At 39.4% G+C, this 72,089-nt stretch overlaps 1 long non-coding RNA gene across 3 annotated transcripts; it reads right to left on the reverse strand.

Annotated features, from left to right (window-relative positions):
* Positions 1-9,283: 9,283 nt before the first annotated feature.
* On the reverse strand, positions 9,284-58,650 carry LOC124282828. 3 transcript variants are annotated; one of them, XR_006900261.1, is made up of 7 exons: positions 30,282-30,335; positions 26,633-26,691; positions 16,183-16,227; positions 15,715-15,784; positions 12,294-12,335; positions 11,063-11,196; positions 9,284-9,635 (listed from the first exon to the last, which is right to left on the reverse strand). It is a non-coding gene; the product is annotated as an uncharacterized LOC124282828 (long non-coding RNA). The 3 variants fall into 3 exon arrangements; XR_006900262.1 differs by lacking the exons at positions 26,633-26,691; positions 30,282-30,335 and adding an exon at positions 58,606-58,650; XR_006900260.1 differs by lacking the exons at positions 15,715-15,784; positions 16,183-16,227; positions 26,633-26,691; positions 30,282-30,335 and having other exon boundaries at positions 12,294-12,753.
* Positions 58,651-72,089: the final 13,439 nt, after the last annotated feature.

The following is a 72,089-nucleotide window of genomic DNA, read 5'->3' on the forward strand; positions in this document are numbered from 1 at the left end:
AGACATAGATGAATGACGCATGAACACTTGAATGACACAGATATGATGCATACATGGACGTGGTGATCGCATACCAATGAGTGCCACATGATGGAGAGTCACCCAAATAGATGACAGACACGTGATGAAGTGATGGAATGTCACACATGAAGATGACAGACACGTGATGCAGTCTCAAACATGAGATGACAGACACGTAATGCAGTGATGGGCTTGAATTATTTAGCTATGACAGATCACATGGTGGATATGTGGACAAAAGAGAAAGTGATGGACTGCATAAACTGGTTGACAGTGAGATCTAGAGAACTAACTAAATGTATATAAATATAATATGATACCAAATATGTATGGACACGTGGAGTCATCAGATTGCCCAGATTGAACCACTCACCTTCAAATGACAATACCAACAGATATTTTACCATATATTAGACCACATATGACCTTTAAAATATCCCAGATTAACTTGATATCGTCATAAACATAACTCATTGCGCAATCCTGTGTATGTAAAATGTATTAGGATGTCACCAAGAGGTCTTAACTATGTACAATTTATGTTGATGTGTAAACATGAAAATGTCACCCGGTTTCAGCGTAAATCGTAACATGCTCACCAGCTGGATAAAGGTCCAGTGTCAAGAAGAAAAGTAAAGTGCTAAGTCCACAACAGTTTCAGTTTTGATATCAGAGTTGTGCAGTGTTGAATGAGTGTCTAGAGAGGTCAAACAGGAAACTGAACATAGATCTGTACACAACATGCACAATGCTTTCAACAAGTTCATGGTTCAGACTTCCTGCTTCATCCTTACATAAGCAGTTTAATGGCAGGCAAAGCAGTGATGGACATAAGAAGAGTAATGGCATATAAAGCAGCGATGACACAATGTGTTAATGACACATGGAGCAGTGATGAGAATGTGTTGAATGACACATGGAGCAGTGATTACAATGTGTTTAATGACACATGAAGCACTCATGACACAATGTGTTTAATGACACATGGAACAGTGATGACACAATGTGTTGAATGACACATGGAGCGGTGATGACAATGTAGTTAATGACACATGCAGCAGTGATTACAATGCGTTTAATGACACATGAGTGAGTGAGTTTAGTTTTACGCCGCTTTTAGCAATATTCCAGCTATATCACGGCGGGGGACACCAGAAATGGGCTCCACATATTGTACCCATGTGGGGAATCGAACCTGGGTCTTCGGCGTGACGAACGAACGCTTTAACCACTATGCTACCCAACCGCCCCTAATGACACATGAAGCAGTGATGACATAATGTGTTTAATGACACATGATGCACTGATGACACAATGTATTTAGTAACACGTGGAGCAGTGATGACACAATGTGTTTAATGACATATGAAGCAGTAATGACACAATGTGTTTAATGACACATGAAGCAGTAATGTCATGGTACGTTTAATGACACATAAACCCGTGATGACACAGTGTGTTGAATGACACATGAAACAGTAATGACAATATGTTGAATGACACATGGAGCACTGATTACAATGTGTTTAATGACACATGAAGCACTGATGACACAATGTGTTTAATGACACATGAAGCAGTGATTACAATGTGTTTAATGACACATGAAGCACTGATGACACAATGTGTTTAATGACACATGGATCAGTGATGACACAATGTAGTTGATGACACATGAAGCAGTAATGACAATATGTTGAATGATACATGTAGCAGTGATTACAATATGTTTAATGACACATAAAGCAGTAATGACACAATGTGTTTAATGACACATGAAGTAGTGATGACACAATGTATTTAATGACACATGAAGCAATGATGACACAATGTTTTATATCACATGAAGCAGTTGTGACACAATGCATTTAATGACACATGAAGCAGTGAATACACAATGTATTTAATGACATATGAAGCAGTGATGACATATGGAATTTAATGACACATGGAGCAGGGATGACATGAGGACTTTAATGACACATTGGACCCGTGAAGGTCCGGGTTAGAATGTGCCTTCAGTAACCCATGCTTGACGTAAGAGGCGACTAATGGGATTGGGTGGTCAGGCTCGCTGACTTTGTTGACACATGGCATCGGTTCCCACTTGCGCAGATCGATGCTCATGCTGTTGATCACTGGATTGTCTTGTCCAGACTGGATTATTTACAGACCGCCGCCATATAGCTGGAATATTGCTGAGTGGGGCGTAAAACTGAACTCACTCACTCACTAATGACACATGGAGCAGTGATGATGCAATGTGTTTAATGAAGTGATGGACAGAAAGAGATAAATGGCATATATGAAGCAGTGATGGACACATATAGATACTTAATTTCTTATTGAAAGGGTTTCAGCAGAGATTTCTTATGGGTGTGGAAAGGGTTTTGTCGCTTCTACCTCAAATACTCAAACATATTGGTTACTCTGATACCTACCTAACTGTGGGTGATGGACACAATTAGGATCAGTACACCCTCCTGTATCATCCAATATATACAGGAGTGAAGGGGTGAGTCAAGTTTAAATACATTACTGAGTCAGCTTAGTGTATATGAAGTCTGAAGTGACAAAGATGGTTGATGAAACATAGGCACATGTATCATACTGGCACACCAAGGACCAGACATGCTATGGGAGAATATGGGATGTGAACCCATAACTTGTGTCCAAGGAAATCTTCATGTGCACCAGGCAGAAGCTGAGGTGGTTCATTCCTGTGGGATTCTGAAGTGGAATAGGTCTCTGGTGACCCATGTTGGTTGGTAGTGGAAAATAAAGCGGTTTTGGTAGTCAGACTGTGTTACTTGACTGTTTGTATATCAGCATAGCAGGAAAACCAGAATCACTGCTCAGACTTTCAGTCATTGCTTTGCTTGTTACAGATGCACTAATTAACATACTCTGGTGATGTAGCTGGAAAACTGCTGATTGCAGCCTTCAGCAGCATTCACATGCCATCCTTCTAATTAAAAGCAACAAAACCATTTCCACACACATATCAAATCTCTGCTAAAAGCAGAAATGAATGTACAATTCTGACTACATCATGGGAATGTGTTTATGAAACTGCTTAAATCTGGTTTTAAGGACCAACCTAGTCACAACTGTAAATGGTCAAGACAATCTGCCACATACTTGATCTGGGAAACACTGCTAATTGTAATGGCTATCAATTTTCAAGACTACATGCCACTGACAGGCCCATGCTTGAATAACAATTTAGAAAGCCATAACTTCTTGGAGTCTGAAAAGCATGCAATATGAAAATATTGATGCAACAATAAAATGTCCCATCACATCCGGTCATTGCAACTAACAGTAGTTAAGTTATAATTTCATGGCTTATAATCATGTCAGCTATGTTGCAATAAATATGACTTATTCCTATCATATAGTTTTTCCTGATTCATATAAGGGCTCTGTAGCTCACCTTGCTACTTTATGTTATTTCATATTGTTTACATGCAAACATTTACCTTAAACATCTCAGTAAAATTTCCTGTATAACGTATAATGAAGCCTAATGAATGTTCAAGTCTCATTGACTGTCATGGTTTGACATAAACTGTAAATTTGCATTTTAAAAGCACTTTTGTTGTCTTGAGACCCGCTAAATGAAAGGATATCTCAAAGGTGGCAGATAAAGGCATAAGAAGCAAAAATGAAAATGCAAAATGTGTGCAATATTTTAAATTAGTTCTCAAATACACTGCATGTCAAAGTATATAGAGGATATTATATGAGTGCCCATGTCATACCATGTTTACGACACGAGTGCCTAAATGTTGGTATTTCCCGAGCGAAAGCGAGGGATATACCGATATTTATAGGTCCGAGTGTTGCAAACATAGTATGATATCAGCACGAATATAATATTCTGTTTATTACCGAAGTCGTCAAATTGAGGAAAATAAACCCAAATCTACTTTCAAACACAGGCTGGCTACCCGCCGTCACCACATGTAGAATGCAACGTCACAGAAGAAACATGACGTCATAGCATTGTTCATGACATCACGTCACCATGGCAAAGTGATATTTTGCCCTTGGGCATCATATAAAAATATGAACCCTGATATTTTCACCCTGGTAGGTAATAAATCGAGATATGTTCTTGCATGGCTCAGATATCAAATGAGATTATTTTTTTTCCAATATGACTGTCATACCAGTGCCTGTTAAACCAAAAATAGCTATTCATGTGTTCTCATTCCGTGTTAACTGTAATGATTGAGAATGATAATTTAAGCGATTGTCAAATGTTAAAAGTTAACATTGATTAAAAAAGAAAAAAAGACATGAAACATGTTTCATCAGAAAGTGAAGACTAGTTATTCTGTTGTTGAAGGTCGATATTCAACATAATCAAACTCATAAGATGGCAGAAAGTCAGCAATAGTGAAGTATCTGCAATATCAAGTAGCAAAATGGCAAAACACAGACAATATTTCAGGTTAGCTAATGAAATCACATTGTGTTGCGCAGTGGAATTGAAAACTAAAATTGAAGCATCGAAAATGTGCTATTCGGGGAACTAAACATGACTCTCTTGGCTAAACTGATGAACTAATTCAAACAATAAAACATTATAAGGGAAAAGTCATTCTGCACAGGTTTCTGCGAAGCATGTGGCGTTTACGCGGCTTGTTCAAACTGTTTGTCTCCAGACAACTGTGTATGGAATATGTAGAGCTTTATGATGATAGATACACGGTCTCTCTGGACCAGGTGAGCTAAATATCACCATTGTTCTTGGGGATTATAAAAAACCATTTGTGTCGTCCTCATACAATTTATTAAAGCGTGAATGAGAACACCTACCAATGTTTCATTCTTAATGTCACATTCTTAGCATACATTAAAATGACACTTCAGCAATTTGTTGACTGAATAATATGGGCCAGGTCTCAGCTGTCACTTTAAAAGCTATACAACTAACTTAATGATATTTGCCTTCTCTTTAATGTCAGACGTGCCAGGCCATTGATTGCAAACATATATCAGAGCATGATACGATGTCAAAGACAATGATATGTTACGCATGACCAGAAATAAATATATAACACAACTCCTTTATATCATTCTAGCTTTCAAACCCATTCTCTTGTCCATGACAATGTAAGGGCTCTCTTATAGTCATATCACCATATCTAAGTCTCCCACAAACAATAAATTGCACACAAGAATTTAATATCAGTTGTTGAGAGTGTAGTATATCACTAGAAGAGAGTACTCTCTACCAGGGAGAGGTTGAGTGATGTCATCTGTCTCATTGTGTGGTGACCAAAGTCAACAGCAGCTTTAAAACTGCCAATAAATATTGCTAGCTGTGGTGGATAATCTTTCTCAAATTATGAACAATTTCCTTCTGCATGAAAAATGATAGTCATCAATTTCATGTCAATGTAGGTTACCCTGAATGTCAAGATGTCATCAATTATACTGGATGATTTACTTCTGAGTAAGACATAGATATGTTACTCAATATTATTCATAGAATAAATGTTCTTTGACTCATGACATGTAGATTATATTACAAATTAATTCATATTGAAGAGGTCTTGAGGAGTATAGGTCAAACAATGCATAAATATATTAATACACGGGGATGTGTCAGTCCACAAGATGAAATATTGTGACATTTCTCTCTCACTTTTTTAAAACTAAACTGAATTGATCAGATATTCATGTGAACCTTTCTGGTCAACATGTTAACATTATATTATATGATGAAGAAGCTGAGTGAGTGAGTGAGTGAGTGAGTGAGTGAGTGAGTGAGTGAGTGAGTGAGTGAGTGAGTGAGTGAGTGAGTGTGTGAGTGAGTGAGTGAGTGAGTGAGTGAGTGAGTGAGTGAGTGAGTGTGGAGTGAGTGAGTGAGGGAGGGAGGGAGGGAGGGAGTGAGTGAGTGAGTGAGTGAGTGAGTGAGGAGTGAGCGAGGAGTGAGGAGGGGAGGGAGGAGGGGAATGAGGAGTGGGGAGGAGGGAGGGAGGAGGGGAGGGAATGAGTGAGTGAGGGAGGGAGGTAGCGATATTTCAGCAATACCACAGCAGGGGACACCAGGAATGGGCTTCACACATTGTACTCATGTGGGGAATCATGTGGAGAATCAAACCCACTTTGAGAAAGACTTTGAGCTGTTGCTACAGGTACACTTACTTGAACACCTGGTATTATCCTTGTACAGAATGTATTTGTATCATGATTAATGTTTGTAAGTGTTTGAAATCATCTGATCAAACATGTTTGGATCTGAAAGAGGTTATAACTTACATTCATGAAGAGGAAAACTGCCCGGGTAAAATACATTGTCTACACTTACACAAATAAATCCTTTGAATAAATGACATTTCTTACACAGTCGTTTATATAATTGTATCTCATCACACAACACTTCATGTATATTCTGGAAAACTTAGATGAAGATTCTTGGGCAAATCTTAAAATAAGCCTGAAATTACCTTATGCAGTCACAGAGAAAGGGAATACCTAAAACATTCAGGTAAAAAACAAAAGTAATCTGTCAGTAGATAATAACTGCAGCTGAAATGGACAATAAATAATTACTTCTCTTGAAGTCTGACAGCAGTACACATTAACTGTAAACGATGTAAGGGCTGTAACCTTTTATATTCTCTATGGATTAGATTTCATCTTGATGAACTTGCAAAAACACACTGTGTAATAAAAAAACACATCATATGAAGCATTTCTCAGACAAGATCATAAATATTCAACTGTCATAACTCGCATGCTTTGAACAATGATTTCTTGTCCTCTTTGAAACTTGAAAAAGTCATTCAAATTCATTTTTTATAAATTATCACAATACATGTATTCATTCCAAACAAAATATATTATTTATTACAACAATTATTTCAAATAATATTTCACAAATGTTCAGTTTAAAAGTGATCTTGTGACAAAAGCTTTGTTGTGCAAAAGCTGCTCATAAATTATGCTGCAATGGAGATGTATGTTCTCTTGAGCCCAGCAGGTGGGGAGGTTGGGAGCTGGGGCTGTCTAACTTGTATCTGTTTATTCAAATGCAGGTATATTTGCATTGACTATTGACAATATGTAATTATACAGATATCATCTTACATATGTATCAAATGCAAAGAGATGTATATTTGATGCATTTAGTGGCATGTGTATGTCAGCAAGGTGGAGGTACATTCTCATTACCAGGTAACGCTCATGATGAAACAACATTCATTGGAAAAATCACTATTTATTGTCTCATTTTGGAATTTTACATAAATAACATATATTCTGAAGATTCAAGTCAACAAAGTAGAAAATTACATACAACAAATGTTCATCCTACTGGGATAAGGTGCATGTAGACATATGGGTGTTCATCCTACTGGGATAAGGTGCATGTAGACACATGGGTGTTCATCCTACTGGGATAAGGTGCATGTAGACACATGGGTGTTCATCCTACTGGGATAAGGTGCATGTAGACATATGGGTGTTCATCCTACTGGGATAAGGTGCATGTAGACATATGGGTGTTCATCCTACTGGGATAAGGTGCATGTAGACACATGGGTGTTCATCCTACTGAGATAAGGTGCATGTAGACATATGGGTGTTCATCCTACTGAGATAAGGTGCATGTAGACATATGGGTGTTCATCCTACTGGGATAAGGTGCATGTAGACATGGGTGTTCATCCTACTGGGATAAGGTGCATGTAGACATATGGGTGTTCATCCTACTGAGATAAGGTGCATGTAGACATATGGGTGTTCATCCTACTGAGATAATAAGGTGCATGTAGACATGTGGGTGTTCATCCTACTGAGATAAGGTGCATGTAGACATATGGGTGTTCATCCTACTGGGATAAGGTGCATGTAGACACATGGGTGTTCATCCTACTGGGATAAAGGTGCATGTAGACATATGGGTGTTCATCCTACTGAGATAAGGTGCATGTAGACATATGGGTGTTCATCCTACTGGGATAAAGGTGCATGTAGACATATGGGTGTTCATCCTACTGAGATAAGGTGCATGTAGACATATGGGTGTTCATCCTACTGGGATAAGGTGCATGTAGACACATATCCTACTGGGGTGTTCATCCTACTGGGATAAGGTGCATGTAGACATATGGGTGTTCATCCTACTGGGATAAGGTGCATGTAGACACATGGGTGTTCATCCTACTGAGATAAGGTGCATGTAGACATATGGGTGTTCATCCTACTGGGTGCATGTAGACATATGGGTGTTCATCCTACTGGATAAGGTGCATGTAGACATATGGGTGTTCATCCTACTGGGATAAGGTGCATGTAGACATATGGGTGTTCATCCTACTGGGATAAGGTGCATGTAGACATATGGGTGTTCATCCTACTGGGATAAGGTGCATGTAGACATATGGGTGTTCATCCTACTGAAATAAGGTGCATGTAGACATATGGGTGTTCATCCTACTGTAGACATATGGGTGTTCATAAGGTGCATGTAGACATATGGGTGTTCATCCTACTGGGATAAGGTGCATGTAGACATATGGGTGTTCATCCTACTGAGATAAGGTGCATGTAGACATATGGGTGTTCATCCTACTGAGATAAGGTGCATGTAGACATATGGGTGTTCATCCTACTGGGATAAGGTGCATGTAGACACATGGGTGTTCATCCTACTGAGATAAGGTGCATGTAGACATATGGGTGTTCATCCTACTGGGATAAGGTGCATGTAGACATATGGGTGTTCATCCTACTGAGATAAGGTGCATGTAGACATATGGGTGTCCATCCTACTGGGGGTGTTCATAAGGTGCATGTAGACATATGGGTGTTCATCCTACTGATAAGGTGCATGTAGACATGGGGGTGTTCATCCTACTGGATAAGATAAGGTGCATGTAGACACTGGAATGGGTGTTCATCCTACTGAAATAAGGTGCATGTAGACATATGGGTGTTCATCCTACTGAGATAAGGTGCATGTAGACATATGGGTGTTCATCCTACTGGGATAAGGTGCATGTAGACATATGGGTGTTCATCCTACTGAGATAAGGTGCATGTAGACATATGGGTGTCCATCCTACTGGATAAGGATAAGGTGCATGTAGACATATGGGTGTTCATCCTACTGGGATAAGGTGCATGTAGACATATGGGTGTTCATCCTACTGAGATAAGGTGCATGTAGACACATGGGTGTTCATCCTACTGAGATAAGGTGCATGTAGACATATGGGTGTTCATCCTACTGGGATAAGGTGCATGTAGACATATGGGTGTTCATCCTACTGGGATAAGGTGCATGTAGACATATGGGTGTTCATCCTACTGGGATAAGGTGCATGTAGACATATGGGTCCATCCTACTATGAGATACAGTAGTATACTAGTATATAATGCAATCTTGTCCCATTCAATGTACTGCATGGATTCAATGGTGGTTGGTGGGTGTTCATTCTGTACACTGCATGGATTCAATGCTTATTGGTGGGTGTTCATTCTGTACACTGCATGGATTCAATGCTTGTTGGTGGGTGTTCGTTCTGTACACTGCATGGATTCAATGCTTGTTGGTGTTCTGACCTGATCCTCACACTGCAGCTATCTTCCATCTACAACAAAGGATTAAAACAAGATTAGATACCTGATGATTCCCTGTCTATCGTGACTCCCCTTTTTAATCCATTGTTCCCCTTCTGTTCCCCATTGTCCCTTGGTACAGAGGAAGACCCCCAGGGTCAGTCCTCCTACTCTGATAACAATCTCACTCCCAGGGACAACTGTGTCCTGCCCCCTGTCACAATATACCCACCACTGAGGTGTTAATCTATCGGCTACAAAACTACATGACATATGTCATTACTCAAAATGATATATACCAATAGCAGGATAATACAAAGGAAAAAACAATATACTATAATGCACTTTATACCACTTATTATCTGCCATCAAGATAAATCGGAGACCATTTATAAACAAATAATAGTTCTCCATTTCATTTTACATTATTGTTATCTTGAGGATTTATTACCAAACTCCTATTAATAATTCACAATGAGTATGTGTTTTACTTTGGTGGAAGTTTTACAAACTGAACAACATTGATTCTCTCATAATGCTACAGTAAAGTGTTCAGTTTCAACACACTATCCCTGACTGCTCAACTCATGATCACGTCTTGATAGTGTCTTAAAAGCCTTAGTGAGCTTTCTTGATGGTATAGCTCCAAGACGTTTATCTCTGCCAGGTATGATATAGATAGTGCTATCACAACCATCAGACAATAGCGCCATCTCCTTCGATGTAAATATGGTGATATGACGGCCTTATCACACAACGCTTGTGTGGACTTGATAACTTATAGAAATGTCAACTCCCTCATTATTTAATGTACTCAATGATGTCTTACCATAACCACTGTAATAAATTAATATTGCATGGAACATTTGTAATATCTATCCACACGGCAAACATCTATAAATCTGATATCAGAGATATTCACTCATTCCATGAGAATTTATCACCAAAAAATTTCATTTAATTTGTTCAAGTTGGACCAAAGGCTTAGATTTTGCTAAGTGAATATACATGACAAAACATGTCCTCTACATGTCCAGCATAAAATGTTTTAAAGTTTGACTGAGGCCCAGAACGTTGTAGCCTTGATCCAACAACTTCTGACCAAGGGTCATGTGATGCACTTTGAAATCTTGGTAAAAACAGCATGGTCAGCTGTATCTCAAAAGTGGGTGAAATGTGAAAAACAAAGGCTGGAGTATTGCTCAACATAAAGAGGAAGTTTACTATTGGAAAGTTGAAACTATCCCACTTGTCATACAAGCATGTGGAGAGTTTTTGTCACTTTGAATCTTTATGCATAGATCTGAATATGAAACACATGAGCTTGTCTCACTTGCTGCCTTCAGCTCAAATTCAGCTGGGTAAAATCAGTGGAAGGGAATCAGCTATTTTAGGGTTTTAAAACATATCAGATCAATGATATATCTGAAGCTTAACTAAAACTTCTTTGCCAAATTACCTTGTTTTGCTTTTGGCAATCATGCAGAAATTTGATTCATATCAGATCCAGATTTGCTGGGGGAGCAAAATTGGTGCCCATGGGGATGCCCAGGTCTCTTCTAAATGTTGTACACAAAGTCTGCCATACAGACCCTGAAACAAATATACCCAATGCAGCCCTTGAAAGTCTAGAATATGTGGCAACTCTAGATTACCACAGTTTCTGAAAATGAAGAAAGTCTCTCGGCTCCTTTCATCATATTTTATGAAGATAATGTAAAAACTGTTTTATATGGAAGCTATGTTTATTTACTAGAAGTTCATCTATCTTACCAAATCACCATTGGAGGCCTCAGTGTCTGAATCCGTTACATGACTGACTGTGTGCTGACGATCTGCTGCCTCACTAAGAGACTTTGGGTTTGTAGATGGAACCAAACCCCCCAAAGTACTAGAATTTGTTCATTGTTATGAAGTGTAATCCCAGATATAACATTTGTTACACTTGACCACTTTCATTCAAAAAGGCATTGTGAATTCCAGGTATAAATTACTGTTATGTTGAAAGTCAACATGAACAATATATGAAATACGGAATAGAAATTTTGACCTTGATTCTACAGTAAAGGATATATCTATAAAGATATATTTGCATACGGTTCTAGCAAAATATATATCATCAAAGTTAGAAAATTATCCTGTACATGAAACAACTGAAATGAAATAGATATTAAATAAATACGAGCATATGGTGGTCCAGATCAATATACCTGTGCATGAGAGTGTTATACCCCAGCTATATAGTGTGAAATACACATGTAATATGACACCAGTTTTCCCATGAGTAATTCTTTGCTGATTGGCCTGAACATGGCAGCATGACAGAGAGCCATGATGGCATGTTAGCCTGAGGTATGCCGGCAATGGCTTCACTTTGTTACAGACAATGTTGTTGTGATATTGTTACGACAGGCCATTATTTTCTGTCACTCAGCTTCAGTCTCAGATAATGTATTGCATAAAACAATGTAAAGCTGTTAATTGCTGCTGGCATCAATCTGATTACATTAAGCCTCAAATGAAAGAAATATATTTTTTTACAAGAGGACAAAAGGAGTAAACATATCTATCTTTGACAAAAGATAGAAAAACACCTCCAGAAGTTTTTCTCAACACTTGCTTCTTGACTTGAAGTGGCGCCATGTGTCGTTAATAATTTTCACAACACATTCACATCAAAGACAACATACCTCTTTGAAGAAAAAATTTCTTCCACAATGAATGTGCTGTGCCTATGGAAAAACACAGCAAGATAGAAAACAGGTGAAAAAGTTGGAGAAAATGCCTGTTGTTTATCATTCAGCAGTGAAGACCATCATTCAGGTAGACAACCTCTACCTCATCTGCCATCTTGTACAGAAGATTGATTACATACTTTCTTTAACATGGTATATTCTTGCAATATGTTCATTTCAGTAGGGGTAACCTCTACTCACACAGTTTTTGATGTTTGTATGTCTGTATGTATGTCCATCTGTGTGTCTGTCTATCTGTGTATCTGTTCATGTCTACCTGTTTATCTGTAGTTATATGTGTCTGTATGTATGTCTACCTGTTTATCTGTGGTTATATGTGTCTGTATGTATGTCTACCTGTTTATCTGTGGTTATATGTGTCTGTATGTATGTCTACCTGTTTATCTGTGGTTATATGTGTACCTGTTTATCTGTGGTTATATGTATGTATGTCTACCTGTTTATCTGTGGTTATATATGTGTCTGTCTGTATGTATGTCTACCTGTTTATCTGTGGTTATATGTGTCTGTATGTATGTCTACCTGTTTATCTGTGGTTATATGTGTCTGTATGTATGTCTACCTGTTTATCTGTGGTTATATATGTGTCTGTATGTATGTCTACCTGTTTATCTGTGGTTATATGTATGTATGTGTATGTATATATCTATGTATGTCTGTTTATCTGTGTGTTGTATACCTGTTTATCTGTGTTATATATGTGTCTGTATGTATGTCTACCCTGTTTATCTGTGGTTATGTGTCTGTATGTATGTCTACCTGTTTATCTGTCTGTATGTATGTCTACCTGTTTATCTGTGGTTATATATGTGTCTGTATGTATGTCTACCTGTTTATCTGTGGTTATATATGTCTGTATGTATGTCTACCTGTTTATCTGTGGTTATATATGTGTCTGTATGTATGTCTACCTGTTTATCTGTGGTTATATCTACCTGTGTCTGTATGCATGTATGTATGTCTACCTGTTTATCTGTAGTTATATATGTGTCTGTATGTATGTCTACCTGTTTATCTGTGGTTATATATGTGTCTGTATGTATGTCTACCTGTTTATCTGTGGTTATATATGTGTCTGTATGTATGTCTACCTGTTTATCTGTGTTTATATATGTGTCTGTATGTATGTCTACCTGTTTATCTGTGGTTATATATGTGTCTGTATGTATGTCTACCTGTTTATCTGTGGTTATATATGTGTCTGTATGTATGTCTACCTGTTTATCTGTGGTTATATATGTGTCTGTCTGTATGTATGTCTACCTGTTTATCTGTGTTTTATATGTGTCTGTATGTATGTCTACCTGTTTATCTGTGGTTATATGTGTCTGTATGTATGTCTACCTGTTTATCTGTGGTTATATGTGTCTGTATGTATGTCTACCTGTTTATCTGTGGTTATATATGTGTCTGTATGTATGTCTACCTGTTTATCTGTGGTTCTGTATATATGTGTCTGTATGTATGTCTACCTGTTTATCTGTGGTATATATCTGTGTCTGTGTCTGTATGTCTACCTGTATGTCTACCTGTTTATCTGTGGTTATATATGTGTCTGTATGTATGTCTACCTGTTTATCTGTGGTTATATGTGTCTGTATGTATGTCTACCTGTTTATCTGTGGTTATATATGTGTCTGTATGTATGGCTACCTGTTTATCTGTGGTTATATACGTGTCTGTATGTATGTCTACCTGTTTATCTGTGGTTATATATGTGTCTGTATGTATGTCTACCTGTTAATCTGTGGTTATATGTCTGTATGTATGATCTGTATTTCTATGTGTATTTGTGTGTGTGCCTGTATGTGTATGCTTTTTGTATGAACATTTCTCTGTGTTTGTGCGTTCCAATGTGTGTGTTGTAATTGATGAGGAAACAATGGCTACAACACCATTTACATACTCTCTGAAAGACCATAAATCCAATGATAAAATATTGCCTCATAAATAATAATTTCTTTCTGTCAACATGAGTTTATGTTCTGTTTTGTGTGGATGTAGTGTCAATAATTTGTCACTAAAAGAGTCAATCTAGAAGGGTAAAATGAATACATAAATGAATAACATGGAAATGGCACAACGTATAATGTGGAAAGATAATGTGTTTGCAGCACATGAATAAGATATCCTTACTTTGTTAAATTATTTAGAGCTGTTTAGAGAACCAACATTTCTTAGTTTTGATAAAGGTGAATTACTATACATTGTTGAAAATGTCATCATTGCTTTTTAATGATAAAAAAGAACTGTGTAGAATATTGAAGTAACATATGTATTTTAAGGAAGATACAACTGATATACGTACTCTTTAAACTCATTTATAAATATTTTTATACTGATACCACAGTCAGCATGATCAATTTTCACATTTTAAGTACTTGCAACTTGAACATCGTGATTTAACAACACTTTCAATGTCTTTTTCTCATATTTTATTACCTACTTCAGTCTAGTAGCTATTGGTTACCGACATTATATATAAATTATGGCAACATAAGGCTTACAAGAAATAATATAACTGTAATGTGTAACCTACATGCAAAATACCATTGTCTTGAAGGTGACTTAGTATCAGCCGTGAGTGAGTGAGTGAGTGAGTGGTAAAATTCGTATAATTCTTGCCACAGGACTAGGATATGCTGTATCTATTGAGGTTATTACAAGCTCACTCTCCTGCCAATTGTGGGTTGGAGTGATATGGTGAAACAATTGATGCATTAATCTGTTTGCTGTAACATGTTACAACCACATCAGTATTATAATATTTGTGCAAAGCCAACATAAATATATATAACATGCATCAGATGTTGATTCTTTTATGATTTTAAATAACACCTTGAGTATGTATTTACATGGTGCATAACTCATCTTCATGGTGCTAACTGATACAGGATAACTGCGAGTGAGTGAGTGAGTTTCAATCATACCAGGTCATGTAAGCCCTGTGTGTGAGAAAAGCAGAAAATTGACCCAGGTCTCAGATACTAACCACTGTAGGGTAACCCACATGCACAGCTAGGGACCATTCATTATTCATGGCTTGGGCGGGTGATGATGATTTTAAGGGGGGTCACCCATTTTGTTCTGGGGAGGGAAGAGGGGGTGGGGTCATCAATTTTGTACACGGCTACTAGGGGGGTCACCCATTTTGTACATAAATATTATTAAAAATCATGCTTAAAAATTATGGGGAGGGGAGGGGTTCATTGATTTTGTACATGACATGCAGGGGGGTCACTTGGACACTTACTTTGTACATGCTTCTCCATAAAAATCATCATCACTCCCCCTATCTATAAATTATGAATGGTCCCTTATCATACAGGCTTTCAGCAAAATCTGGGGTTCAAACCCATGATCACTGGCATGCCCAAGGGATGCAACTCTGCTCAGCACATCTTGTCTCATCTCTGGGTCTTCTCCTTTTGAATCAATATAGCTGTTGTAATATGATATGGCCCTTCAATATGCAGCCATCCCACTAGATGACCTCTCTCTGTCAAAGATCTAGACATCTTCATCACACAGAACACTGTCAAGATCATCAGACACACTGTATCTAATGGAAGCACTCATCACAGTGTGTCTGAACTCTCTTTGAAATACTAAAATAATGGCTTTAGGAGGAAAATGGAAAAAAACAGATGTAAGAAAGCCAGATATTGTCATCTCATGCTAGCTAATATATTTTATCGTTGTATGGACAACGGAGCCAAAAACAAAAATAGACACTATTTGGTAGAAAATACAATTTCTTAACATTTTTCATGCAAAACATTTTTAATGCTTTTAACCTCAAAGCAACTGTAACAAAATCTACCTTTTTTATTTCGTCTCTTGTCTCTTGGAATGTAGACCACTAAATCTGTAAAAGAGTGTAAAATAAAAAGTGCCATCAGACTTTGTTAAAAGCAACATATTCAGTGCTTTTATAAGTAACTACAAGCACTAATCCTGATTAGATACAAACTCTCCATCACTTGGATGTAATTATGCATTTATTACTTTTGATGAGTAGAATGAATACTCAGGACATCTTTTTACAAATGCTTCTTGCTATAAAATCTTGGAATATTTGACCTTTTGATGTTCATTCTGATTCTCAGATGACCTGTATATCTTGACTTAAAACATGCCATTATAGGGCAGCCAGTACCTGATATAACAAGCTGTGCTGTAAACACAATATCATACCAACACACTATCTTAACAGTTTGTGAGAAACACCTTGCTCCTTTCCCCTTCCATCTCACAAAGAAGAAGATATATCCAAGGTAACATTATGGATGTAACATTTCTGACATTAACCATGTTTGTGAATATCATTTATAGAATATATGATGAACCTGTCAATTTGTGCATTGTAATATATATACACAACCCACAACAGTAGTCAAATATTGTCTGAAAACCTCATTAACATTGTTTCATCTGAAGATCTAAGTTTAAAACACATCTGCATTAGGCTATGTAACTGTAAAGGCTTCAAGTATGACCTTCAAGAGAAGACAGCTACATGACACTGACCATCCTAGAGGCAGCACTGCTGCATCAAATTCTTAAGATACATTGAGAGGTTCCCATGAACATGGCTAATAAGAGGATATGTTTACAGTAATAAAACAAACACAAATAATATTAACTGCAGGACTGTATGCATTTCATCCTCAATTAATGTTTAGTGTTTCAATTGTAACATGAGCTTCATGTGTAATTTCTCAAAACAATGACCAGAATATTCAACAAAATGTTGTCAATATCATGTAATGAATAATAACTGTCAAGAAAATTTACGTAGCTGATTGAAATTTGAGTTTTGACACAAGTGCCAATCCTAATATGCACATCGCCATTGTTTGTCAGCTTGTGACAGATCACTGGGGCTGTGATTACATTAACTTAAGGAGCATAGCCTTCATCAGCCAAGTGATCAACTGCCATTGTCAATTACTTCTGTCAGACTTAATGGCCAGACCCATTTGGTGTTGCTGTAGATATCTCCCCTGATGTAAAGATTGTCTAATGTTGATTATATTGATAATACAAATCCATAAATAATGTGAGATGTGTTCTTGTCATAAAACAAGAATAGCTAGATGGCATCTCTTGACAGAAGGATTGTGACATTAATATCACTGAGTGTCTCTAATCACCCAAAAAACTAAAAACATATTACCGGTAGGCTTGAAACTTAAATTCTTTTAAAGGCAGTTAAATTCTCTTTGCCTGACATTATGCCTTATATTTATCCTTTAATGGTACATTCTAATACATGATGAAACGGGTTCGTTGTTTTGTATGTGGAAAAGCAGGTTATTTTTTTTAAAATAGTGACCTCAATGATTTCAGGGGGTGCCTATTTATCAAACATTCCCGCAAACTTGTGTTTCAGTGAAGCTAACTGATGAAACACATGTAAAACAGCAGGTAGAATTTAGAAATAGGTAAGAAACATGCTTGGAAGATTCTGTGTTTAAAAGAAATCAGATATTTAAAGTTCAAAAACATTAGTGGTTTGACCTGCAGGTTGTAATTTTCATATTTACGTAAAGTTTATGGTAAGGAAACATCATGCTGGTAATTTCAAATTTTGTCCAAGTTTGTAAATTTACATGGCACAGACCCAGCTCACTAATGAGGTACATGATGATCTGTTCATTTGTAGTCTGATGCTGATTGGTTTACATATATATAATCAATGATTTATACAGAGTTTTAAAACATATATTCTTCATTGGCAAATTAGTTTTGAAATAATGTCCTAATAAGGCATAAAACGGGAGGTGGTGCTTTATTTCTGATTTTTTTTTACCAAAGCTCCATTTTGTAACAGAATATGTATTTTCTAGCCACAGGGGGAATATGTATATCACTAATGGTACTCTTATCAAGCTTAGTTTTCAAAAGAGATTTGATGAGATTTGATGATTAATATTCATGACTACTGGTAATGTGGTTTCATTAGCAACCCATTTATATACATATACCACAGATGACGGACTTACAGTGCACTAAAGGGAATGGGAAAATGGAGTTCAAAAAGCTGACTAACCTTTATGTGATATCATTTTCATTAGGCTGAAATCATTGGAAAATGATCACTTCCAAATGAAGAAGACATGTCAATTGTCAAAATGTTTAAAAACATAATGTCATGCAAATCCTGTCATCCAAACAAATGCAATAGGAATGTGTATACAGGTGAGTGATTATTCCTATAAACAGTTAAGAAGTTGTCTGTTTGTAGGAGAAAACCCTCCGTAAATTTACATGCCATACAAACATTACATTTCATTCAAAGTGCATATATGTGATCTTCACATTCTGTGACTAGATGGCTCACATCCACATGTGTGATCTTCACTTTCTATGACTAGATGGCTCACATCCACATGTGGGATCTTCACATTCTGTGACTAGATGGCTCACATCCACATGTGTGATCTTCACATTCTGTGACTAGATGGCTCACATCCACATGTGGGATCTTCACTTTCTATGACTAGATAGCTCACATCCACATGTGGGATCTTCACATTCTGTGACTAGATGGCTCACATCCACATGTGTGATCTTCACTTTCTGTGACTAGATGGCTCACATCCACATGTGTGATCTTCACATTCTGTGACTAGATAGCTCACATCCACATGTGTGATCTTCACTTTCTATGACTAGATAGCTCACATCCACATGTGGGATCTTCACTTTCTATGACTAGATGGCTCACATCCATATGTGGGATCTTCACTTTCTATGACTAGATAGCTCACATCCACATGTGGGATCTTCACATTCTGTGACTAGATAGCTCACATCCACATGTGTGATCTTCACATTCTGTGACTAGATGGCTCACATCCACATGTGGGATCTTCACATTCTGTGACTAGATGGCTCACATCCACATGTGGGATCTTCACTTTCTGTGACTAGATGGCTCACATCCACATGTGGGATCTTCACACTCTGTGACTAGATGGCTCACATCCACATGTGGGATCTTCACTTTCCATGACTAGATAGCTCACATCCACATGTGGGATCTTCACTTTCTATGACTAGATAGCTCACATCCACATGTGGGATCTTCACTTTCCATGACTAGATAGCTCACATCCACATGTGGGATCTTCACATTCTGTGACTAGATAGCTCACATCCACATGTGGGATCTTCACATTCTGTGACTAGATAGCTCACATCCACATGTGGGATCTTCACTTTCTATGACTAGATGGCTCACATCCACATGTGTGATCTTCACTTTCTGTGACTAGATGGCTCACATCCACATGTGGGATCTTCACTTTCTATGACTAGATGGCTCCACATCCACATGTGGGATCTTCACATTCTGTGACTAGATGGCTCACATCCACATGTGTGATCTTCACATTCTGTGTGACTAGATGGCTCACATCCACATGTGGGATCTTCACATTCTGTGACTAGATGGCTCACATCCACATGTGGGATCTTCACATTCTGGGACTAGATGGCTCACATCCACATATGTGATCTTCACATTCTGTGACTAGACTGATAGCCACATCCACATGTGGGATCTTCACATTCTGTGACTAGATAGCTCACATCCACATGTGGGATCTTCACTTTCTATGACTAGATAGCTCACATCCACATGTGGGATCTTCACATTCTGTGACTAGATAGCTCACATCCACATGTGTGATCTTCACTTTCTATGACTAGATGGCTCACATCCACATGTGGGATCTTCACTTTCTATGACTAGATAGCTCACATCCACATGTGGGATCTTCACATTCTGTGACTAGATGGCTCTCATCCACATGTGGGATCTTCACTTTCTATGACTAGATGGCTCACATCCACATGTGGGATCTTCACATTCTGTGACTAGATGGCTCACATCCACATGTGTGATCTTCACATTCTGTGACTAGATGGCTCACATCCACATGTGGGATCTTCACATTCTGTGACTAGATGGCTCACATCCACATGTGGGATCTTCACATTCTGGGACTAGATAGCTCACATCCACATATGTGATCTTCACATTCTGTGACTAGATAGCTCACATCCACATGTGGGATCTTCACACTCTGTGACTAGATAGCTCACATCCACATGTGGGATCTTCACTTTCTATGACTAGATAGCTCACATCCACATGTGGGATCTTCACTTCTATGACTAGATGGCTCACATCCACATGTGGGATCTTCACATTCTGTGACTAGATGGCTCCACATCCACATGTGTGATCTTCATTCTGTGACTAGATGGCTCACATCCACATGTGGGATCTTCACATTCTGTGACTAGATGGCTCACATCCACATGTGGGATCTTCACATTCTGGGACTAGATGGCTCACATCCACATATGTGATCTTCACATTCTGTGACTAGATGGCTCACATCCACATGTGGGATCTTCACACTCTGTGACTAGATAGCTCACATCCACATGTGGGATCTTCACTTTCTATGACTAGATAGCCACATCCACATGTGGGATCTTCACATTCTGTGACTAGATGGCTCACATCCACATGTGTGATCTTCACTTTCTATGACTAGATGGCTCACATCCACATGTGGGATCTTCACTTTCTATGACTAGATAGCTCACATCCACATGTGGGATCTTCACATTCTGTGACTAGATAGCTCACATCCACATGTGTGATCTTCACTTTCTGTGACTAGATTGCTCACATCCACATGTGGGATCTTCACTTTCTATGACTAGATAGCTCACATCCATATGTGTGATCTTCACTTTCTATGACTAGATAGCTCACATCCACATGTGTGATCTTCACTTTCTATGACTAGATAGCTCACATCCATGTGTGATCTTCACATTCTGTGACTAGATAGCCTCACATCCACATGTGGGATCTTCACTTTCTATGACTAGATGGCTCACATCCACATGTGTGATCTTCACTTTCTATGACTAGATAGCTCACATCCACATGTGGGATCTTCACATTCACACTCTGTGACTAGATGGCTCACATCCACATGTGGGATCTTCACTTCTGTGACTAGATGGCTCACATCCACATGTGGGATCTTCACATTCTGTGACTAGATAGCTCACATCCACATGTGGGATCTTCACTTTCTATGACTAGATGGCTCTCACATCCACATGTGGGATCTTCACATTCTGTGACTATGATCTTCACTTTCTATGACTAGATAGCTCACATCCACATGTGGGATCTTCACTTTCTGTGACTAGATAGCTCACATCCACATGTGTGATCTTCACTTTCTATGACTAGATAGCTCACATCCATATGTGTGATCTTCACTTTCTATGACTAGATAGCTCACATCCACATGTGTGATCTTCACTTTCTATGACTAGATAGCTCACATCCACATGTGTGATCTTCACTTTCTATGACTAGATAGGCTCACATCCACATGTGTGATCTTCACTTTCTATGACTAGATAGCTCACATCCACATGTGTGATCTTCACTTTCTATGACTAGATAGCTCACATCCATATGTGGGATCTTCACTTTCTATGACTAGATAGCTCAAACAGGCATGTGTGATCTTCACTTTCTATGACTAGATAGCTCACACAGGCATGTGTGTGACCATTACTCTCCGTAACTAGATATTGCTATATGGCTGTAATATTGCTGATTCGATGTAAAATTTTAACTCACTCACTCTCTGTAACTAGATTGATCACACACACATGTACATGTATCACAGATACAGATACAGATACCTGTACATATGTGTTCATCGGATGATGCACCAAGAAGCTACATCCTCCACTAACTAGACACCACAAACTTTGTAAGAGGAGATTATCACCCACTTATAACCTTACTTCACAAGTTACCACCCTGAGACCTCAATATCCACTCAAAAGGCTGATGATTGAGGGAGGGTACTCAGCAAGATAACGCAATTAATATGCAATCATTTTTTTATCACTTAATTCTAAACTGAATAGCTTTGAAAATCTATTTCTAATTTGATTTAAGCTTCAAATCATTTAAAGAATATTCACTGAGAAGTTGGTTTATCCATTCTGATAATGACTTATAGTATGAACAAGCATAAGGAAAACAAACAGGTTTTTCATTTTGGGGAATAATTTTCAACAATTTCTAGTTTGATGTAGCAAAAACTGTTAATACTAACAGTTAAATACAATTACAATATTTGAATACTACACAAATTATGTGCATTGTCATATAAGTGTGATGATCTTGAGTGAACTGATCAACTCCAAGTCACTTCACCCTCTACATACATGGGACATTATCTTATATCGGTTTAAGATTGTGCAGCAAGAATTTCAATGCATCTTTCCTTGGCAGTGAGGAGACAGAGTGTTACGATGCTGAAGATGGTATTCAAAGACTTGCTCACATACTTGAGGAAAATATAATGGAGAAGAGAAATTGTACATAAACAAGTCAAGGCTGAGACAAATGTATGTGCCCCATGTTATTAGAATCATTTAGTCAAGCAGAAATGTCATATTTTGTAGTTGCGTACATTTAAATATTTGTGGAAAAGTGTTAAAAAACAAAATAGTTTCTCTTTGCCCAACCATGCACAGCCTCTGTGGGAAAGCAACCACACAAATATCCCACATAATTTATGGACATAATAAAACTCTTTCTTATTTGCTATAATGGGCTTCCTAGGGGATAAAGTTCTAAGTTCACTCTGGAACACTGCCTTTGAAATGATATAAACAGCATCCACATCATGATAAACGGGAACTCTTACATTAAACACCAACCACAGAGTATTAATTCATGTACTGTCATGCATGCCCATTACACAAATCCTATGTCACATACATAGGTCATATAATACCTCACAACCAAAGCCATTTGAGAGGCAGAGTTGCTTTAAGGCATCATTACCACTGATGATAAAAATGTGGAATTTTTAAGCATAAAAATATTACATCTTAAAGCAACTGAAGAGTTAAAAAATCAAATTCCTATGACAGTGAGCTGGCCAATTTATACAGTTATAAAGCACTATATGGCCATGTCTGGATTTAATCAGTAATTCAATAGTCAGTTATGTCCAAGGGTGTGATTCAATTTAATTTATGTGACAGATTGACACGATCAGTCCTGAGATTTAGAATCTTTGACAATCTTGTATCATATTTCTGCCATTTCAAGGGTGATTCATCCCCTCTTCTCATTCAAACTTAGACAGCATTCATAACAAAAACAAAGACTGTATGTTGAAGATTTCCTGATAGTTGTATCAATAAATGACAAACCGATGATTTAAAACACATTCTGCTAGCTGGCAGGAGAAATCACTGCCTCATTATGGATCTGTCAAAGTCGGAATTTGATGATAATGATGATTATGAAGTAATTATGGCAAACAGAGCGAGGTATTACTGTATCAAGACAGGTCACATGTCATCGATCATGTGACTCCCTGCGGCCAGCTCCTGTCTGATGGCCAATAAATGTCAAAATCATGAAAGTTGTCCGACAGGTATGATGTATAGATGCTCCTGTGCTCATCCATTTCAGGCGAGCCAGGGATCGGCAATATTGAAGATAATGGAGAATATGTGCCATCGCTTGTGACATGAACAAGTAATTAATGGGGGAAAGTCGTCAGTATTGCTCATTCGCATTAACCTCGTCTCTGACTCCATGCAATGTATCAATTGCTCCTAGTCCCATGTCGATGCTAAAATATCACCAGTCCTCCCATGATCCTAGAAAAGAAATATTACTTTCTTTCGGCCATGAATCATGTTGTTCCCTCGGTACCAGCAACGCAGGGAGGTGGGAGCGATATGTCAAAATGGCCGACAGCATCAACACTTATTGCCTGTCTAAAGGATTGTTCATCCCTGCTTTTTTCCTAATTAAATTGCATTCAGTTTTTTGTGACTTTCATTCAATTTGCCCCCTTCTGCATGTCACATGTCATAGAATGTGAGGTTAAACAAATAAAGCAGCCTTCAAAGTGACAAGACTTAAGGTTATTGGACAATATTCCTCTCCCAACTCATAAATCAAACTGGTAAAAAGCATGGCTGTTATTTGATTTCAATGAAAAATAAATGATCGAGTGGCAAAAAAGTATGTCCCTTGTTTTTTCTCAATGCTAAATTGACCTTTAGTGATTTTTTAATGATCGTGACCAGGGTTTGTGCGAGACAAATGCCACCAGCACGTACCTCCACTGCCTCCTGTCATGACAAGTGACTGACCACTTGTAGCAGTGCAATCTATCACCAGTCACATTATATACTTATGCCAACAAAAACTATCTTCCTTCTCACAAAGTTCATACAAAAAGCCACAGTTTGTAAAAACAGCAGCTATATCATATAACCCTTCAAATAAGCCGGCCACAATAATAGGTACAAAAACTGTGTTTGATAAAACGTCCCTCTTCAGTCACTGACAGGCCAGAAACTGGGGGCATGACATGAAGCATACCGTTGGTGCTGTTTTTGATGTTTTACATATACACAGTGACAAATGAGAAACCATAAGCCAAGAAGCTGACATCTCACTTCTCATATCTTTTTGTACAAACTCCAGCAACTAGACTAGAGAGGGGCAGAACAAGACACATGTCTGGTACCAGCAGGAATGACATGTTCTACTACATGATAAAACAATGAATGGTGATCAGTTCTGTTTAACGTTCTTGGAATCTGCTTAGCGTGTCTTGCACTGTGTGATATATGTGTCCTGTTTCTGTGGTATATGTGTCTTGTTCTGTGTGGTATATGTGTCCTGTTCTGTGTGGTATATGTGTCTTGTTCTGTGTGGTATATGTGTCCTGTTCTGTGTGGTATATGTGTCTGTTCTGTGTGGTATATGTGTCCTGTTCTGTGTGGTATATGTGTCTTGTTCTGTGTGGTATATGTGTCCTGTTCTGTGTGGTATATGTGTCCTGTTCTGTGTGGTATATGTGTCCTGTTCTGTGTGGTATATGTGTTTTGTTCTGTGTGGTATATGTGTCTTGTTCTGTGTGGTATATGTGTCCTGTTCTGTGTGGTATATGTGTCCTGTTCTGTGTGGTATATGCATCATGTTCTGTGTGTGGTATATGTGTCTTGTTCTGTGTGGTATATGTGTCCTGTTCTGTGTGGTATATGTCCTGTTCTCCTGTTCTGTGTGTCTTTATTGGTATATGTGTCCTGTTCTGTGTGGTATATGTGTCTTGTGTCTCTGTGTGGTATATGTGTCCTGTTCTGTGTGTGTGGTATATGTGTCCTGTTCTGTGTGTATATGTGTGTCCTGTTCTGTGTGGTATATGTGTCCTGTTCTGTGTGGTATATGTATCTGTGTTGTTCTGTGTGGTATATGTGTCCTGTTCTGTGTGGTATATGTGTCCTGTTCTGTGTGGTATATGTGTCCTGTTCTGTGTGGTATATGTGTCCTGTTCTGTGTGTGGTATATGTGTCCTGTTCTGTGTGGTATATGTGTCCTGTTCTGTGTGGTATGTGGCTTGATCTGTCTGGTATGTGTCTTCTTCTGTCTTGTGGATGTGTCTTTTTCTGTTTATATTTTTCAGTTATATTGGTCCAGTTCTGATGAGTACATGAGTATGGTCCTGTCAAGCACACCATGGTTCTGACATGTATGTCATATTCTGTGTTGTTTTGTCCTGTTTTGTCCTGTTGTTTTCTATTTTTTGCTGGTATGCTTTGATATGTCTTCTTTCATTTTTGCTTTGTTTGTGGAGTTCAGTTCTGATTTGGATGGATCTATCAGGTTCTCTATGTACTGTTGTGTTTTACATTGTCTGACGCGCCTTGGTATTTTCTATCACCTCCAGACTTTTTAAACTGGATGTTTGAATCTCAAACTGCTATGGATGCTGATTTACATAAAAGTCCTTCTTTTGAAACTTTGAATACCAAGGACTACAATCCTATGAGTGTCTAAACATGACTGATGTGGTATGTCTCTAAACTGCTTGTGGTTATCACAAATATATACTCTCCCCGGTTGGGGAGGAACTGGGTCCTTGTCTGTTATAGTGAGGCCATGTTTGTTCATCATTGATGGTGACTCATACAAAAACAGGAATCAAGAATTCATTCTCTCTGACTTGAAAAAATGAATTTTAAATGATGGCATGTGTTTTTTGCACCTGACATGTGAACAATGTCTAACATTACCAGGTGAGAGCCACCATGCTGTGCCTGACTCTGCAGGAAGGAACATACATCAACATGAAGAGGCTTTATGTCCTCTACCTGTGTATAACATAACTTACCTGTGCTGATGAGCTGGGCAGGTGTAACAACAGGTGGGGAACATGGTCAGACAGCACACCTGAGGTACACAGACACAAACAATGGAGGAGATTAATTGGTTTGTGTCAGGTGAAAGGCACCTCACTTCATAACACAGGTAGACAAATGACAAGAGAGACACCTGAACACAGGTGAAACACATAGCCTACAGGTAGACTCGTGCAAAGCTACACATACACTGTCAATAACTCAACATATGCATGATAAGATATAAGAAACTGTATTTTCAGAAACAACACAAATTACTGGGCCTGCCTCAACATAATATTTGAAGCTAGTCACAAGAATAACAATCCTCAAGCTTCACAAAAGTTGACAGATAAATGAACGCCAGACACTGAAACCCAGTGTGAATACATTAAGGTTTTTCTTGTTAAGTAATGGTTGTGTTAAGGTAATATCTTTCTCCAGATGCTGTTTAAGTGTAGAACCCTGATGGTACTGTTATATCAGACTAGATGTGGGGAGGCTGTACGTAGGAGGTCAAGGTCACACAGAAGGGCAGTAAGTACAGGAGATGATAATAGGTAGACAGACATTTGGTCCCAGAAATAAACTTATCACATTTGAAATATACCTAAAAAAAATAACTATATAATGTCGAAAAGGAGCCCTGAACACCTTTGTGTGTAGATTAGTGTGTATTTGTGGAATAGCTGTCAAACATAAAAGTGATGAGGTATCATACTGACACTTTGATTTATTATTTATGAATATCTATTTATTTTCAAGGAATTATGCAAATAAATATACTTTGATTGATGTAATTTGTTTAAAATCGACAGAATTCACACTCAGTATATATATCCAAACAGATTTGCTTGCTCAATGCTAACATTCAAACTATGTGTGGTGACCATAAACTATGAGATTTGAACCATGGACCTTCTCATCCGAAGTCAGACACCTTGTCCACTTGACCAAAGAGGTTAACCCCTTCAGCAAGCTGACAAGGTAAGGATGTCATCTGTGAGAGAACTCCATGCCCTGCTACATACTTCCCCATCAACAGAAAGCATGCCATGGGTCACACACTGATACTTACGTTGTACAAATGTAATATGAACGTGCTCTGCCCAACGTGGGTGCCAGTGTAGCAGCCATAAAATAATTGAGTCCCTAGCTCACCTAAATAATGAGCTGGAGAAACAAGACATTGATATCATGAGCAATGTGCAATGCTACTGAGTATGGTTGCCCAGAATCAACCAAATAACAGAGTCTGATAGACTAACATCTAGTCCTGAAATGAACATATTTTACAGAAAAATGGTTGATGAACATAATGAAAAATAGCCCAGGTCAGTTCCATCTAGACTTCAACATATTGAAGACTTGAAAATACACAATGCCATTTAGAAAGTGGTCAAATGTAACATATGTTATATTGGGATTACACTGTCTTAGTAAAGTACAGATTCTAGTACGCTTGTTGGGACTCAACCCAACAACAGTACAAGAATCAGTACTTTACTAAGAAAGTGTAATCCCAATATAACATATGTTACATATTAAAGACTTGCATGGGCTTTCATGGATGTATTTGTTTCAGGGCCTGGAAGTCTGGCTGCCTGAAGACCTAGCCCTTACAACAGGCATTGGTTGCAGGATGCCAATTAAAAGCTGGAGGTAATAGCAAGATACATATGTACTTACATATGAAAACCATTATTATACAGCCAGTTGTGTTTTGAAGTTTAGGAACATTAAACTTCTGACCTATAACATCTCAGGTTATAAATAACATTTAACCCTGCTGACATCAAAACAAATACCAAGGGAGACTACTCTCATCATTCAGTCCTGTGTCAAGGCCTGATTTACATATGAATTCCACACCTTTAAAACAGAAAGCAACATCCAATCAGATGCGTTGTAGGTGAATTATGAGGTGAGTAACGTGCAAGCAGTGTAGCAGGCCATCAGTATTGATCCATGTATGCCTGGGTACTCCTCACAGTCAGGAGATGCCTCACTGGTGTTTGTGAAACATACATCTCACAGTAAAACAGGTATGACTACTGACAGAGGCATGGTGGATCAGAAAAAATCCAAATAACCATCCATACCTGCTGAGCACCTTTCTAAATAGGAGGCATTTCCATGTGGATCTACATAATTTTTTAAATGAAGTCATATGCTGAATTATATACTGTGATCTATTTCAGACAAGGTAGTAAAAGGCAGCGGATGAAGATTACTTTAGGAATTATTCCCCATATAATCATCTTTCCTCAACCTAAGTCAGGTTTTAACTCTCATGTAAAAAGATAACTAATTTTGAATTTCAGTTGAGCAACCACCTTTTCTATTGTGACTACAATCTTACATCAGGCATTCTGACTGAAGCTGTAACGTCCTTCATGGCAGCTATATTTTAGTTACTTGGCAAACTATTTCATTAATTTAAATTTTGACTTCCAAGTTCAAAGTTTTGGAAAAAAGAAATAATATAATAAAAAACATTGTTTCCACTGACACAATTACTGCATTTTTCAGCAATTATTTTGCTGAGCTTTTTCTTTTTCATCTAAAGATATTGAAAGGTTGGGGAAATGAGGACTGTAAAGTTGGTGCTGAAAGTAAAAATGTTTTGAAAATACAATTCTCAAAATCATTTTGTTAATGACTGACATCATGAAATACTCGAACTCATTTTTCATCAGAAACAACACAAAAACTTGCTAGTGTAAGGATGACAAACATTCATCCCTTGTAAAAGTGTCCAAAAAGAATCATACTTTTTTATTCGCATTTTTTTCAACCTACAAACCAGTTTCAGTAATATAATCTCCACATCTGAAATAAAATCTGGTCATTTGTAAATCCATCAAATTAAGCCGAGAAGGTCAAAATATGTAAGAGCTTGTATCGCTGGAGTGTATTAAAACATCCTGGGACGTTAGCTTACATGTAAGGGGTCATCAGATATTGCGACATTATAATGTATCACTCTGCACCCTATCTTTCCTTTACATGGAGTGATAATCTTCTTACAATTTGCCATTCAATTTTCATACCTCCATGCATATTAATCAGTAATATCATAATCTGATAATTCACATATATTCTGTACATGAGATAAAGGCATGATATCAGTTCATGAAAAATGCAGATGAAATCTTAATGGTTGTTTATGTTAGTGAATATTAGCTAGGTTATCTTTGCCCCTTTTTAAGATAATATATAATGAAATATTCACAGATAGTCTTTCCAAAAAATATCCTTATGTGCTCTGTTTAACCTGATAAGACTGAAACAAAAAACATAAAATAATATTTTTACAGCAATTGCTAAAATATTTTGCAGTACATTAATTAACCTGCAAACTGATTAACTGCATTGCCACTGAGCATCAGCGTGAAGATCATAAAAATAATTGAAGCATTTGTAGAGAGACAATCTTTAGCACACTCATCGTTAAAATAATACCCAGAACCAAACAATTATAGTTATCATCTAATTTTGTTTGTTTGTTGCTATTGTTTTCCCATCAAAGGTTGAAAATGAATGAATAAATTGAACTGCAAATTATAAATTTATGTAAATTATTTAAGTTAATATTTGATTAATAAAATGTTTGAGGCAATACACTAGTGTGTTACATACAGCTTCTACCTTGTATTCCTGTAATGAGCCAGCTTCTATTTCCATATGAGTCTGACTGTATTGTTATATGGGTATTTATATAGCGCCATAGTCCATCCTATGCACATGCATGCTCAAAGTGCTATGTACCGTACTTGCTGAAAAAAACAAAAAAACTATGAAACTTGAAAAGCAAAAGATGTTTAACATTGCATGTCATGAGTGTGGTCACCAAGTTTCCCATATGTCTCAGAACTCTACTTCCTTTACAGTTTAGAATATATACGGGTTCATTTAAGGAGCTACATTTGTTAAACTTGACACAAAAGAACACCTGTTTTGAATGATGGACGGGTGAGAAAACCTTCTGAAATTAACACAGGAACCAGACTAATTTCTCTGGTTTCTGCATAAAATTCCAACAACCCGGTGCCAGCACAACATTAGATCAACTTAGGACAGATAGAGTGAATTGATATTACTAATGTCACACTTGAGTCTCAAGATAACGATACTTAGTACTCACACTGTTAAAAATGGGTGACCACACATTGGTAGAAGTATTGACACACAGATGAACAAGTGCTGTCTGTATGCTATATGATCCACACATTGGTAGATTAGTATATACATACAGATGAACAAGTGCTGTCTGTATGCTATATGATCCACACATTGGTAGATTAGTATATACATACAGATGAACAAGTGCTGTCTGAATGCTATATGATCCACACATTGGTAGATTAGTATATACATACAGATGAACAAGGGGTAAAAGTATATACATACAGATGAACAAGTGCTGTCTGTATGCTATATGATCAACACATTGGTAGCAGATGAACAAGTGCTGTCTGTATGCTATATGATCCACACATTGGTAGATTAGTATATACATACAGATGAACAAGTGCTGTCTGTATGCTATATGATCCACACATTGGTAGAAGTATATACATACAGATCAACAAGTGCTGGGTCTCAAGTGAGATGGTTTATTCAAATGTATAAAAGAATTGCTCAGAGGGAACAGGTTTGGTTGTCCATATGGGTACAATGTGTGAGCCCAATTCTGGTAAAACCTCACTCACTCACTCAATCTATGATAGTCACTGAAACCTATACACACGAAGTTCCGAGTAAGGAGTGGCTTTTAGAAAGAAATTTCTCCCGTTGAAAAGTTTATGAATTTTAGAAATGCAGAGATTCAAGGCATCTTAAAAAGCATATGTATTATTTCCATAAATATATTAAATACGTACACTATGTTTCACAATAACATATATATGCACAAGTTTTAAAAAATTGTCATGCATGTATTTCCCATTCAACTACCTACAACTAGGGGATGTAGTCTCAAGATATAGTCCCCCATACTGTAGCTACTTCAGGCAGGTGGGGCATGTAGTCTCAAGATATCATCCCCCATACTGTAGCTACTTCAGGCAGGTGGGGCATGTAGTCTCAAGATATCATCCCCCATACTGTAGCTACTTCAGGCAGGTGGGGCATGTAGTCTCAGAGATCATCATCCCCATACTGTAGCTAGCTACTTCCAGGCAGGTGGGGCATGTAGTCTCAAGATATCATCCCCCATACTGTAGCTACTTCAGGCAGGTGGGGCATGTAGTCTCAAGATATCATCCCCCATACTGTAGCTACTTCAGGCAGGTGGGGCATGTAGTCTCAAGATATCATCCCCCATACTGTAGCTACTTCAGGCAGGTGGGGCATGTAGTCTCAAGATATCATCCCCCATACTGTAGCTACTTCAGGCAGGTGGGGCATGTAGTCTCAAGATATCATCCCCCATACTGTAGCTACTTCAGGCAGGTGGGGCATGTAGTCTCAAGATATCATCCCCCATACTGTAGCTACTTCAGGCAGGTGGGGCATGTAGTCTCAAGATATCATCCCCCATACTGTAGCTACTTCAGGCAGGTGGGGCATGTAGTCTCAAGATATCATCCCCATACTGTAGCTACTTCAGGCAGGCAGGTGGGGCATGTAGTCTCAAGATATCATCCCCATACTGTAGCTACTTCAGGCAGGTGGGGCATGTAGTCTCAAGATATCATCCCCATACTGTAGCTACTTCAGGCAGGTGGGGCATGTAGTCTCAAGATATCATCCCCATCCCAGGCATGGGGCATGTAGTCTCAAGATAGCTACTTCTTCAGGCAGGTGGGGCATGTAGTCTCAAGATATCATCCCCATACTGTAGCTACTTCAGGCAGGTGGGGCATGTAGTCTCAAGATATCATCCCCATCTGTAGCTACTTCAGGCAGGTGGGGCATGTAGTCTCAAGATATCATCCCCATGCTGTAGCTACTTCAGGCAGGTGGGGCATGTAGTCTCAAGATATCATCCCCATGCTGTAGCTACTTCAGGCAGGTGGGGCATGTAGTCTCAAGATATCATCCCCATACTGTAGCTACTTCAGGCAGGTGGGGGGCATGTAGTCTCAAGATATCATCCCCATACTGTAGCTACTTCAGGCAGGTGGGGCATGTAGTCTCAAGATATCATCCCCATACTGTAGCTACTTCAGGCAGGTGGGGCATGTAGTCTCAAGATATCATCCCCATACTGTGGCTACTTCAGGCAGGTGGGGCATGTAGTCTCAAGATATCATCCCCATGCTGTAGCTACTTCAGGCAGGTGGGGCATGTAGTCTCAAGATATCATCCCCATACTGTAGCTACTTCAGGCAGGTGGGGCATGTAGTCTCAAGATATCATCCCCATGTAGCTGTAGCTACTTCAGGCAGGTGGGGCATGTAGTCTCAAGATATCATCCCCCATACTGTAGCTACTTCAGGCAGGTGGGGCATGTAGTCTCAAGATATCATCCCCCATACTGTAGCTACTTCAGGCAGGTGGGGCATGTAGTCTCAAGATATCATCCCCCATACTGTAGCTACTTCAGGCAGGTGGGGCATGTAGTCTCAAGATATCATCCCCCATACTGTAGCTACTTCAGGCAGGTGGGGCATGTAGTCTCAAGATATCATCCCCCATACTGTAGCTACTTCAGGCAGGTGGGGCATGTAGTCTCAAGATATCATCCCACATACTGTAGCTACTTCAGGCAGGTGGGGCATGTAGTCTCAAGATATCATCCCCCATACTGTAGCTACTTCAGGCAGGTGGGGCATGTAGTCTCAAGATATCATCCCACATACTGTAGATTGAACGTGGACTGCTGTGGCAACAGCAGCAGTCTGATGATGCTATGACAACAGTGTGTATAGCTTTGAGACATAATCACCAATAATTCATACAGTCTTTACACCAAAACTGACGATGCAAGAAAGATTAATCTCCCAAGCTGACTGTAATTGCTTCACTAAATGCTGCACGTGAGTGACTAATTGTTATAAAGCAGCTATAGATCTTATCAACTACTGATACCTGACACCAAGCAGAACCAAAATTTCTGAAATCCTCAAGATATAAGATTAAACATGCATTTCAGGAATTTTGTTATACAGGCTATTAATGTACATTTACGGTTTCAAAAACAATTTGTTTCAAAATTCATGTTTTACCCATCATGACTCTGATCGAAAATGTCAAAATTCAGGATGAAATAATCGTATTTAATAGATTCTCACAATTGAAACATGATAAGGTTGGTAAAAATGAAGTCGCAGTCGAGAAACATACACATAAAAGTTGGAAAATCAGATGCACTCTACAAGACACCAAAGAAATTAAAATAGGCCTACTCACGTTTCATTAAAAAGGAATTACTAACCTTTCCAGTGAATTTTGATTGCATTTTTTAATTCCAAAACAGGAGATAGAGGTGTATCTAAACTCATACACCATTGGTATCAGTGTCTGCCCTGACACAAGCCTGCTGGCATTTTACATATGGAAGTTTGGTCTGTCTGGAAGTACATCGCTACCTATCAACAGGAGCATTTATACTTGTTATTTCTCTTTTCATGAAATTTCATACTCAGGTGATATCAATAATGAAGAACTATGTAAATGTTAAATATATGAATATGAAATTTCATGAAATGAGAAATAATAATTCTAAAGTAGGGATGAAAGGCTGCATATCCTTTTGCGCTATATAGTGTGAATGCAAAACAATACCTAGCCTTTCATCCCTACTTTAACAAGGGGATACTCTTACTGCTGTACATCGGCTGTTTAATATTTCTGACATTTTTCACAAAATATCTTTTCTCTGACCGTGACTTTTCACCATTTAATAAAACCATTTTGATGATCCATTGATTTATGGAAACAGTCAGTATTCATTATGTAGAGAGTATTTTGTATCATGCAGGCCATAATTGGACATCCATTAATGATGCCCTTCATTAAAACAACACCACCATTCCCTCCTTAAGCTTCTATATTATTTGGGTAACAGTGGACAGTTTGTAGTCTTGAACAAATTTTGAAAATTTAACAAAAATAAAAGACGTATTAGTGATGTTATGAAGTTCACTGTCAGCTAGAAAGAGAACTATCACTGATTATTATTATTTATATGCCCATAATTATCATAAATCAAACGTCCAAGAAGAAATGGGATACTTACTTTCAAATTCATTATCCTCAAACTTCAGATAGTTCATTCCAAAAAGCCGAATCAGATCTATTCCTTCAGTTCCCTAATCTGCTCTTGAAAGAGGTGATAACTTAATTATTAACCACATTGACAAGGTTCATGTTAAGGTGTAATCTAATCTGTTGTTTGGTACTTGAACGATGCAGTGAGGAATCAAATTTACCATTATTCATATAAATATCTAGTGACAATGTTTAACTTCATCATGTCAAATGACAGCTTTGCAATTTTTTTCTTGGGTGAAGCCATCATCTACAAGCAGCCCACAGCATATCTGGCATTGAGACATCGCCTCATTCCATGTTTCATAATTTGATTTCTTCAGATTAATTTTTTTATCCTGCCCAAAGTCATGTCTGACTCAAATATCACATTCCCAAATTAAAAAACTGGATTTTTCATAAAAACCTTGTGATTGTATGATTGATGCTAATTAGAAGAAGTCAAGGGGCCCAGTGCAGGTACTATGGCCATAGGGATAGGCTATTTACCAATAACTGATGTGGAAAAATCTTGCATTGTTTTTTTGTGCAAAAAAACTATGTTTTTGATATGATAGCAAGAATATGTGTATCCAGGCTATTCAAGTCACGTCCTGTCTGACATCAAGGATTATGTATTCACGTGTTTTCTCTGGGCAAAATTCACTTTGGCAGCCCTATTGAACTTTTTTACCATATCTTTTCTACTTCTTTGCACTATCTAATTTCTTTTACACCATGGTGATCTCTCGTTTAAAATAAATTTATGGCTTATTTGATCACAAACTCTACAATGAAAGTATAAGAGGAAATCTGAAAGCTGATAAAATTAAAATGCAGTCTTTGAAAAGAAAAATTCAATGTTTAAAGTTTCACATAGCATCTAAAGTTTAATGTAGTTTTGTTGCGCTGACTACTTCAATACCATCAGCGTCCAACTTGGGGTAATTGTGTGGTAATTAAATCATTGTGAATCACGGTGGCAGGGATAGTTACGCTGTAACTAGTTTTTTCGGAAGAAACTTACTGCCCTGAGTCACCTTCATCAAATCTTATATTTATAAAAATGGGGGGGACTTCCAAACTTTGAGGAAAACAATCAAGTTTTATTGCAAGATCAATCTCAATGTCATGATTAAACTTCTCCAATTATCCAAGTGCGTGGAAGTGGGGCAATAACAACATTGTATGTGTGGGGAGGCTGTATTTCTGTATTTGATTACTTTGACAATGTGGTCATATGGCTCGGTATGGAAGCAATTGTCGCACAATATGGATGGGTCGACAAGGAAACTCTGCGGCCCGTGTGCCCATATGTGTGATTGGTTCCCTGACATACGAGCGGGCCACAGACAGGATGTCTGATCGACCATTGTCATGCACAATGTCAATGGGTTTTCCGAAACATTACAAGATTTTCTGCTTCAAAGCTCACAGTTCTGACAAATAGATCCTGGTGCTATTCAAAAATTTGAAAAGAGGGGGAGAGGTTTTATGTCTTGATTCTCTCATTAACTAGAATATATTGCAGAATGTTAACATTAATCCTTAAATATCATATTTCCAGTGTCATGGATATGAAGAGATGTAGGACCAGGCAAGCTGTGTTGTGACTGTTTGCAGATGAAATTGATCTTATTTCAGACATAGAGGTAATAAATGAATTTTATTACTAATAAGTATGCCACACATTAATATTTTCTGAAATAAACATAAAATTTACTTCTTTTCTTGTGGACTTGGAAAATGCATTTGGCACTTCCTTCACTGCACTGTAGAATACACTGTGAAATGTCATATGGCAGGAAGCATTACTCACAGATACACCCACATAAATGGTTAAACAATGGATTAATTTATCCTGCTGTCATCAGCGTAGTGCACCAGACTTGCAGCCTGGAAGATGCTGATGACCATTTAGACGATATCAATATTGGAGGAGTTCACTCACATCTAAACATAGTTCATGGATGGACTGCATAAAGCTTGCATATGTTTTATGTTTGGGTGACCACTAGAAAATATATTTTAAAAAATATCTCCAAAGTAATTCACTCACTCAGTCACTCAACCACTCACTCAATCACTCAACCACGCAAATATTGCCAAGTGAAACCTCTACTTTTTGCATTCTAATGCACCCGTGAAGATCCAGCTTAGAATTGATCTTCAGTAACCTATGCTTGTCATAGAGGCAACTAACGGGATCGGGTGGTCAGGCTTGCTGATTTGGTTAACACATGTCATCGTATCCCAGTTGCGTAGATCGATGCTCATGCTGTTGATCACTGGATTGTCTGGTCCAGACTCGATTATTTACAGACCACCCCCATATACCTGGCATATTGCTAATGCGGCATAAAACTAAACTCACTCACTCACTCATTCTAAAGCATATTTCTATCTCAGTGTACAGTAATCCTGTAACAGTTAGCACCATGAAGATCAGACATGCATCATGTGCATACATACTTGATGAGTTATTTTAAATCATAAAAGAATCAACATCTGATGCATGTTATATTTATTTCTTTTGGCTTTGCACAAATATTATAATACTGATGTGGTTGTAACATGTTACAGCAAGCAAAATAAAACATCATTTGTTTCACCATATCACTCAAACCCACAACTGGCAGGAACGTGAACCTGTAATAACCTCAATAGATACAGCATATCCTAGTCCTGTGTCAAGAATTATGCCAATTGTGCTCATCTATTTTGTGCATCTTAAAAATGATTTGGACTATTTAACTGTAACTAGGCAAAATAGAGATCTACTATATTTGTAACTTGGGACAATGACTGAATCATTTTCAACTGAATCAGCATGTGAATTACCATAATGTTTCCACTTGAATTCAATGCCGAATGTTGATATAGTTTGTACATGGACTCATGGAGCTGCCAAGTTTAAGTCTCTTGGTTACAAACAGCAGACAAGAGACTGCCCAGAGGAACAGCAGCCCACAGAAACAGAGTGGTTACCCAAGTGAACAGCTCCTTGCTGCAGCCGTTGAGCAACACCACTGTGAACATTCCTCCTGCTAGTGATTATTTAATTACTGATAATGTACCACTGTTGACTGATCGAGCCCTGGCCACTGCATACAACAGTATTGATATTCTGGCAAATATGACTTGACGTCGGCAAAGTGACGAACAACAGTTTCCGACATACTTATGACCTGCAAACATCAAATACTTTCATGTGCATTATATCTCAAAGTCCACCGAAAACAAATTATGGAATTATTTTGCCAATATTCCACATCTTAATTTTTATCGAGACAAGGCAAGATTGTAATTTGCAATAAACCTATAGAGATGTGGTTATTAATCCCGAAGTTCAAACCCTGTGGAGCCGAACTGTCTGGTGTTACCATTCTCTTGTGTCTAATTGATCAGATCCGTTGCGGCAGAAAAATAGCATGTCAGTTTACACTGTCGACTTAATCTAATCAATGCAGAATTATTCCTCCCATTTGGTCCTGTGTGTCTGTTTGGGCCATCATTAATGTTTGCAGTAATTCTATTTTCACAGTTTTCATGTCCAGATTTATCAGCGAATTTATAATGGAAAATTAAGCTTGAAGATTTTCATTATCAAATGTGACAATACTAGCACTTGCCATAGTGAGAGATAGAGATAACAGGGGATGCCATTATCAGATCCGTCATCTTCTCTGGCAGACAGCTCATGAAACTGAATACTAATGGATTAATCTCACTTTGTGATGGATGAGAAAAGTGAAAAATATAGAAATATATTACATGGCAAGCCTGAAAGTTACACAAACTTGGTGTTGATATTGTATTTATTGCAGCCGTTGGAAAGTATGAATTATTTTTACAGAATGGTAGATATAAATCTCAGACATTGGAATTAAACTGTCAATTGAAACTCAAAAGTTAAAACTTTTAAAGTTTGTGTCAATACCAATGCAGAGAAACTCCATCTTTGTTTAGTAAGTTGTGAAATAGGTTTGTGAAAGATGCTTGAGTCTGGCAGAGGGGAACATTAGTAATATCACTAGCAGATACCAATCTGGGTAAATTAAGGTAGTAACCTACAAAATATGGAAGAGTAATTTTAATGCAAGGCATAAAGTTCAATACCAGACACATCCACTGTTAACTGCACAAGAATCAAGTCAAGAACATTCAGTTAGTTTTTAAAACAACATTATTTTAGAACAGCACCTCACCAAATGTAAACGAAGAAAACATCGAGTGTCTTCACTTAATTAACACTAAGTTTTTGCTTTTTTTGTTTTTTGTTTTTGTTTTTTTAAAATTTATTTTATTTTTCATGAAACCAAAGTCTTCCATCATAAACGGCGGTCATTACATAATGACATATACAAATACATGAACATAATCAGATATCCAACATACCAGGATGTAACATAGTTAGACCAGTGAAATATCAGCCTGTATAGGGGGTTGTATGTGGTGCCACACCCAACATATCATGTTCTATATAGCGCAACATGCAGCATATAATTAGCATAATTATCACAAATTGGGAACAGAATGTGTATATCACACTCAGCCTCCAACCCCATTACATTCAACTTTATTTACAAGATGAGCCACTTCTGATGATGAAAAGCATCATATTTTCCATTGCAAAAATATTAAATCAACAAAATGAATTATTTGAAAATATAAATAATGACCACAATTCTTTAAAATCAAGCAAAATGATTTCCAAGATGTCAAAAAAGGTTCCAAACTGTACCAAAATTATCTGATCTATTCCATTCAATTTTGCATGATACAATATATGTTGCTTCAGCTTTTGAAACATAACCATTTCGTATATATATCCCGTTAATTAATTTTGATTGATATAGATTTTGTGTATGCACTGAAGCAAATTGCAACCTGTCTCAAATATAGGATGTTCTTGGAACTATCTTATCTTATATGTCAATGTATTTCTGAAAAGCCTGGAAATCATTGTATAGAATTCTTGGATTGTCACATACATATCTAATGCACAGGGTAGACAGTAATTGGGTATGCTACGGTAGCCATCAGGCATCCACTCCTAAAGTGCTTGTACTTTGCCTTCTCTGTGTTTACCTGTGAGGTATTACAGCATACACAGCCAGCCCCAGTGTCAACTGGATTGATAAAATGTTTAGAAGCACCAATTGAGCTGTCACATCAAAGCACGGTGTGATAAATTTGTCCCCTACGTTCCTTACAGAGTGTTGACTTATTGACCTGGGGAGTATGTTCAATTTAGGGACACTGAGGTGTGTGTTGGGGGTTGGGACAGTGAGGTGAGTGTTGAGGGTTGGGACAGTGAGGTGAGTGTTGGGGGTGGGGACAGTGAGGTGAGTGTTGATGGTGGGGACAGTGAGGTGAGTGTTGATGGTTGGGGCAGTGAGGTGAGTGTTGATGGTGGGGACAGTGAGGTGTGTATTGATGGTGGGAACAGTGATGTGAGTGTTGGGGGTGGGGACAGTGAGGTGAGTGTTGATGGTGGGGACAGTGAGGTGAGTGTTGATTGGGGACAGTGAGGTGAGGTGAGTGTTGGGGGTGGGGACAGTGAGGTGAGTGTTGATGGTGGGGACAGTGAGGTGAGTGTTGGATGGTGGGACAGTGAGGTGAGTGTTGATGGTGGGGACAGTGAGGTGAGTGTTGATGGTGGGGACAGTGAGGTGAGTGTTGGGGGTGGGGACAGTGAGGTGAGTGTTGGGGGTGGGGACAGTGAGGTGAGTGTTGGGGGTGGGGACAGTGAGGTGAGTGTTGAGTGGGGACAGTGGGGACAGGTGAGGAGTGAGTGTGATGGTGGGGACAGTGAGGTGAGGATGGTGGGGACAGTGAGGTGAGAGTGTTGATGGGTGGGGACAGTGAGGTGAGTGTTGACAGTGGTGTAGTGGACAGTGAGGTGAGTGTTGATGGTTAGGGGACAGTGAGGTGAGTGTTGATGGTGGGGACAGTGAGGTGAGTGTTGGGGGTGGGGACAGTGAGGTGAGTGTTGATGGTGGGGACAGTGAGGTGAGTGTTGATGGTGGGGACAGTGAGGTGTGTGTTGGGGTGGGGACAGTGAGGTGTGTGTTGGGGGTGGGGACAGTGAGGTGAGTGTTGATGGTGGGGACAGTGAGGTGAGTGTTGATGGTGGGGACAGTGAGGTGAGTGTTGATGGTGGGGACAGTGAGGTGTGTGTTGATGGTGGGGACAGTGAGGTGAGTGTGTGATGGGTGGGACAGTGAGGTGAGTGTTGATGGTGGACAGGGAGGTGACAGTGAGGTGAGGGTGAGTGTTGATGGTGGGGACAGTGAGGTGAGTGTTGATGGTGGGGACAGTGAGGTGAGTGTTGATGGTGGGGACAGTGAGGTGAGTGTTGATGGTGGGGACAGTGAGGTGGTGAGTGTTGATGGTGGGGACAGTGAGGTGTTGAGGTGAGTGTTGTTGGGGTGGGGACAGTGAGGTGAGTGTGTTGATGGGTGGGGACAGTGAGGTGAGTGTTGACAGTGGGGACAGTGAGGTGAGTGTTGATGGTGGGGACAGTGAGGTGTGTGTTGATTGATGGTGGGGACAGTGAGGTGAGTGTTGGGGGTAGGGACAGTGAGGTGAGTGTTGATGGTGGGGACAGTGAGGTGAGTGTTGATGGTGGGGACAGTGAGGTGAGTGTGTGTGATGGTGGGGACAGTGAGGTGAGTGTTGGGGGTGGGGACAGTGAGGTGAGTGTGTGATGGTGGGGACAGTTAGGTGAGTGTTGGGGGGTGGGGACAGTGAGGTGAGTGTTGATGGTGGGGACAGTGATGTGGTTGTTGATGCAGGGGACAGTGAGGTGAGAGTTAGGGGTTATTACTGATTTCTAATGAAAGGGTTTGGGATGGGTTCTGACAGCCCCAATCTGATTTTGTCAATACACTGTCATCCCTTCAGGCTTTTCCTCACAAGAAGCACGTGTGATATAGCTGAGATACTGTTTAATACAGTTCTACAACTCAGTTAAGCATCATTCATAAGCACTGGATGAAGTAGAATATGCTTCTCAGTTATCATAGGCTAAACAGTTGTGTAGGCTCAGCTTGTGCCCACTGATGCTCAGAAGTCACGGTACATCTTGACAGTTCAAGACACATTGATAGTTAAAAGGGCGTGTCGGTCTTGTTCTCAGCATGAAAGATGATAACTTGATCTTAAGTGAAGGTCACTGCACTAATTGTGATTCTTATGAAACAGGCTTTATTAAATAACAGCTGTTTTTTCATTAACTCAAGTTCTTTCATTATTTTTCTGTCTCTTTTTGAATGCATTTCAAATATATTTATGAGGGGAAACCTGACTAACATTTGATATATTGTTACTCTGTTTCATTATAAAGATTGATTAAAATAGGTATCTAATATACCATGAGGTATGAGTATTGCCAGGTACACGTATATTGCATCTCACTGTCCCCATCCCCAACACACACCTCACTGTCCCCACCATCAACACTCACCTCACTGTCCCCACCCCCAACACTCACCTCACTGTCCCCACCATCAACACACACCTCACTCTCCCCACCACTGTCCCACTTCACTGTCCCAACACACACTCACTCACTGTCCCCACCATCAACACTCACCTCACTGTCCCCACCATCAACACTCTCACCTCACTGTCCCCACCATCAACACACACTGTCTCACTGTCCCACTATCAACACTCCTCACCCTCACTGTCCCCACTCCCAACACTCACACCTCACTGTCCCTACACCATCAACACTCTCACCTCACTGTCCCTACCCCAACACTCACCTCACTGTCCCCACCATCAACACTCTCACCTCACTGTCCCCACCATCAACACACACCTCACTGTCCCTACCCCAAACACACACCTCTCACTGTCCCCACCATCAACACTCACCTCACTGTCCCCACCATCAACACACACACCTCACTGTCCCTACCCACCATCAACACTCACCTCACTGTCCCTACCTCATCAACACTCACACCTCACTGTCCCCACCCCCAACAACACACACCCCACTGTCCCTCCCCCAACACACACCTCACTGTCCCTACCATCATCAACACTCACTCACCTCACTGTCCCTCACCCCAAACACTCACACACCTCACTGTCCCTACCATCAACACACACCTCACTGTCCCCACCATCAACACTCACCTCACTGTCCCTACCATCAACACTCACCTCACTGTCCCCACCATCAACACTGTCACACCTCACACTCACCCACTGTCCCCATCAACACTCACCTCACTGTCCCCACCATCAACACTCACCTCACTGTCCCTACCATCAACACTCACCACTGTGTCCCACCAACCCAACACTCACCTCACTGTCCCCACCCCCAACACACTCACCTCACTGTCCCCACCATCAACACACACCTCACTGTCCCCACCCCCAACACTCACCTCACTGTCCCCACCCTCACCATCAACACTCACCTCCTCACTGTCCCTACCACACTGTCCCCACCCCCAACACTCACCTCACTGTCCCCACCCCCAACACTCACCTCACTGTCCCCACCATCAACACACACACCTCACTGTCCCAACCCCAACAACACTCACCTCACACCCTCAACACCTCACCCACCAACACTCACCTCACTGTCCCCACCCCAACACACACACCTCACTGTCCCCACCCCCAACACACACCTCACTGTCCCCACCATCAACACTCACCTCACTGTCCCCACCATCAACACACACCTCACTGTCCCCACCATCAACACTCACCTCACTGTCCCCACCATCAACACTCACCTCACTGTCCCCACCCCCAACACACACCTCACTGTCCCCACCCCCAACACACACACACTCACTGTCCCCACCATCAACACTCACCTCACTGTCCCCACATCCATCAACACTCACCTCACTCCCCCACCCACACCTCACACTCACCTCACTGTCCCTACCATCAACACACATCTCACTGTCCCCACCCCCAACACACACCTCACTGTCCCCACCATCAACACTCACCTCACTGTCCCCACCATCAACACACACCTCACTGTCCCAACCATCAACACTCTCCTCACTGTCCCCACCATCAACACTCACCTCACTGTCCCCACCATCAACACTCACCTCACTGTCCCCACCATCAACACTCACCTCACTGTCCCCACCCCCCCACACACACCTCACTGTCCCCACCCACACCAACTGTCCCCACCCCCAACACACACCTCACTGTCCCACCCCCAACACTCACCTCACTGTCCCCACCCCACCCCAACACACCTCACCTCACTGTCAACACCCCCACTCACACTCCTTCACTGTCCCCACCATCAACACTCACCTCACTGTCCCCACCCCCAACACTCATATCACTGTCTCCACCATCAACACACACCTAACTGTCCCACCATTATTAAAATCTTTAAAATATTAAATAGCTGGGACCTGGGCCATGTCAGTTTATATTTAGAATCCTTGATATAACTCTGAAGGAGTAAATAGTTTATCATTTGAAATGCTGATATGGTGCTGGCAAACTCCGCACATCCTGACATAGTAAAGGGAGATAATTCTGTAACTAAAAACTGAGCTCTCAAATATCTGCAAAAAGTATCAATGTCCATAAATTTGTGTTTGAAGACTGGCCAATTACGTCTTGTTCGTTTGTTGTAGATATTCTAGCCACATTGTAGGCAGGCTAGTAATGTTGACCAAAGATCAAATAGCTTATGTCTTAGTCTGCTTAACCAGCGGTGTCCGTTTCCACAAAAACCACTTGACCAGTGAACTAAAACTTTACATGCTTCATCCGAGCAATGATGACACTAGAATTTGTTTTTGAGGTTCAAATATTATTTTCAGTATGGCTGCATATTGTAACAGCCATTTATAGGCATTACTTAGTCATTTTGTCTAAAATGTAATGTAATTTAGCACAATATGTGTCGCATTAGTAGGGTTCAAGTTTGACCATACTGAAAGTTAAAACCTTCCTGTGATCATTTCTCAGCCAGGATCTTGCTCATGAATTCCCTAAAATTCACCCAAAGATCTGTAAGCATCATCTTCTCAGAAACCGCTTAATCAATGAAGTTGAAAGTCCACATGCTTGTTCCCACAAGTGACGACATCTAAATTTGTTCAAGAGGTTTAAATCAGATTTTCAACAAGGCCTTATCAAAAAGCTATTAATTGCTCTTCCTCAGCCTTTGATGCATGTGATGACTTTGTCATGTAGGTTCCTCCTCATGATCAAATCATAGTGTGTTCATTTGTTCATTAGGATTTTAGTCTCATTTTCTGTAAAACAATATGAAATTTTGTAACATTTGAAGACAGAGGAGAAGGTATGCTGGACTCAGTGGTAACACTTTGCACAAATTTTTAATTAATGTGCATTGCAACAATGTTTTACAATAGTACATTATTCTTGCAGATTTGGAAAAACTTTGAAATTTAATTGTTTGTTTAACACATGTACAAGGGGTAGAGCAAACCTTATTCCTTTTCAAAGATGTCTAATTTAATACTTCCTGTCAAATAATCTGAGGCAAAAAACAAACAGAACAATGATAGTGTCCTTGTTCAGTGCTAACTATTGCTGTTCTATGAACGTGTCTGTCCCAAACGTTAAGACACAAATGAAAACAAATGCTACACAGTTTGAAGGCAGTTTCTGTTTGGATTAAACATATTCTTCTAGTTTTTAAATTAATTTTTCGCATTTCTACTTCCAACATAAATTTAGATCAGTTCATCCAGATGAAGCTGACTAGTCACACGACATTCCACGGAAGCATTTTTGGACTGTGCACATAGTCTTAGTTCGCGAACATTGTCATGTGTCATTGTGAATTGTGTGGACATGTATTTTTGTCGAGTCATCAATATCTGCTCTACCAGCCCCATCGCAGAAATTCAGCATCCCCGCCATGTTTTCACCCAGTTTAACCACTACCCACCCAAGCTGGTTGTCAAAATCATCAGCACTACCCTTCATCCAGCAAGTAAACTGACCGCCAACAAACTCGAACCAGCACCCATCCGAATCTCTCTCCCTTTCATATGAAAGCCCTCCCTCCACATAAGTCGTGTCCTGAAACGACAAGCTGGCATCGAAACATATTTTCAAGTGGGATAATGTAGAACTATTATCAAAAAAACCTCCAGGACTTCACAAAAAGGAAACTGGCAGAAGCAGTTCAAATCCACCCACACATGCCCTCAATCAACAGAGACCCAGGATGGTTGTAGGAAAAAAAGTCATGGAAAAAAAAGTCATAGATTTGGGTAGGAAAAAAAGCCATAGGAAAAAAAGTCATAAACTCAAAAAAGGTCAGTATTGATAATGTATTTATTTAACAAGTCATAACAATATTGTCATCAACAGCACTACCACATTCGAACCCAACTTTATCAAACTAATGCAATCATTCAAGCAAAATACATGACATCATAAAATGCACTATCATCATAACACTATCATCTGCAACAGCACTTCATCAGTCAGTTGTCCTAGCATATTGTATTTAACCAAATGTTCCAGCCAATGCTGTGAAGAGTTTGAATCACAGTCTTACGGCCAGCCACTCTGTCCAAACACAGATTTCTTAGTTTGGATGTGACTTGTTCTTTTTCCAAGTAGCTTGCGTAAAATGATAGAAACAACCACGTGGCTGAACATCACGCCCAAACACAGCCACAATCGCACGAAGAATAACTAGAGTCTTTTGCAAATAACTGGAGAACAGGATGTTTTTATTATTGACGATGAAAGTGAAACATATAAAATACAGTATAAACAAAGTAAATAACTGGAGAACAGGATGTTTTATAATAGTTATTTTTCCTATGTCTTTTTTTCCATGACTTTTTTTCCGTCGACCCCCAGGATACCTCATCCCATCCGCATACAATGAACTGATAAAAACCACAGAACAGAGCACTCCAGCCATCATCTGCTATGTAAATTGTTCTGCCTTTCCAACACTTGGCTTCCTCCTATTGTTACTGCAGTATTATCAATATCCATTGTTGTTGTTAATCCCTTTGATACATACCCTCATGTTGTCTTACTTAATCCCTGTTACATGTACATAAGTCGGTTCTGTGCTGTATCACTTCACTCTTGCGTGACAACGGTGTTAGAATCTATACCGAAATGTTGCATCATAATATAACAAAGAAGTTGTTAACTATAAAGTATTCTACCTTTCTAATTGTTCATCAACCTCTCTAAAATGCCGGGCGGTGGGGTAGCCTAGTGGTTAAAGCAGGCTTGTCACCAGTGACCGGGTTTGAATCCCCACATGGGTACATTGTGTGAAGCCCAAAACTCAGTCAGTCAGTCGGTCTAAAATGCCAGTCAAACAGATCCACCAGTGATGTTAGCCAACTGGAGCAACTCCAAACCAAGAAACGGGGTGCTACAGAGTTAGTCGTAATGCAGGAGGCTGTACTTGGCAATGACAACTCACATGCATCATGACTTCGGTAAACTAGGGTATGTTGGTTATGAGGGGGTAGACTAGAATGGTATAGCTATGTCAATTCAGTGTGATGCAATGCAAAAAGTGTACTTTATCGCCTGTTCTAAGATGTTCGCAATCATCCTCGTACTTTAACTAAAATAGTTCAGGGCAAAAGTGTACTTTATTACACTATACATGGGGGTAGAGTGAACTGTATTTCTTTATTAAAGTAGTGACGACACCTATGATCTTTTAGCGAAGTATCTTAGAATTAACACTATTGTACCTTACAGCATACATTACGTTGCAGCTTTAAAGGTCACATGCAAACATAATTAAAACACAATTATCACTTATTCATGACATATAATATACATTGCTGATTATGAAAAAACAAATAAACACAATTATAAGCGTACAATCGCAAATCAAAAGTGCAATATTTTGTTCTGGGGTTTACTTCCCTCGAAACGAAGCACGTGGGATACCGTACCCAGTCAGAGCGGGTGGGCGTGCACTTAAGTGTAACGAAGACTTTCAATTGGCTGGTTCATTTGCTGATACACTCTTTGTGTGTGTATAGAGATGTTGGGTTTTGTAAATACATGCTCATTTTTTGTGTAAAACATTTTGCAATCAACAGACACCATAACATGTCATGTGTACTAGTATCACACCTGCCTGTCTGTGTAATTACATAATGTGACAGAGACAGAACTCGGATGTACGAGCCATAAATCATGCGTTTTGTTTATGGTGTATAGCCTGATAGGTGTTAAGTTCAAATTGCATGTGGTTAGTGATCGGAGTTGTGTATTGCATATTGTCATTAGCAGACAGGCAGGCAGACACATAGGTGTTAATAAAACAGACATTGAGTTTTGTCTGTGACAGAGGCATATCTACATCACAGTTCTCACAAGTTCTCACAATGCTAAATAATGACGTTACTGTTAAGTATCGAACTGAGAAAGTAACTTGGTAAGAAGAATGTGTGGTGAAATAGTCAAATGAAATTATGTAAACTCAGAGCTCCAGATAAGATTTAGCTCATGTGGGTACTGTACCCACTGTATTTTTGGAGTGGGTATTTTGAATGTAGAGTGGGTATTTCATTTTCCGCTACCCACTGCTTTCAAATATGTGCGTATTTCAGTCATTTTACTCACCTAAGTATTATGTCATTGAGTAAGTTTACTAAGCAGGTATGTTCTGCCTTATGTCATACCTAATCAAAACCAACTTAAACATAATGGAAATGATTTCATAAATAAATCACTTTCGTCATATACTATCAGTACAACACTTGTCCTATACTAACAGTACAACTTGATAGCAATCGATGTTTTTTTTCATTACGCAAAGCAAATTTTATAAATATATTCTGTAATGCATATGTTTTAAACCTTTTGCATATCTAACATTTTAAATGCTCGTAATTGGTAATGCAACAATTATTTTTCAATGCGTAATTTGAAATTTTCTATGCTCGCGATTTTACCCGGATACGCCGGCTTATCTGGGCCTCTGATGTAAACAGTTAAATTGGTAAAATCCTGTCATAACATATAAAATGCTCGCACCTGTGAAATATCAACAAAACATTAGGAAAATAGCTCACATCAAAGCCTACTCCAAGTACTCACCGCCAGCGAAGGTTTTCCGTCTTGAAATGTCGAACGCCTCACTGGTTGACACATAGCTGAGTAGATTTAGATCCTTAACAAGGTTCTCTTATGTAACGAATAGATTATTTATCTATTTTTTGTTCTGCTCACGACCTTATAATCCGGACATCCCGCTTCCAAGCTGCGCGAACCTATTCACTGCGCGTACGCCATGAGCACAGCTCAGCACAGCTGTTGAAACCACTTTTCACCCCAGCTGGGGTGAATTTAGTGAATCGTTTGAACTCCGATTTTGCGGGGTGTTTTCATCACGTTATTTTTCAACTTTATAAGTTGAATTTGCATTTTTGATCATTTGTTACTGTAAGTCCATACCGAAAGGTATCAGAATCTGCAAAGCTGTGTTTTACGTTGCATGTGACCTTTAAACTAACGTTCAGTGATTCCAGGGATATGAGACTACATTCAATCAATGTGATGTACCTGTGACACCAGGAAAGAATGGCAATCTGTCAAAACAAAGTTATTTTATAAAACAATTTCCCTTGAACCAGAGTTTCAAGTTAGTTCAATAACCAACTCTAATTTGAACATAATCAATCAACTCACCAATACTTTGTCTACTTTTTCTGAGTCAAACAGCTGAAAAAACAAATGCGAATTCTTTCCAGATTAAATTTTGTACATTTTTTCAAGAGATGAAAGATCAATCATGTTTGAATTAGGAGAATGAAGTAAATTTTTGTAACACAAAACATAATTTTCTCTTATCAAGGTATAAGAATGAGCGGGTGACAGTGTCTATTTTATTACATTTTATAGAAAATTCCTACAATGATTGATGCTTAGAATATCAGAATACAAAATGTCCATAACACTATATGAATAGATTCTACAACAAAATTAGTGTTGTTGATTATCAAACAATATACATGACATTCTACAAAAAGATCTGACAACAAGTGTGATATTGTTCATTATTACACAGTATCAATGTCACTGTATGAATAGATCCAACTTGTGTAGCATTGTTGATTATAACACTATGAGCACAATATTATATTAATACACTTTAAAAGCAGTGTAGTACTGTTTATTATAACCCTATGTCCATTGTACTTCATTAATACGCCCTACAAGTAGTGTAGTATAGTTTATTATAACCCTATGTCCATTATACTTCATTAATACATCCTACAAGTAGTGTAGTATTGTTTATAATAACCCTATGTTCATTATACTTCATTAATACACCCTACAAGTAGTGTAGTATAGTTTATTATAACCCTATGTTCATTATACTTCATTAATACACCCTACAAGTAGTGTAGTATAGTTTATTATAACCCTATGTCCATTGTACTTCATTAATACGCCCTACAAGTAGTGTAGTATAGTTTATTATAACCCTATGTTCATTATACTTCATTAATATACACCCTACAAGTAGTGTATAGTATAGTTTATAATAACCCTATGTCCATTATAATTCATTAATACACCCTACAAGTAGTGTAGTATAGTTTATAATAACCCTATGTTCATTATGTTCATACTTCATTAATACGCCCTACAAGTAGTGTAGTATAGTTTATAATAACCCTATGTCCATTGTACTTCATTAATACACCCTACAAGTAGTGTAGTATAGTTTATAATAACCCTATGTCCATTATACTTCATTAATACACCCTACAAGTAGTGTAGTATAGTTTATAATAACCCTATGTCCATTATACTTCATTAATACACCCTACAAGCAGTATAGTTTATAATAACCCTATAGTTTATAATAATACCCCTATGTACATTTTATGTATAAATAACCCTATGTTCATTATACTTCATTAATACACCCTACAAGTAGTGTAGTATAGTTTATTATAACCCTATGTCCATTGTACTTCATTAATACGCCCTACAAGTAGTGTAGTATAGTTTATAATAACCCTATGTACATTTTATAATAACCCTATGTTCATTATACTTCATTAATACACCCTACAAGTAGTGTAGTATAGTTTATTATAACCCTATGTCCATTGTACTTCATTAATACACCCTATAATTAGTGTAGTATAGTTTATTATAACCCTATGTTCATTATACTTCATTAATACACCCTACAAGTAGTGTAGTATTGTTTATAACCCTATGTCCATAACACTGCTAGAGTCCAACTTATACATCACACATGCCAACAGGTTCTTTTACAAGTTACGTGTAACTCATGACCATTATCAGACATGTCAACTGTTACAAGTTAAGTGCAACTGATTATCACACATGCCAACAGGTTCTGTTACAAGTTACCGGTAAGTGCAACTGATTCATCACAGATGCCAGCAGGGTCTATTGCAGGTACAAGTTAAGTGCAACTGATTTATCACACATGCCAACAGGTTCTATTATCGGTACTTTTTAAGCGCAACTGATTTATCACACATGCCAACAGGTTATATATCAGGTACAAGTTAAGCGTAACTGATTTATCACACATGCCAACAGATTCTGTTACAAGTCATAAGTGCAACTGATGTATCACACATGCCAGCAGGGTCTATTGCAGGTACAAGTTAAGTGCAACTGATTTAACACACATGCCAACAGGTTCTGTTGAAGTTAAGTGCAACTGATGTATCACACATGCCAACAGGTTCTGTTACAAGTTAAGTGCAACTGATTTAACACACATGCCAACAGGTTCTGTTGAAGTTAAGTGCAACTGATTTAACACACATGCCAACAGGTTATTATAACTCAGGGTTCTGCAACTGATTATAACACACATGCATTATATATCAGGTGATTATATAACTGATTTATCACACATGTCAACAGGTTCTATTACCGGTACAAGTTAAGAGTTACAAATATTAATGCATGCCAGCAGGTTTTATATCAAGTGCAGCTGATTACCTCACATACATGTTATGAACATAATTATCATCACATTTTGTATGCATTCCCTGGCATGTCTACAATCCTTTCTTACATCATCACAATAGGATCATCTTGTATTGAAGCAAGATCCACCACAAACATTGTGTTTAACTGTTGTTTCATGCCACAGAACTGTTTGAAATACTTATCTAGACTGCTGGTAGATACTGGTTTGGGAAACTCAAACCAGTGAGCTGACCCTTACCATTCAATCTCCATTTGAGTACACACTTGTGTGATGCTATTAATGCACAATATCATCTATTTTCCGTACTTTCCAGAATCAATTTCCGCAATAGGACGCAATCTATGCTTGAGTTTGTCAGGAACTGTTACTAGTTCACACAAAGCTAGCAACACTTTTAGGCCAGGTAATCGGACATGTTTCTTCCAGTTGAGCTTTTGGTTTATAGCCAGTAAGATATGAGTTAGATATGTCTCTGGTTTACACATGGAATAACCCTCACATCTCTGTATGGTGGTATAAAGTGTACCGTTATGTAGATTATGTACTGGAAGCACTCCCCAACATCTGCTCAAACACACATTTATAATTAGCTCTAATGTAAAGATCATATAAATGTTTTGAGTATGTTGTAAATATAAAAGCAATATTTACAAAACAAAACCTAAACATTTCCCAAACAGCACTTTGAAGCAATGACAAAAAAGTATGTTGTTATCAACTTGTGGACATTCCCTCCTTCAAGGCTGAGAGAGAGCTTTGAGTGATCGGTAGAAGCTAGTAGGTGCGGACATGGAAGTGACATTTGTGACAGGACTGTTTGAATCTTATCAGCCCGTCAGCTACAACTGTGTGAAGAAAACACTCCAATATAAACATTATCAAAAGCGTGTAAATTACCATGAAATTACTTATGTCAAACTTCAAAGGCCAGACTCTGACATAAACTGTGCCAATCATGCTGATAGGGATCCAAAATGCCAGGCTTCAGAGATTGATGGGGTTTTAGTAGCTGAGTGAAGGAAAAATCTCCACACAGCAGCTTTTACTTTTATGATCATTGAGATTAGGACAATTACAGTTAATCTAGCTTATTTACTCTGTTTATCTTTTGTTCCATGTCATTTTACATCAAAAACCCTACCCTGGCTCATGTTAAACATAATTACACAATTCAAAGCAATTGCATAAAGAACTAATTTATTATAGCTTTTTGAAAATGTCAGGTAAATTAGGAAGTGTATTTTCCATACTTCTTTTTTATATCTGCGGCTGGGTGCTGCCACTGATCCAAGCACTAGCTGTGAATGATTGCAATGAATGTGATCAACACACTGATCACGATTGCCCATATATCACTGTTAGGAACCAACAGTTGTAGCTCACCTGGTCACTGTGTACACTAACTATTCAATCAATGATTTTCACTTGGGTATTTTGCACATTGTGTCTTGGTCAATACATCACATAAGTTATATCCTATAGAACTGAGATGATTCACAAAATCTATGTTGAAGCAGCTCACTGTAGCTCACGTGGATACCTCATGCCATACACATGATTAACCTGCATATCCTTGCAGCTATTTGCTGTAGTTCAGTGGGATACTTTACACATTAATCATAGCAAACACATCACTGAAGCTAGTGCTGTAGCAAACCTGAAAACCTCATTTCACTGCATGTACAGCCCAAGTATCACTGTTGGCATTTGCTGTAGCTCACCTGAATACTTTATACACTGTACCTTTCACAGCCCAAGTATCACTGTTGGCATTTGCTGTAGCTCACCTGAATACTTTATACACTGTACCTTTCACAGCCCAAGTATCACTGTTGGCATTTGCTGTAGCTCACCTGAATACTTTATACACTGTACCTTTCACAGCCCAAGTATCACAGCCCAAGTATCATTTGCTGCTGTAGCTCACCTGAATACTTTATACACTGTACCTTTCACAGCCCAAGTATCACTGTTGGCATTTGCTGTAGCTCACCTGAATACTTTATACACTGTACCTTTCACAGCCCAAGTATCACTGTTGGCATTTGCTGTAGCTCACCTGAATACTTTATACACTGTACCTTTGGTAGCTCACCTGAATACTTTATACACTGTACCTTTCACAGCCCAAGTATCACTGTTGGCATTTGCTGTAGCTCACCTGAATACTTTATACACTGTACTTTTCACAGCCTAAGTATCACTGTAGGTATTTGCTGTAGGTCACCTGAATACTTCATACAATGTACCCTATTACTGCCAAAGTATCACTACAGGTATTTGCCGTGGATCACCTGAATACTTCATACACTGCACAAACTATAACCCACAGTTGTATTTAATGTTTATGAAACAGATCACAGCAATTTGACATAGATTCAGCATAACTACCTCAATTGATTGATGTGACAAACTTGATTATCCACAATGTCATAAACAGACTTTGACAATAAATTAACTGATTTGAGGTATGTGCTTGTGATCAGGAAACTCACACTTTGTACATTTTCTCAGAAATGCAGACATGAGTGTTATATAAAAATCCTGTTTGCAGCATGGAGACTCTGAAACAATGCAGACAGTCCCTTGTCATGTATTGGAGATAGCGGAATAATTCTCTCAGTACAAATACTGCAATACCTTGTTGCCCAGATAATATTTTCCAATAAATTTGACCACCTTGGTGCAGTGTAAAAAGCATTTCCCAGAGAACGGAGGGTCTGTGGTTCTAGTCCGTCCAAAAGATGTTACAAAGCAGTACTTGTTGTTACCTTGCCTGGGTCCAACCTAGAAAACCTGTACAAGCTTTATAGGCCTGTATAAGAAGACACACATACACATGTACACACATTGCTACTGAAGAGAAATAATCTTAAACACAAGCCTCATTTCATATCACTTCTGAATATATGTAATAAAGGATGAAGGGTCAACTGTCTGTCCCCCAGATAGTCGCCGCCCTTTCATCATGAAAGACCACCCAGTCATCTGCTGTATACATCCATAATGGAGGTTCCTGATTTCCTTTGATGGTGACAATTAATCATATTAAATTAGATCCATCTCAATCATCGTAACCATGACAAGATTCCACTGGTGATGGTGGCTGATATTTACTGCATGTCGTAAATATTGAGAGATGAAGTATCATCTGGTTTAAATATGTACAGATGCAATATGGTTTGATATGGGTCGCATACTTCGGACAAAATGCTGTAGTGACAGGTTACATTCCAAAATTCAATCATTAAACTATAATTATTAAATTAAATGTCAAAAAGTGAATTATCATATACAGTATTATATATGCTGTGGTATTTAGCTGAATAACTAAACATATGTTGGATGTCAAAGTTTCACACTTAACACTTTCACATAGGTTGATACCAATGTTGTATATCTAATGTGTACTGTATGTTGTTTGTCTTTGGCTACAAATGATTCTCTAGTGTCCATATATTTTCTATTGCTAATGTTGTTTTTCTATTGCTAGTGTTGTTTTTCTATTGCTTATGTTGTTGTTTTCTATTGCTAGTGTTGTTTTTCTATTGCTAATGTTGTTTTTCTATTGCTAGTGTTGATATTCATTTCAGATATAAACAGGAGTCAGTGGCTTGTCAGATATAAACAGGAGTCAGATGGCTTGTCAGATATACACAGGAGTCAGATGACTTGTGATGGCTTGTCAGATATAAACAGGAGTCAGATGGGTTGTCGGATGTACACAGCAGTCAGATGGGTTGTCAGATATACACAGGGGTCAGATGGCTTGTCAGATATAAACAGGAGTCAGATGGCTTGTCAGATATAAACAGCAGTCAGATGGGTTGTCAGATATACACAGGAGTCAGATGGGTTGTCAGATATAAACAGGAGTCAGATGGCTTGTCAGATATAAACAGCAGTCAGATGGGTTGTCAGATATACACAGGAGTCAGATGGGTTGTCAGATATAAACAGGAGTCAGTGGGTTGTCAGATATACACAGGAGTCAGAGATATACAGGAGTCAGATGGCTTGTCAGATATACACAGGAGTCAGTGGGTTGTCAGATATAAACAGGAGTCAGATGGGTTGTCAGATATAAACAGGAGTCAGATGGGTTGTCAGATATAAACAGCAGTCAGATGGGTTGTCAGATATACACAGCAGTCAGATGGGTTGTCAGATATAAACAGCAGTCAGATGGCTTGTCAGATATAAACAGCAGTCAGATGGGTTGTCAGATATACACAGGAGTCAGATGGGTTGTCAGATATAAACAGGAGTCAGTGGGTTGTCAGATATAAACAGGAGTCAGATGGGTTGTCAGATATACACAGGAGTCAGTGGTTTGTCAGATATAAACAGGAGTCAGATGGGTTGTCAGATATAAACAGGAGTCAGATGGGTTGTCAGATATACACAGGAGTCAGTGGGTTGTCAGATATAAACAGGAGTCAGTGGCTTGTCAGATATAAACAGGAGTCAGTGGTTTGTCAAATATAAACAGGAGTCAGTGGCTTGTCAGATATAAACAGGAGTCAGATGGGTTGTCAGATATAAACAGGAGTCAGATGGGTTGTCAGATATACACAGGAGTCAGATGGGTTGTCGGATATAAACAGGAGTCAGTGGCTTGTCAAATATAAACAGGAGTCAGATGGGTTGTCAGATATAAACAGGAGTCAGATGGGTTGTCAGATATAAACAGGAGTCAGATGGGTTGTCAGATATACACAGGAGTCAGATGGGTTGTCGGATGTACACAGGATTCAGATGGTTTGTCAGATATAAACAGGAGTCAGATGGGTTGTCAGATATACACAGGAGGCAGATGGTTGTCAGATATACACAGGAGTCAGTAGGCTGTCAGATATAAACAGGAGTCAGATGGGTTGTTGGATGTACACAGCAGTCAGATGGGTTGTTAGGTATAAACAGGATTGAGATGGGTTGTCGGATGTACACAGCAGTCAGATGGGTTGTCAGATATACACAGGAGTCAGATGGGTTGTCGGATGTACACAGGATTCAGATGGTTTGTCAGATATAAACAGGGGTCAGTGGTTTGTCAGTCACACCGGGCAGATGGGTAGTCAGATACATCTACAAGCCATCACCAGTAAATAACAAGGTATATATGTTCCAGCCTCATTAACAGTCTCCGACATGTAACAATGGTAAACATCCATAATGGTTCCTTCAACATAAGTACTGTTAATCTGTAGACACCCTCACAGCCTAAATATACATCATGTGCCATGTAATAATATCTTTGTTTTTTCTTCCTTGACAAACTTTGAGATATACCCACCTCCCTGTTGTGATCCCCATCTATCAGTCAGTCTCCACAAGGTGATATATCTGTCATATTCCTGCCCACTGATATATACTATGCATCCCCAGTGATTTTTAAGCCGTTATCTCCTTTCCCTGCAACTGTCAAGATAATTCACATAAACCTGCATCTGACAATTTGACGTGCGCTGATGCCATCATGGCTGCCTATCACTGTGACAACATCAGCGCAGTTGCTGTAGCACCGACCTTCACGCATATCTGATATATCAATGTCTTACTGCGCCCCATAAAAACCTCGGCAACAATCTCCCCTTCACACTTTTTGTCTCATTTGTCATTTTGCAATAAGATTTCATGTAAAAACCAGCAAAGTCTATTGAGTGAGGACTCCCTTGAGAAATTTAAAATGAAAAGCAAACACACATACATCATCTCGTCTGACATGGGATGGTTTTCCCCATTAACTTAAAACACTACATTTTATTCAAGTTTTAAAACAATTTCTTCAGGCCTGTTCTTCATAGGTTTATGAAACATGTATGTTTAGTTTGTTGCTGATATCCACTGTATGTGATGTAAAATCTATACTTAATGTCAGTTTATTTTGTTGATATAATGTTTTTATAGAGAATGTATAAGGCAATATTCTAAACCTGACTTTGAAAAGTGATCAAAATTACTTTCTATGTCAGGAAAATATAAAAAGTACCCAAAGTCAAAGAATTGATAATGTCATTTTTTCTATGACCCTTAGTGTGACATTCCAGACTCCCGAGTAATGGGATAGAGGGGAATCGCCGCTAACAGTACATGGTTCTACACCAGATAGAGCTTGTGGCAGCAAGGTAAGATGTTTGAGTGGCATTTAGAAGTTGGATGTGTAACTAATGACAAGGAAGTATGATCAGTATTGATCTAAAGAAGATGTTCATCCTTACTATCCTGTCATCGGTAACCAGCTAATGGAAGTGAAATGGAAGTAACGCTGCTTACTAGATTATTGTAGTATATAGTGTATATGTGTGGTGTGTCGTGGGTGTCAAGTCATGGTGTGGTGTGGTGTGGTTGGGGTGGGTGGTGTGGTGTGGTGTGGTGTGGTGTGGTGTGGTGGTGTGGTGTGGTGTGGTGTGGTGTGGCATGGTGTGCATGGGTGTCTGTGTCTATATATGTTTGTGCATGTTCTTGTATGTGTCCAGATTAAACCCTGTTTTATGGTGCAAGAACACTGAGATACCATGCCACACTTTGACATGGATACCCAATTTACATTGAATTGAATTCAGGCTTACCAATCCTTGTTTTATTCCTTAAATTCCCAGCATCAGGCATGATCACAACAAATACAAATTTTTAATATCTTTTGATATATCATGACCAGGCATTGAACCCGAACCTTCCAGTCTCTCTGGGCTGATGCTCTGCCCACTAGACCGTGGATGGAGTCTTAATTGTGTTCTGAGTGGTGTATTGACAGCTTGAACAGTATTTACTTACATCATGGGAGGTGAGGCCAAAGTGATGAGACTTCAGGTATTTACTTACATCATGAGGTGATGAGTTCAGGTATTTACCAAAGTGATGATGAGACTTCAGGTATTTACTTTACATCATGGGAGGTGAGGCCAAAGTGATGAGACTTCAGGTATTTACTTACATCAGGTGAGGCCAAAGTGATGAGACTTCAGGTATTTACAATCATGGGAGGTGAGGCCAAAGTGATGAGACTTCAGGTATTTACTTACATCATGGGAGGTGAGGCCAAAGTGATGAGACTTCAGGTATTTACTTACATCATGGGAGGTGAGGCCAAAGTGATGAGACTTCAGGTATTTACTTACATCATGGGAGGTGAGGCCAAAGTGATGAGACTTCAGGTATTTACTTACATCATGGGAGGTGAGGCCAAAGTGATGAGACTTCAGGTATTTACTTACATCATGGGAGGTGAGGCCAAAGTGATGAGACTTCAGGTATTTACTTACATCATGGGAGGTGAGGCCAAAGTGATGAGACTTCAGGTATTTACTTACATCATGGGAGGTGAGGCCAAAGTGATGAGACTTCAGGTATTTACTTACATCATGGGAGGTGAGGCCAAAGTGATGAGACTTCAGGCATTTACTTACATCATGGGAGGTGAGGCCAAAGTGATGAGACTTCAGGTATTTACTTACATCATGGGAGGTGAGGCCAAAGTGATGAGACTTCAGGTATTTACTTACATCATGGGAGGTGAGGCCAAAGTGATGAGACTTCAGGTATTTACTTACATGGTGGGAGGTGAGGACTTCAGGTAAGTGATGAGGCCAAAGTGATGAGGGTATTTACTTACATCATGGGAGGTGAGGCCAAAGTGATGAGACTTCAGGTGAAACTTACATCATGGGAGGTGAGGCCAAAGTGATGACATATTTACTGTTTGGTGTAACAGACAAAACAAGAGACAGAGTAAATCTGTAACTGACCACGATATATGATCAAGGTACATCTTATGCCTACTTGGCAGATGATTAGGATTACATGCTGATGTTTGTGCCATCTAAACAGATGCTCATGCCTACTTTGCTGATGCCTATGCCTGTATGTCAGAAGTGTATGCCTACTCGACCAATTCTTATGCCTACATATCAGAAATGTATACCTTTATAGCAGATGCCTATGCCATCATGTGAGATGTTTATGCTTACATGGTGGATGTTTATGCCTATTTCAATCATATTTATGCCTACTTGGCACATGCCTATGCCTTCATGGCAGACGTTCATGTCAGACAACTATGCCTACTTGAAAGGCAAAAGTAACTACTCATCAGTCATGTCTACTGTTCAGTCAGTCATGTCTACTGATCAGTCAGTCATGTCTACTGATCAGTCAGTCATGTCTACTGATCAGTGAGTCATGTCTACTGATCAGTGTCTACTGATCAGTCATGTCTACTGATCAGTCAGTCATGTCTACTGATCAGTCAGTCATGTCTACTGATCAGTCAGTCATGTCTACTGGTCAGTCAGTCATGTCTACTGATCAGTCAGTCATGTCTACTGATCAGTCAGTCATGTCTACTCATCAGTCAGTCATGTCTACTGGTCAGTCAGTCATGTCTGCTCATCAGTGAGTCATCAGTCTAGTCATCAGTCAGTCATGTCTGATCAGTCAGTCATGTCTACTGATCAGTCAGTCATGTCTACTGATCAGTCAGTCATGTCTGATCAGTCATCAGTCAGTCATGTCTCTGATCAGTCACTGATCAGTCAGTCAGTCATGTCTGATCAGTCAGTCATGTCTACTGATCAGTCAGTCATGCGTCTACTGATCAGTCAGTCATGTCTCTGATCAGTCAGTCATGTCTACTGATCAGTCAGTCATGTCAATACCATGATCAGTCAGTCAGTCATGTCTACTGGTCAGTCAGTCATGTCTACTCGTCAGTCAGCCATGTCTCTGATCAGTCAGTCATCATCAGTCAGTCGCGTCATCAGTCAGTCATGTCTACTGATCAGTCAGATCATCATCACAGTCATCAGTCATGTCTACTGGTCAGTCAGTCATGTCTACTCGATCAGTCAGTCATGTCTACTGATCAGTCAGTCATGTCTACTGGTCAGTCAGTCATGTCTACTGGTCAGTCAGTCATGTCTACTGGTCAGTCAGTCATGTCTACTCATCAGTCAGTCACTGTCTACATCAGTCAGTCAGTGTCATGATCACTCATCAGTCAGTCATGTCTACTCATCAGTCAGTCAGCAGTCTACTGGTCAGTCATCATGTCTGCTCATCAGTCAGTCATGTCTACTCGATCAGTCAGTCATGTCTACTCGATCATGATCATGTCAGTCAGTCATGTCTACTGGTCAGTCATGTCTACTCATCAGTCATGTCTGACTGGTCAGTCAGTCATGTCACTCATCACTCAGTCAGTCAGTCATGTCTACTCATCAGTCAGTCATGTCTACTCATCAGTCAGTCATGTCTGCTCATCAGTCAGTCATCAGTCAGTCAGTCGTCAGTCATCAGTCATCATGTCTGCTCATCAGTCATCATGTCTACTGGTCAGTCAGTCATCTCAGTCAGTCAGTCATCTCTCATCAGTCGTCATGTCTGATCAGTCAGTCAGTCATCAGTCAGTCTACTCATCAGTCATGTCTATCATCAGTCAGTCATCTCATCGATCAGGTCAGTCATCAGTCATGTCTACTGGTCAGTCAGTCATGTCTCTGATCAGTCAGTCATCAGTCATGTCTCATCAGTCAGTCATGTCTACTCATCAGTCAGTCATGTCTACTGGTCAGTCAGTCATGTCTACTGTCAGTCAGTCATGTCATCAGTCAGTCATGTCTACTCATCAGTCATCATGTCTCATCAGTCAATCATGTCTCGGTCAGTCAGTCATGTCTACTCAGTCAGTCATCTCATCATGTCAGTCATCAGTCTACTGCTCAGTCAGTCATGTCTACTGATCAGTCGTCAGTCATGTCTACTCATCAGTCATGTCATGTCTGTCACTTCATCAGTCATGTCTACTCATCAGTCAGTCATGTCTCATCAGTCAGTCATGTCTACTCATCAGTCAGTCATGTCTACTGGTCAGTCAGTCATGTCTACTCATCAGTCAGTCATGTCTACTCATCAGTCAGTCATGTCTACTCATCAGTCAGTCATGTCTACTGGTCAGTCAGTCATGTCTAGTCATCAGTCATGTCTACTGGTCAGTCAGTCATGTCTACTGATCAGTCAGTCATGTCTCATCAGTCAGTCATGTCTGTCTCATCAGTCAGTCATGTCTACTGGTCAGTCAGTCATGTCTACTGATCAGTCAGTCATGTCTACTCATCAGTCAGTCATGTCTGCTCATCAGTCAGTCATGTCTACTCATCAGTCAGTCATGTCTCTCAGTGTCATCAGTCATCATGTCTACTGTGTCAGTCATCGTCATCTACTGTCAGTCAGTCATGTCTACTCATCAGTCAGTCATGTCTACTGGTCAGTCAGTCATGTCTAATCTCAGTCATCAGTCATGTCATGTCTCAGTCTGTCTACTCATCAGTCAGTCATGTCTACTCATCAGTCAGTCATCGATCAGTCTACTCATCAGTCAGTCATCTACTCATCAGTCAGTCATCTGTCGATCAGTCATGTCTGCTCATCAGTCAGTCATGTCTACTGGTCAGTCAGTCATGTCTACTCATCAGTCAGTCATGTCTGCTCGTCAGTCAGTCATGTCTACTCATCAGTCAGTCATGTCTCTGGTCAGTCATGTCTATCAGTCAGTCATCAGTCTCATGTCTCAGTCAGTCATGTCTCATCTGATCAGTCAGTCATGTCTACTCATCAGTCAGTCATGTCTACTCATCAGTCAGTCATGTCTACTGGTCAGTCAGTCATGTCTACTGGTCAGTCAGTCATGTCTACTCATCAGTCAGTCATGTCTACTCATCAGTCAGTCATGTCTACTCATCAGTCAGTCATGTCTACTCATCAGTCAGTCATGTCTGCTCATCAGTCAGTCATGTCTACTCATCAGTCAGTCATGTCTACTGGTCAGTCAGTCATGTCTACTGGTCAGTCAGTCATGTCTACTCATCAGTCAGTCATGTCTACTCAGTCAGTCATGTCTGATCATCAGTCAGTCATGTCTACTCATCAGTCAGTCATGTCTACTGGTCAGTCAGTCATGTCTCACTGGTCAGTCAGTCATGTCTACTCATCAGTCAGTCATGTCTACTCATCAGTCAGTCATGTCTACATCAGTCAGTCATGTCTACTGGTCAGTCAGTCATGTCTACTGGTCAGTCAGTCATGTCTACTCATCAGTCAGTCATGTCTACTCATCAGTCAGTCATGTCTACTCATCAGTCAGTCATCAGTCATCTCATCAGTCAGTCATGTCTACTCATCAGTCAGTCATGTCTACTGATCAGTCATCATGTCTACTGGTCAGTCAGTCATCAGTCACTCATCAGTCATGTCAATACTGGTCAGTCAGTCATGTCTACTCATCAGTCAGTCATGTCTACTCATCAGTCAGTCATGTGTCTACTCATCAGTCAGTCATGTCTACTCGATCAGTCATGTCATGATCATCGATCAGTCAGTCATGTCTCTGGTCAGTCAGTCATGTCTACTCATCAGTCAGTCATGTCTACTCATCGATCATGTCTCATCAGTCAGTCATCATCTACTCATCAGTCAGTCATGTCTATGGTCGAGTCAGTCATGTCTACTCATCGATCAGTCATGTCTATCATCAGTCAGTCATGTCTACTGGTCAGTCAATCATGTCTCATCATGTCTGCTCATCGTCAGTCATGTCTACTGATCAGTCAATCATCTGCTCATCAGTCAGTCATCTACTGATCAGTCAGTCATCTGCTAGTCAGTCAGTCATGTCTCATCAGTCAGTCGTATGTCTGCTGGTCATCAGTCATGTCTCATCATCAGTCATGTCATGTCAGTCATCAGTCTCTGCTCGTCGAGTCAGTCATGTCTACTGATCAGTCATCATGTCTAGTCATCAGTCAGTCGTTCTCATCAGTCAGTCATGTCTATCATCGGTCAGTTGTCATGTCTCATGTCTCATCAATCAGTCAGTCATGTCTACTCATCAGTCAGTCATGTCTACTCATCAGTCAGTCATCTAGTCATCGAGTCTGCTCATCAGTCAGTCATCATCAGTCAGTCATCTGTCTCATCAGTCAGTCATGTCTATCATGGTCATCATCAGTCATGTCTGCTCATCAGTCAGTCATGTCTATCGTCAGTCAGTCATGTCTACTGGTCAGTCAGTCATGTCTACTGGTCAGTCAGTGTCAAGTCTTCACTGATCGATCAGTCATGTCTACTCATCAGTCAGTCATGTCTACTCATCGATCAGTCATGTCTGCTCATCAGTCAGTCATGTCTACTGGTCAGTCATGTGTCTACTGGTCAGTCAGTCATGTCTACTCATCAGTCAGTCATGTCTACTCATCAGTCAGTCATGTCTACTCATCAGTCAGTCATGTCTCTACTTACTCATCAGTCAGTCATGTCTAGTCATGTCAGTCAGTCATCATCTGCAGTCAGTCAGTCATGTCTACTGGTCAGTCAGTCATGTCTACTGGTCAGTCAGTCATGTCTACTCAGTCAGTGTCTACTCGTCAGTCAGTCATGTCTACTGATCAGTCAGTCATGTCTACTGGTCAGTCAGTCATGTCTACTCATCAGTGAGTCATGTCTACTCATCAGTCAGTCATGTCTACTCATCAGTCAGTCATGTCTACTGGTCAGTCAGTCATGTCTACTGGTCAGTCAGTCATGTCTACTGGTCAGTCAGTCATGTCTACTCATCAGTCAGTCATGTCTACTCATCAGTCAGTCATGTCTACTCATCAGTCAGTCATGTCTACTGGTCAGTCAGTCATGTCTACTGGTCAGTCAGTCATGTCTACTCATCAGTCAGTCATGTCTACTCATCAGTCAGTCATGTCTACTGGTCAGTCAGTCATGTCTACTCATCAGTCAGTCATGTCTACTCATCAGTCAGTCATGTCTACTCATCAGTCAGTCATGTCTACTCATCAGTCAGTCATGTCTACTCATCAGTCAGTCATGTCTGCTCATCAGTCAGTCATGTCTACTGTCGTCAGTCAGTCATGTCTACTCATCAGTCAGTCATGTCTACTCGTCAGTCAGTCATGTCTACTGGTCAGTCAGTCATGTCTACTCATCAGTCAGTCATGTCTACTCATCAGTCAGTCGTGTCTGCTCGTCAGTCAATCATGTCTACTTGTCAGTCAGTCATGTCAGTCACCTCTCTGAGAGATACAGATGCCTAGACGACATCTGCTGATAGATGTAGCTAACATATCATCCCTCTATACAAAATACACTCCTCTCTGAATGACAGCCAAGCTTGTTTGCTTGATAAGTAACACTGAACAATTATCTTCATGCTGTCCTTCTGACGTAATGGATCGTTTCACAATGTTTTAGAAGAGTCTGTACTGTGCACTATCCATGGATATATACATTAATAATGTGAATGCACTCAGTGACAGGAAAGTTAAAAAACCAGCAGAAGATATTCCTACACAATTTATCTTGTCTCTAAACAAGTCTTTAATTATCTCTTCACAGTATCACTTACTGACACATAACGATTTGCTGATAACACCTTCAGGGTTTAATGATACAGAAAAATAAATACCTGCTGACATAGCAATGAATAACATGTTCACTTAATCACAGTCTAACACACCCCTTCCACCCAGGCCTTCTCTGCAGAGTGTCCTCCATTGCTGCCTCTCTCAACACTGAGTCTGTTCTTGACACTCGTCAATATCAGGTTTCGTCACCTGTCATGTGACTGCCTGGGCTGTGACATGCCTATAAACTAGAACCCATATAAACATGTCTGAGGATCCAGGGCTACCTGTTAAATGACACCTGATATTGTTGTGCCAGTGACAAGCACAGCAATCACTAAGTAATGGGTGTTAGTGTAATGCAACCTTAGAGAACCCATAGGCTGTAGATCAGTAGACATGTTGGTATAGATCATGATAATGCCAGCTTTCTGACGGCACTGGACTAAGGGGGATTACCCCCATGTTTAAGATGGTCAGATACATGAATATAGACCAATCTATCAGCCTGCCACAAATACCACTCCTTCACAACATGACAGAAGGATTACGGATGCATTATACTGGAGGTGTGGATCCTTGAGATGGTGTAATATATCTGTCAAGTTAAAGTCACTCTGCATAACCCCTCTGCTCTCATATCTCTCCCCTTAAACATTCACATATCTCTCCTCTTAAAGTTACTCCCCTTACCATACATTCACATATCTCTCCTCTAAAAGTTACTACCATTAAGTTACTCCTCTTCCTATACCCAACCATACATTCACATATCTCTCCTCTTAAAGTTACTCCCCTTACCATACATTCACATATCTCTCCTCTCTCCCCTTTAATGTCTCATAACCTTAAAGATGCACTCTGTGCCCAACTATTCCCTCACCTTAAACATTCATTCACATATCTCTCACCTTAAAGATGCACTCCATGCCCCACTATTCATTCAAAGATATCTCTCACCTTCTCAAAGATGCACTCAGTGCTCCATGCCCCACCTATTCACATGCCCCACCATTCACATCTCTCACCTAAAAGATGCTCTCCATGCCCCACCATTCACATATTCTCTCACCTAAAAGATGCTCTCTCCATGCCCCACCATTCATATCTCTCACCTTAAAGATGCTCTCCCCACCATTCACCATTCACATATCTCTCACCTTAAAGATGCACTCCATGCCCCACCATTCACATATCTCTCACCTTAAAGATGCACTCCATGCCCCACCCCACCATTCACATATCTCTCACCTTAAAGATGCATCCCTTATGCCCCATGCCCACCATTCACATATCTCTCACCTTAAAGATGCACTCCATGCCCCACCATTCACATATCTCTCACCTTAAAGATGCACTCCATGCCCCACCATTCACATATCTCTCACCTTAAAGATGCACTCCATGCCCCACCATTCACATATCTCTCACCTTAAAGATGCACTCCATGCCCCACCATTCACATATCTCTCACCTTAAAGCTGCACTCCATGCCCCACCATTCACATATCTCTCACCTTAAAGATGCACTCCATGCCCCACCATTCACATATCTCTCCTTACCTTTCAAAGCTGCACTCCATGCCCCACCATTCACATATCACCTTATACTCTCCCCACCCCACAATTCACATATCTCTCACCTTAAAGCTGCTCTCCTTGCCCATCAATTCACATATCTCTCCCTTAAACATGGACCACTTTGTCCACTTCATGCTTTGCAGCCATTCCACAGACAGACAAACCTACCAACCCCTGCTGCCTTGTCACCCCCACATTGTTTCTAGTTAATGGAAGAATGAAGCCCTCATGAAACTGACAGGACAATGCCATCAGGAAGGGGTGTAAGCTTGCCAGTGCAACAAACTGGTTCATTGCCTGTACACATCTCGTAATGTACAGCCCTCAGGGCCTACTTCCTTGTTTACCCCAGAGTTGCATGCACAAGTCATCAATACCACAAGCATGTTCAGTCTAACACAGTTGATGAAGAAATTACGTCAGAGAGGCACCTAACATGTCTGCCACACACTGTGTTACTTACTGTCTGTGTACATGCAATAGATTACATGATATGCAATATCCCATATCCAGGTTAGAATTGGTCTCCATCAACCCTGGTCAGACTTGCGGACTTGGTTCATACATGTCATCAAATCCAAACTGCATAAATTTAAGCTCATCATGTCATCAAATGTACAAGAATCAGTCATTTTCATCAATTTTTCAAATTGCTAAACACTTGACATGGTAGACCTCTTTCCTGATTATGTTTGGTACAGTGCAATATATAATGTTAACATCTTCAATAATGGCTCAATGGCAAAGTCTTTGAATTCTCCATCAACCCTTGTCAGGCTCACTGATACATGTCATCAAATCCCAACTGCATAAATTTATGCTCATCGTGAAAATCATTGGAGTGTGTGGTCCAGACTTGATAATTTACATATTACTGTCATGTTACAGAGTATGGCATTATACAACGGTGGTGGACAAGCAAGGGTTGTTGAAGACTAGTCTTAACCCTGACAACAAGAAGTTTCCTGGGTATAAACATTAACAGTAGTGTTTTAATGTCTCACTGTACTTATCATGGGAGGTACATCAAAATATGTTGGCAAAGTTTACATAAGTGACAAGTATAACTGAAATTATGAAATAAGCAGCCAGCATCCGAGAATGAAAAACTGAAATTATTCGCAACCTGCATTTTGTACATAGAATGCATACAACAGAAGCATTGAGTCTGTAGAAACAGCCAACAACATGGCAGACAACCCACATAATGGTGAAATATGTGCAGGGGAAGTCTGAAGAATGGGTCATTTAGTTCCAGGTTCATCATAAATCACAGATGAAAAAACACACGCAGTATATGTACATACATACTGCAATACATGAATCAACAGTGCAGTAAACAGCAATATGCAGGATGGCCCAATACACCTGGCTACTTATCACAATAAGTAGCCAGGTGTATTGGGCAATCAATGATGATGACCTAAATAAATGCATACAATGTCACATAAAATGTTATGCTGTTGAAGTTTTTCTGTCAGTAGATGATAGACAATAAGACATTCCTTCTGTTTGGTTGGAGAAAGAAAGAACCAAAAACATTTCAAGGTCGTTCACTGATGCATACATTTATTGCTGTCTGTTGTTTGGCTTCTGGCAAATAAGTTGTTTGGTTGCAAATCATCAACCAACTACTGCCATTAACTTTCAGCATATCACAGTCAACCTGGTCTCAATTTCAAGGAACTAGAATTTCTTCTTGTATTTCTTATTGTCTGTCACTGGGTGTAGACAAGGCAGAATAGTCTCCTGTTCAGTGTTCACCAGGCTTAATCAGCAGACCAGGCAAACAGTTTCCATTGGAGCCCCATGCTCAACTATGAGAACATTCTGGGCAGAGTCGTTTCCTCTGGAACCCCATGCTCAACTATGAGAACATTCTGGGCAGAGTCGTCTCCTCTGGAACCCCATGCTCAACCATGAGAATATTCAGGGCAGAGTCGTCTCCTCTGGAACCCCATGCTCAACCATGAGAACATTCAGGGCAGAGTCGTCTCCTCTGGAACCCCATGCTCAACCATGAGAACATTCTGGGCAAAGTCGTCTCCTCTGGAACCCCATGCTCAACCATGAGAATATTCTGGGCAGTCGTCTCCTCTGGAACCCCATGCTCAACAATGAGAACATTCTGAGCAGAGTCGTCTCCTTTGGAACCCCATGCTCAACCATGAGAATATTCAGGGCAGAGTCGTCTCCTCTGGAACCCCATGCTCAACTATGAAAATATTCAGGGCAGAGTCATCTTCTCTGGAACCCCATGCTCAACCATGAGAATATTCAGGGCAGAGTCGTCTGATCTAGGACCCTTATGTTTAACCCTGTGAGTATTCAGGGCAGAGTCATCTCCTTCTGAAACCCCATGCTTAACCCTGTGTGTATTCTGAGCAGAGTAGTCTGATCTGAAACCCCATGCTGAACCCTGAGAGTATTCAGGACAGAACAGTTTTCTCTTGTATCATGTGCTTGATCCTGTTATCAGTACACGTAGAATTGTCTCCTAACATTCACTTCCATTACCCAGTGATGATCAACTGATGGCCACAATAAAAACACACAAAGGTCCCAAGAAGGGACAAACTGTAAGCTGTGATCAGGCTGTATCTTTGTGCCCTAGAGGTATGGATCACAGTACTGACTTCTGGTTGTTCTGGTCAGCCACTTGCTGTCCCTTATACATTGCTGACTATTGAGTCAAAACTTCTACTACTAGCTGACAGTGCTTGATAAGACTGAGTGAGTGAGTGCTTGAGAAGATGACACGAGATAGATCCATTGCAAAAAACATTCCATTACTGAGCAGAGGCAATATTGTAGACTTGCATACAAACATACAGGAGGGGTGAAACAAACAAATTATAAGAAAACATGCATATGCTAGATAATTTGGTATATTATTGAATTGTAAACATGGTGACACATGTGATGTGAGCAAATGTACAAGAATCAGTCATTTTCATCAATTTGTCAAATTGCCTAACACTTGACATGGTAGACCTCTTTCCTGATTATGTTTAGTACAGTGGAATGTATAGTGTTGACATCTTCAATAATGGCATGATTAGAACAAAGTCTTTGGTTTCCAGGTACTGGAGTTCTGGATAGTATTCCTAATTCTATGCATTTCTGGTGTCCCCCGTCGTGATATTGCTGGAATATTGCTAAAAGCGGCGTAAAACTAAACTCAGTCAGTCAGTCAGTCCTAATTCTATGCTCAGTTTGTGCTTACTTAGTTTAGCAAGATGAACACAATATATTCTGAGTTGACATATTCTGGCTGAGATATGGTAAGGATAAATCGTACAAGCTTAAAACATTCATTTGACTAGTTGAGTTAGAAAAATCAGCTTAAATGTCTGTTACAATGTGTTCTGTAAGACTTGAAGTAAAATAATAGTTAACAAAATAACTTATTACTATAATTTTACATATTTATTTAGTGATATTAAAATCTTTAATGAAGAAATATATATAATTATATTACATTTTATTTTAGCATTTACCAAAATATCTATAATTGATATATTTTACAGAACTAATTATTATAAACATGAAACTTCACATCAAAGTATTTACTATATTTTGTGTGTGTGAAATAAATCCATTCAATGTTTACAAGTTTCTAAAGTCATACCTCTTCACAGCCAGTATCAAGACTCTGACCTATCTACAAGATTCAATAACATATTTCCAGAGAATATAATCCATCTGGAGCTATTCTGAAACCATTTGTGAGTTTAACAAACAATCAATATTAACCCTTGACAACAGGCCACTGAAAGTACCATAGAAGCTCTTAAACTGTAGAGATGGGCTCTTGTTCTACAACTGCCAACCGAGGGAATCAGTGTGCTATCACAGCAAAGATCCGCTGTCATCCTGCTAATTGCTATTGACAGGCTTAAGCCCAGGAAAGTGGCTGTAATGACCAATGGGAAGCTGCTGGTGTACAACTGACCGCCAGGCTGGCGGTTGATTGATGGTCGTGTCTGGTCTGTACATTGGTTACTGATGGCCACCTAGTAGACATATCTCACAGCTGTCAGTCAAGATGGGGATGAGTGACACTTTGCTCAAATTTGTCACCATCAGCAGCCAAGATGAGTCTTGTTAAGGTGTAAATGAAGTATGGAGTGATGTGCAATGTGTTGTGGAGCCTGTGTGATAGTTTATCTCTGGACAGAGCAACACTTGGGTACTTTCTTACCTACATATGCATCTACATGTTGACAATTCAATAACATTAAAACCTCTAGCTGCAGTTGATATTCTTTGGACATAAAATATTTAGAATATATTTCAAAGACAATAACTAAGTCTCCTCTGAAGCATTTAAGGATAACAAAATCCTTATTGTCATCTTCATTGTTACCTCAGTTTTTAGGATTTCTTTGACTATATCAAATTCTAGATGCCTAATAAAGGTTCCCAACAAATATGACTGCATTCGTCAAAAAAGTAAAAAAAATAGATGTTTTTAACACCACTTTAGACAGTATTCCAGTCATACCTATGTATAATATGTCATATGACATACAACGCTTATTGTGTTAGGAAATCCCCAAGTATTGTTGGCCTCAGACATTAATAATCACCAGTATGGGTGGACACACATAGAAACATAATCCCTATGAACTGTGGGATTCAAACCTACAATCACAGGTTTCTGGTATACCAAGGGACACAACTCTGTACAGAGAATTGCTGCTCCTCAGATTTAGTCACCCATGCCCCAGCTTAGAATTTAGACTCTTTATAGAGCTAATACCATAGTTACATTAAAAACCAGTATCACAGATTTCTAAATTATAAAACTGAAAGATAAGATATATGTTTTGTAAAAAATATTCCATTATGGCATACAAACATACAGGTAACATTTAAAAGAAAAGAAAATTATATTTACAAGGAAAGCAAAACAAACAAAATATAGGAAATATGCATACATGTTAGATAATTTGGTACATATTTGTTTGATATTGAAAACATTGAGATACATACATTTAATGGTTGTGGTGCCTTCATTTGATAAATTGCACAAAGATAAATCATTTCATCAATATGTCTAAAATTATTATGAATTTTGTTTAACACTTGAAAAAAATATATTGTATCTTGCAACAGGGGAAGTCTTTCATGATAATGTTTAGTCCAGTGTAATATATAGTGTTTTTCATCCTCAATAACAGCACAAAGTCTTTGAACATATTATACCCCAAGTTCGAGTTTGTATAAAGATATACTACACAGTATATCCAGTATAATAGACCAGCTTAT

This window comes from Haliotis rubra, unplaced genomic scaffold, assembly GCF_003918875.1.
Source record: "Haliotis rubra isolate DU_JTF1 unplaced genomic scaffold, ASM391887v1 Scf304, whole genome shotgun sequence".
Classification (NCBI taxonomy): Eukaryota; Metazoa; Mollusca; class Gastropoda; order Lepetellida; family Haliotidae; genus Haliotis; species Haliotis rubra.